Source organism: Arachis ipaensis, chromosome B4, assembly GCF_059453495.1.
Source record: "Arachis ipaensis isolate K30076 ecotype BB chromosome B4, ASM5945349v1, whole genome shotgun sequence".
Lineage (NCBI taxonomy): Eukaryota > Viridiplantae > Streptophyta > Magnoliopsida > Fabales > Fabaceae > Arachis > Arachis ipaensis.
Window position 1 is genome coordinate 140,098,469 of NC_142439.1, and position 72,089 is coordinate 140,170,557.

At 30.6% G+C, this 72,089-nt stretch overlaps 5 protein-coding genes across 7 annotated transcripts; 4 read left to right on the top strand and 1 right to left on the bottom strand.

Moving 5' to 3' along the window:
- Positions 1 to 6,177: 6,177 nt before the first annotated feature.
- On the bottom strand, positions 6,178 to 7,436 carry LOC148569459 (uncharacterized). Its single transcript, XM_088485058.1, has 2 exons — positions 7,365 to 7,436; positions 6,178 to 6,486 (listed from the first exon to the last, which is right to left on the bottom strand). The coding sequence occupies exons 1-2, from the start codon at positions 7,434 to 7,436 to the stop codon at positions 6,178 to 6,180; spliced, it is 381 nt and encodes a 126-aa protein (XP_088341184.1).
- A 5,684-nt stretch (positions 7,437 to 13,120) lies between these two features.
- On the top strand, positions 13,121 to 18,452 carry LOC107635251 (subtilisin-like protease Glyma18g48580). 2 transcript variants are annotated; one of them, XM_088485262.1, is made up of 11 exons: positions 13,121 to 13,247; positions 13,375 to 13,484; positions 14,218 to 14,315; positions 14,682 to 14,837; positions 15,075 to 15,216; positions 15,351 to 15,897; positions 16,066 to 16,160; positions 16,259 to 16,561; positions 16,702 to 16,831; positions 16,911 to 17,124; positions 17,648 to 18,452. In XM_088485262.1, the coding sequence occupies exons 1-11, from the start codon at positions 13,155 to 13,157 to the stop codon at positions 18,190 to 18,192; spliced, it is 2,433 nt and encodes an 810-aa protein (XP_088341388.1). In that variant the 5' UTR covers positions 13,121 to 13,154; the 3' UTR covers positions 18,193 to 18,452. The 2 variants fall into 2 exon arrangements, with proteins under 2 accessions (XP_088341388.1, XP_088341389.1); XM_088485263.1 differs by having other exon boundaries at positions 15,075 to 15,198.
- Positions 18,453 to 27,897: 9,445 nt separating this feature from the next.
- Positions 27,898 to 31,477, top strand: LOC107635250 (uncharacterized). The gene is made up of 2 exons (XM_016338658.3): positions 27,898 to 30,810; positions 30,901 to 31,477. Exons 1-2 carry the CDS (start codon positions 27,981 to 27,983, stop codon positions 31,284 to 31,286), a joined length of 3,216 nt encoding a protein of 1,071 aa, XP_016194144.2. The 5' UTR covers positions 27,898 to 27,980; the 3' UTR covers positions 31,287 to 31,477.
- Positions 31,478 to 52,839: 21,362 nt separating this feature from the next.
- LOC110262458 (subtilisin-like protease Glyma18g48580) lies at positions 52,840 to 61,911 on the top strand. Its single transcript, XM_021121955.2, has 11 exons — positions 52,840 to 53,005; positions 53,131 to 53,240; positions 53,972 to 54,069; positions 54,365 to 54,520; positions 54,598 to 54,721; positions 58,324 to 58,870; positions 59,035 to 59,129; positions 59,224 to 59,529; positions 59,670 to 59,799; positions 59,880 to 60,093; positions 61,199 to 61,911. The coding sequence occupies exons 1-11, from the start codon at positions 52,913 to 52,915 to the stop codon at positions 61,741 to 61,743; spliced, it is 2,418 nt and encodes an 805-aa protein (XP_020977614.1). The 5' UTR covers positions 52,840 to 52,912; the 3' UTR covers positions 61,744 to 61,911.
- A 3,569-nt stretch (positions 61,912 to 65,480) lies between these two features.
- On the top strand, positions 65,481 to 69,057 carry LOC107635252 (uncharacterized). Of its 2 annotated transcripts, XM_016338663.3 has the most exons (3): positions 65,481 to 65,770; positions 66,695 to 68,353; positions 68,444 to 69,057. In XM_016338663.3, exons 1-3 carry the CDS (start codon positions 65,524 to 65,526, stop codon positions 68,827 to 68,829), a joined length of 2,292 nt encoding a protein of 763 aa, XP_016194149.1. In that variant the 5' UTR covers positions 65,481 to 65,523; the 3' UTR covers positions 68,830 to 69,057. The 2 variants fall into 2 exon arrangements, with proteins under 2 accessions (XP_016194149.1, XP_020977618.1); XM_021121959.2 differs by having other exon boundaries at positions 65,481 to 68,353.
- The last annotated feature ends 3,032 nt before the right edge of the window (positions 69,058 to 72,089 follow it).

Consider the following 72,089-nt stretch of genomic DNA (forward strand, 5'->3'; position numbering starts at 1 on the left):
AGACTTAGCTAGCATATAGTAATTCCTTTCTCCCCTAAAAGTGGCCTCCATCCAAAAAGAATAAAAAATGGAATTTAATTTTGTTTTCCTAATTAAAAAATAATTGCATTGAATCATTGAAGCAGGAGCGATGTTTACCTGTTCAAGCCGGATGGGTGGAGAAGGAAAAAATATGATGACTAATGGGGACTCTCTCTACTGCTGAATCCCTTGATAACTTTGAGTTAAATATCAAACAATTGGAGAAATATTAGTTTGAAAATACACAATATTACTTTTGTATCTCAGAATCAAATATTTATGCTATTATTCTTATCGCGAAAGATATATATGTTAAATTAGTTTAGTCTTTGAAAATTGTTATCGTCGCTATTTGTCTTTCTAATTTTTCTTCCATGCATAAACTCGTTATCTTACTTGATATCATATAATCTTTTTAGAATTAAATTAATGTATAAAATATTTCAAAGACTAAACTAATGATATTAATTTGTACTTTTTTAAAAACTAATATGATATCACAGATTTTAGAGAATTCGTCAATTGATGTCACACATATCTTTAACATTGGGATTTTGGTCATTTTTGAAATAAATAAAATAGCTAAATGCAATGGTTGGTACAAATTTGAGTCAAGGGAGACTTTTTTTTTTTTTTTTACCAAAGATAGGAGACTCGAATCTGCAACTAGGGGTGGAAAAAGGTCAGGCGGCCTGCGAGGGGCCTGCAGCCTGTGTTTGGCCTGGCCTGTTATAAAATAGGCACAGGTTCATGCTGTTATAAAAGTCTTATTATGTTAATAGGCCAGGCTCAGACTCACTAATTAGCCTGGCCTGGCCTGTCAGACCTGTTTGGGCCTTTTAATATATAATTATATATATAAATAATTTTTTTATTATTAACAAAATAATGAGATATTTTAAATTTACTATATTTAATTGTAAATAATTTTATATATTTTAAATACTTTAAAATTTAAAAATTCTTATAAATATTAAATATGACATTTTATATATAAATATGTTTATTAAAAAATATTTTTTTAAATAATATTTTTATTTTTGTAAAAAAAAAATTAACTGACCTTTTAACAGGTTTTAAGTCAGGCCAGACTGAATAACAGGTCAGGCTTAATACTTTGAAAAAAGCCTATAGCAGGCTGCAGGCCAGGGTCAGGCCAATTAATTACATGACAGGGCCTGTTAAGAGCAAAGCCTGGCCTGGCCTGTTTCCACTGCTACCCGTAACCTCTTAATTGAGTATGGAGAGACTATGCCATTTGAGTACATGTAGGAAGAAATAATAATAATAATAATAATAAATTAATTTTTAATTAATTAATATTAGTTAATTTTTTGTAAAATTATTTTTAAATTTTTATTTTTTGAAGAATATAAAACTTAATATTAAGATTTAAAATTTAAAATAAAAAATAATTAATATTTACTAAAAAAATTAACTCCATGATTAAACTCATAATACTAATTGTTCTTCTTTCCTCTATCATGTTGACGTGAAGCGTTCCTCGTCATTCTATAAAGTTAAATCCTAGTAAGCTAGATGCTAGAAACAAAATCAACTCACTCAAAATTATTGGTAACATTATATGCGAGCCATAATTAACATTTAACATTATTCACCCACATGTAACAAACGGTAGTGCTAGCAGATGGCCCCATTTCAGATTTTCATTCTATCTTAATGAATAATTATTGGATATGTTAATGCTAAAGACAACAACTTTCAGAACAAGAGGAATATATAATTGCTCACTTTATTATGATAGTAAGGTTTGTTACAATATAATGGTTGGTAGTATAGCATATCATATTATTTTGTGCGCATGCCTCTTTTTTCTAGAGATTCTAAATGGATGACAGCATGGCCCCAACTATGCTAACAGGTGTTTTATCACTTATAATTTAATTAGAACAAGAGTTTTATGTTAAGTATTTAAGAAATTCTCTTTATATTGTTAAGCACAAATATGTATGTCTTGATTAGTCACACACACAGCCACATAAAACTCACGTAAAATTAGACTAGTCGTATATAGGATAAGAAAAATAAAATCGTATACCAAATTTTCTCTGAAAAGTTTAGAATAAAACTCACATAGTAGATATACTCAAAGTCGTTACAGAGTTAATTTAACGAAATCCAATACTGCTAATAAATGCTAATTAATTGTGTTTTAGTTTCTTTTCAATTCTCGCCTTTGTGTATATAGGAAGTGATCTAATATATATATATATATTCAGTTAATAGACTTGTTCTCTCTGCAATTCTGCATCACGTGAAACCCAATTCTACTCTTGACTTCTTGCTCGAAGATATGAAACATAAAATAGAATACATATATAAGCCATGCATGGTTCGTTGGATTACATGTCTCTCTATTTTCGTATTACGCTATTACTGTTTGTGCTGTTGTGCGTATGGTATGTCTTTATTATCTGGTTCTTGTTTTGTCGGTGCCTTTGATTGGTCTGATTTGGAGTTTTAACTTGGTGTATGTCTCACTCCTAGACTTTTAGTACGTGAGAGATTTATATAAGCTATGCTTCGTATTCCATCATTCTCTTTTTAATTGGACTAGTTTTCAGCTTTTTTATTAATTGTTAAAAAAATAAATTAAATTAGTTTAATTCATGAATTAGTATAAAATGATTTTGTAATATATTTAATTATAACAGGGCTTAGCTTATTGGTACTGTTCCTGTGTGAAAGTGGGCTCCGAGGTATAGCTCATTTTGCAGATACTTGAACTAGCTTTCCTTGGTGTAAAGAGGGTGGAACGATGTCTTTTTCGTGGAAAGGCGGTGTTGGATAACTACAAAGGGACTCCAACGCTCAAGTAAGCATGAGTGTATGAGAGTTCAGAGTAGAATTAGAATGAATTGCGTATCTTTTACTAGACTAGTCATCCGACTTTATATTACTAACCTATATAGACGATTATTTGAAATTCCGTTAGGTTTGACAAAGTCGTGCTTGCTATTATTTCGGTTATTGGGGTTTTGATGGTTTGGTTGGAGAAATCTGCGGGGAAGTTATTTTGTTTTATCTTATTTCGCTAATTCTGATTCCGGGGTTGTTGGTGTAATCCGACTTAAAGGGAACGGATCATATCCCCCAAGGTCGACCTGTTTTGAAGAGCCGAGCTATAAACAGAGTGAGCTTAAAACTGATTTATAGTTTGGAATCAGAATCAGTGGAAGCCCCCAAGGTCACCCTTGTTTATCGGTGGTTCTTTAGGGCTGGTGATCGGGTTTGTAATGGGAAAGCTGAGGTATGGATGGTTTAGATTTTGTTTAGATATACTTCGGAATTGTGATGGATTTTCTTAGTTCGGTCTTATTTTTGGAGGTTTTGATTTTCGCGGCAGATTTTGAATTTTGTTTCTAATATGTGTTGGGAAAGAAAGAGTGGGAAATTGATGGGACAATTGCAATTAATGTGTGGCAAGGAACGGGGCGGTTCTCTTTTCTCTGTCCAAGATCGTAATGTGTGTGTCTTAGATAAACGATTCAGATTGTTTTGAGGTTTTTGAAGGGTCGTGTCTATAGTGGGCTTTGAAAAGGGTTGGACTTTAGTTTTGCTTCCAGTTTTTCGAATTAATCGTGAAGATGAGCAGGAAAGGTTAGGTTTTCTTTCTTATCTCAATTTTGCATGTGTATACTGTAGGTTTATTTTTCCTGATGGATAAGGGGAAAAGTGTTGTGAGTAAGAACGTTGGGGTCGGGGAAAGAAGGGCGTTATTGAAGATAAAATTGTTGAGGAGGCTTGGGTATGGGATCCTCGGGACCCTTTTGCATGAGTGGCAGAGTCGGTTAAAGAGTATGCTTTCGTGTTTGATGATGATCGTAGTTTGGCTCAGTTGGGTGTGTCGTCTTCATGGGTTAGGGTGGGTAGTGTTATCAGTCTTGTGTTTTCGTCATGTTGTTCTTCTGATCGTGTGTATCATCGTGGGGAGGGGTTTGAATATTTTTTTATGTATAGTTGCGGTTTTGTTGATCTGGGTTTGAAATTTCCCTTCTCTAAGTTTGAGTGCGGGGTTTTGAATCAAATAAAGTGCGCACCTTCTCAATTACATCCAAATTCGTGGACTTTTGTTAGAGCTTTTCAGGTATTGATGTCTTATCTTGATCTGGTTCCGTCACTGGAGGTATTTTTCGCGTTGTTTCAATGTAAGGGTGTAAGGAAAGGGGGTTGGATAAATTTGGCTAGTGCTCCTGGTCGTTCTGTATTTAGTCTATATAAGTCGTCGTACAAGGGTTTTAAATCAATGTTTGTGAAAGTGTTTGTTGCTGCTGAAGAGTTTCCATGGTATGTGGATGATTGCTTGTCAGAAAGGTTTCCTTTGTTTTGGTGTTCGAGGCCTAGGCAGATTCTTGGGTTGGAGAGGATGGAATATGAAAATGAGATGTTGGTAGAGTTTTTGGTTAACAATATTTCGTCTTCAAGTTTGTTATCTGTTGTGGAAATTCTGGAGTTGGAATCTGATAATGATGCATTGTTGAGTTATATTGGTAAGTTGTGATTTTGTCTTGTTCTACATCGTGTTTGTTGATTATTGACTCAATGTGCATTCTGTTTCTTCTGTAGTTGAGAGGGCTCCGAAGGTGACTTCAAATAGTTTGAGAGCGTTTTTTCGAACAAAGAATGTGGAGAGGTAGGGTTCGAGTAGCCATACTGTGGCTAAGAAGGGGGCCGAGGTTGATCAGCTGTCGCCTGCTAAGAAGGTGAGTTATAAGAGAAAGAGGGAGGGTAAAAAAAAGGTTTGGGGGGCAGCCGAGGATAAATTTGGTGGGAAAGAGGTCAATTTGGAACAGGTAAAGAGATTTGTTGAGAACCAGAGGAATCTCCATGGGTATAGGGAAGAGCAAGACTTGACATCTCTTTGGTGTGAGCATTTCCCATTGAACGTGGTGGCTGATGAATATTGCCAAAACCCTGCTGACGTTAAGCTTGTTCAGGAAGTTGGTGATATGGGTATCTGTCAATATCTTCAGGTAAAGATATCTGTATTCTCCTTGTTTTGGTGGTGTTAGTTGTTATCTGTGTCATTCATTCTGTTGTTTTGTTTTAGGTGATAGGGGCTCGACTAGTGTCAATTGGCCATACACAGGAACTTAAACATGCGAGAGATTCGTTTGATAAGGCTTCGGTTGACCAGTTGATGCAAGATAATTTGGAGAAGGGGAATAAGCTTCACATTGCGCTGGACTTGGTGGATTCTTTGCAAGAGAAGTTGACCGCCACCGAGGATGCTGGAAAGAAAGTAGACGAGGAAAAAACTACTCTGGAGGCTAGGCTGATTGTCCTTGCTGCTGAGAAGAAGCAGCTCAAGAGTGAGAAAGAGGACCATGGGTTTGAAATGTTTTCTGCTGGTTTCGAGAGAGCGGTCGAGCAGGCAAAGCTTCTGGCGCCTGCCGTGGATCTATCAGCGTTGGACCCTTGCAAAGTAATTGTTGGGAATGAATTAGTTGATGATGATGATGATGATGTTAAGGGCGAGGATGAAAATCCTGGTGTTTAAGCTGTATTAGCTTTAGGTTTGAGTTTTTGAAGTTTTTTGGACTTATGGCCGTTTTGGCCTTGTTTGATAGGTTTGTTATGAATGCTGGCTTTTAGCCGAACAAGTTTTATAACATTGATATTTTGCTTCATGTTTCTGTTACATGTTTATTTTTTGTGAAGGATGTTTGTTTGAATACTTCGGTTTGTTAGTATTGTCAGGTTGAGTATAGTATGATATAGAATGTGGATAAAATTAATTGAATTTGGATATGATGAAGTATGTGCGGGGTGGTGTGCCTCATTAAAACCTCTCTAGCAAAACCCTCCTTAGGGATAAAATCTGGTAGTAGGAAAAAGAGTACATCACCATGCCCGACTTGTAGACTAACTGAAGTACAGTCTTAAGGAAGATATGTTCCAACTATTTGGTAGGATAGTTCCATCAAGTTTTTGTAGTTTGTAAGCTCCTTTGCCGATGACTTTAAGCACTCAGAATGGTCCCTCCCAGTTTACACTTAGCTTTCCATGTTGTCGTATGTCCTCTATTCTTCTGAGGACGAGGTCGCCTTCCGATAGTATTCTTGGTTTGAGTTTCTGATTGTATTTTCGAGATATAGCTCGTTTGGATGCTAGTTTTTGTAGTTCCGCTGTGTCTCAGTGTTCTTCGACGAGGTCAAGCTCAGTTTTTCTGTTTTTGATGTTATCTCTTTCGCTAAGTTTTGTAGTTCGAATATTTTGTAAGGATACTTCGATGGGTATCATGGCATCGCATCCATAGACCAGCCTGAAGGGTGTTTCCCTTGTTGATGATTGTTCAGTTGTGTTATAGCTCCACAGTACTTCAGGGATAAGCTCGGCCCATTCCCCTTTTGAGTCTTCTAGTTTCTTTTTAAGACCCTGCAAAACGATCTTATTTGTTGCTTTGGCTAAACCGTTAGTTTGTGGATGTTCGACAGAAGAGAACTGTTGAACTATTTTGAAATTTTGTAAGAAATTTGCAAATTTTTTATTTGTAAATTGTCTGCCGTTATCAGTAATAATGAATTGAGAAATACCGAATCGACATAATATATTTTTCCAAATAAAAGAAATCATTTTTTCAGAAGTAATTTTTGCCAAGGTATTGCCTCTATCCATTTTGTAAAGTAATCAATGGCGACAATTAAAAATTTAACCTGGTCTGGGACGGGTGGAAAAGGTCCGAGGATATCTAGCCCCCATTTGTTGAACGGTCAGCATATCTCGGATGCGTGTAACTGCTCGGCCCGGTTGTGGATGATTGGTGCATGGCGTTGGCAGTGATCGCAACGCTTGACTTTGTTCATGCAATATTGTTGTATTGTTGGCCAGTAGTAACTTGCTCAGAGGATTTTGGAAGCGAGACTTCGGCCGCCTATGTGTGTGCCACAGACACCTTCATGAACTTCATCTATTTCCAGCTTGGCTTCTGTCGCATTTAAACATCGTAGGAGAGGTCTTTTAAATCCTCTTTTGTATAAGTCGGTGCCGAGCAATGCATAGAAGCTTGCTCTTCTTTTGAATTTTCGTTGATTTTGGATGTTACTGGGGATGTTACCTGTTTGTAAGTAATTTATGAAAGGTAATCTCCAATCATCTTCCTGCGAAATACTCGAGACTGTTGTTAGCATAACACTAGGTTCTTCGAGTGTTAGTTGAGATAATATGGGTGTGGGAGTTTGATTTCTTGTTGTTGCTAATTTTGAGAGGATATCTGCTCTATCATTTTGTTCCCGAGGTATGTGGGATATATTGAATTTTTGAAAATTGTTGACGAGGTTATTGATGATAGTGTTGTATTTTTCTAATAATGGATTTTTTACCTGGAAGTTACCTGTTACCTGCTGAACCACAAGGAGAGAATCGCATTTGACGTTTAACTGTGTTATACCCATTGTGTTAGCCAGTCATAGTCCTGCTATTAGAGCTTCATACTCTGCTTGGTTGTTGCTTGCGTGGAAAGTAAATTGTAGGGATTGTTCTAATGTTGTTCCTTGTTCGTCTTTGAGTATAATTCCTGCTCCGGAACCCTTACTGTTTGAGGCTCCGTCGACGTATAGTGTCCATATGTTATCTCTGGGATCTTTTTCTTCTGAAGTAAGTTCCGCAATGAAGTCGGCCAGTGCTTGTGATTTGATGGCACCTTTGGACTGGTATTGGATGTCATATTCTGACAGCTCGATCGGCCATTTGATTAATCTCCCTGCTAGTTCAGGCTTCGTTAGTATTTGTCTTAGGGGTTGTTCGATTCTGACTACAATCGTGTAGCTTTGGAAATAGTGCCTCAAGCACCTGGCGGTTGTTACCAGAGCCAAAGCTAGTTTTATAGCTTCGGGTATCGAATCTCTGCATTTTGAAGGTGTTTGCTGATGAAGTATATCGGGTGTTGTTGCTTTCCTATTTCTGTTACTAAGATAGAGCTGACAGCATGATTAGTGATAGACAAATAAAGATAAAGTGGTTTACCAACTTCTGGAGTTCAGAGGATTGGGGGTGCTGATAGTATGACTTTGAGCTCGGTGAAAGCTGCTTCGCATTCTTCGGTCCAATTCAACTGTTCTTGTTTCCTTATACTTTTGAAAAAATGGTGTGATTGGTGTACTATGCGGGGCAGGAACCTAGCCAATGCTGCAAGTCGGCCAGTTAATTGTTGGGCTTCTTTAATTGTTTTTGGGCTTCTCATGTTTAGGATTGCCTGACATTTTTTGGGGTTGACTTCTATACCTCGGCAAGTTAGCATGAATCCGAGGAATTTTCCGCTTTGAACTCCGAAAGCGCATTTTTCTGGGTTGAGCGTCATGCTATATCTTCGGAGTTGCTGGAAGATTTCTTTCAAGTCATTGACGTGTTCTGCTGTATGCGTAGATTTTGCTACCATGTCGTCAACATAGACTTCAATGTTTCACCCGATTTGGTTTGTGAAAATTTTATCCATGAGTCTTTGGTAAGTGGCACCTGCATTTTTGAGTTCAAATGACATGACCTTATAGCAAAAATTACCATTGTCAGTGATAAAAGCAGTTTTATCTTGGTCAGCCTCATGCATTAGGATTTGGTTTTAGCCAGAATAGGCATCCATAAAACTTAAACATCAAAAACCAAAGGAATTATCAACAAGTTTATCAATACACGGGAGGGGGTATGCGTCATTTGGGCCGGCCTTATTAAGGTCTGTATAGTCCACTCACATCCTCCACTTACCGTTGTTCTTTTTTACCATTACCACGTTGGCTAACCAGATGGAATATCTGAGCTCTTTGATGAAGCCGCCGTTGAGCAGTTTTTCGGTTTCCTCGAGGGAGGATGCCCTTTTGTCTGTGCCGAGGTGTCTTTTCTTTTGTGCTATAGGTCGAACTGATGGGTTGATGGCTAGCTTGTGACAAATGATGTTGGGGTCTATCCCTGGAATGTCTGCTGGGGTCCATGCAAACAAGTTGGCGTTTTGTCTTAGTAGCTCGGTCAGTTGATCCTGTTCTTCGTCTCTCAGCACGCTGCCGAGGTATGTATACTTGGCTTCCTCGCCTGTTAACTAAACTTTAGTGAGGTCGTCGATTGGCATCGGCCGTTCTTGGTGGTTGGTCCTTGGGTCCGGTTCGGCCAGGGGGGTAGTTGTTCCGAATTGTATACGGCCTGGATATGTTGTTTTTCGGGTTGTTTTGGTTGTTTGTTCCTCAGGCTGGTGTTATAGCCTTGCCTGGCTTCGTTTTGGTCTCCATGGATAGTTATGACCTTGTTATCCTGCGAAAGGAACTTAACACACAAATGCACAGTAGAGACAATAGCATTGAATGCGTTCAATGAAGGTTTGCCCAGGATGATATTATAAGGGCTTTTGCAATCTATGACAAGGTATTGTATGTCTATTGTTTTACTGTTAGGGTATTCCCCAAAAGTGGTTTGTAACCAAATGTAACCTCGGATAGAGACCCGCTCACCTGAGAAACCTACCAATTCTCCGAACGAAGGTTGGAGGTTCTTGTCACTCAACTTCATCTTTTGGAATGTTGAAAAGAATAGTACGTCCACGCTGCTTCCTGGGTCTATCAGGATTTTCTTTACCAGTGGCTCTCCGACCTGTGCTGTGATGACAACAGGGTCGTCCAGGTTTTGATCATTTGCCTTATAGTCATTAGGGATGAATGAAATTTCTGGCTTGTCCTTGTTGATAGGTCGAGATGGAGTTGATTCTATCATCGTCATCATAGCTCGGTATGTCCTTTTCCTTGCCGAGTTTGTACATCCACCACTTGTAAAACCACCAGAAATGCAATTTATTATTCTGCGTAGTGGATTGATATCACTGTCTACCTTTTTCCCTTTGTCTCGGGAATTGTCAATCGTTTTGGATGGCGGGCCGAGGTCTTCTGTGATCCGCTTTCGACCACGGCTGTCGATGTACTTGTCTAATAGCCCTTGGCTGGCCAGCTTCTCAAGGACATCCTTTGCTATCACGCAGTCGTTCGTGATATGGCCGTACTTTTGGTGGAAAGCACAGTACTTAGATTTGTCTACATATCGTTGGTCTTGATATGTACCGGCTCTATTAAGAGGTTTAATAAGCTTTGAGTGCAGGATGTCTTTTATGATATCCTCTCTTTTTGTGTTGAGGGGGGTGTAATTGTTGAATTTTGGTGTTAGCCTGAACGGTCTCTGGTCCGTCCTGTTGCTTGGTTGTTTGTTTCGCCTTTCCTCCTCCCTATTTGGTTTTTCCGCTCTTCGTAGTGCTCAAAATTCTTCGACTTCAATCTGGGTCGTCGCTTTTTCTCGAAACTCGGCTAGGGTCTTTGGTTTTGCAATGACTATAGATTCTTTGAATTTCCTCGGCCGGAGACCGCTCTTCAAGGCGTGGTGGTAGACTTCGGGATTTAGGTTGGGTATCTTGTTGGTCGCTTCGGCAAACCTGGTCATGTAATCTTTCAGGATTTCGTTCGGCCCTTGTTTGATGGTGCTTAAGTAATCATAATTGTGGACGTATATGTTGGATGCGGCGAAGTGATTGACGAACTGGTCGGCTAGCTCATCAAAGTTTGAGATTGATCCTTCAGGAAGGTTAGAAAACCAGATTAAGGCGGCTCCGTCTAGAAAAGTTGGGAAAGTGTGGCATAGGATTGGATCAGATTCCTTATTTATAAACATCATGGCATGAAATTTAGTGACATGGACATTCGGGTCTCCTATTCCTTGGTAAGGTTTTAGGGTGGAAGGCAGGGTGAAATTTTTGGGCATGTTGAAGCTCATAACTTCTTTTGTGAAAGGGTTGGTTCTCTTGGTAGTTGTTTTCATGGCTTTGGGAATGGTGTGCTTAGTTTCTGAAGTATGTTCATCATCATTGCCTTTGTTTTCGGCATTCTTGTGTTCTCCTCCTTTGATACGGTCATGCTCCATTTGGCGTAGGAGTTCGGCCATCTTGTGGTTTTCGGCTCTGAGGGCCTCATTGATCGCCAGGATTTCAGCTTGATTGGTGCTTGATGGAGCGTGACTGTGCTCGTCCGCCATACGTCGTGACCTGCGAAAAAAAGTATGGAAAACGTACAAAGTAAAGGATTGTGGGGTTAGAAAAATCGTGGCCCTACGGTGGGCGACAAATGTTCCTATGTGAAAGTGGGCTCCGAGGTATAGCTCGTTTTACAGACACTTGAACTAGCTTTCCTTGGTGTAAAGAGGGTGGAACGATGTCTTCTTCATGGAAAGGCGGCGTTGGGTACCTGCAAAGGGACTCCAACGCTCAAGTAAGCATGAATGTATGAGAATTTCAAAGTAGAATTAGAATGAATTGTGTACCTTTTACTAGACTAGTCATCTGATTTTATATTACTAGCCTATAGACGATTATTTGAAATTCCGTTAGGTTTGACAAAGTCGTACTTGCTATTATTTCGGTTATTGGGGTTTTGATGATTTGGTTGAAGAGATATGTAGAAAAGTTATTTTGTTTTATCTTATTTCGCTGATTCTGATTCCGGAGTTGTTGGTGTAATCTGACTTAAAGAAACAGATCAGGTACAAATTAAATTAGTATACATAATTAAATACTTTCCACTAGTATAAAATTATTTTTTATAAGAATATAAAAATAGTAAATTTTCAAATGAGCTCTACTTTATCGTCACAGTCCGCACAATGATAGAACTATTCTTTTGAGGAGGAAAGATAGGTATGAAATTCCATTTATGGATTAATTTACTCAAATTATTCTACTTAATTTAAAGGATGCTTTTTTAATTATAGTAAAACCCGAGTCCGAGTGGAAAGGAAAAGTCAGCCACCACTTAATAAATTTTAAAAAAGATAGGAAAACAAAGTTTTTTTTTTTTTTTTTTTTTAAAGTTTGAGAGTAAGCCTTATTCACATTTCAAAAGCGAAGATTCTGTGAAGCATTTAATATATTTTTAATATATTTTTTATGCAAAATATTTTTCATTTTGGATAAAAAATTTTATAATTTTTTTTATCCAATAAAAATTAAATTTTAATTTTTAAATTATAAAAATTTTGATATTATATTATAAAATTATTTTTTTAAAAAAAAAAACTTAAGTTAATAAGAATAAAGAGACACATTAATTCTATCTCTGTCGCCTGTCGGTCACAAAGCATAGCTATTTGCCTAGTTCTAATTAAGTTTTCATATTTAATTACATTACATATAGATTCACTGTATGTAAAGTCAACTAAATCTGTTAGAAAAAATGAATATATTTTAAATAAAGCTAATAAAATATATTTTGAATAATAATATTATATAATTAATAAAATTTATAATATTTGGTCAACATTTGATTACAAAATTTTAATTTTAAATTTTAATATTATAAAAATAAAATATTAATTAAATATTAACTAATATTAATAAAAAATGTTAATCTCTTAATAATTTTTGTATATTTTTATTAGTGACTACGTACTGAAAAATATTATGCTTTAGATTTGTTTTTACACGTCAAAAATAGAGAAGAAAAGATTTCTACATGTCTTTTTTGCATTTTAATACGAGTTTTAAGAGATTGTAATTATTTCTTTTAATTTGTCGAGTTAAAATTATATATATACAAAATATATATTGTTTATTTTGAATAACAATTTAACTACGTTAAATATTGACATAAATTAAGCAAATACTTAAAAATTATATATTGAAATGTAAAGGGTAAAAATATTTTATAAGATTATTCTTAATTAATTGATTTTACTACTTATTCTTTTTTTCTAATTCTTCAATAATATTTTCTCAGTTACTTTTCTAAATTATATTATCATGATACTTGGATTGAGTTTTAAACTTTTCAGACATAGAATTTTGGTGATATTATGTCATGATATCATTCATCTCAAAAATTTAAGTTGATTGGAAGAGACAACAAATATGAATGATTATATTTCTAATACATAGAATCGATATAATTGAAAAATATTTAATATTTTCTTAAGAAAAAAATTAATATTACAGAATTTTTGTAATAAATAAATAATTATTTAAAAACAAATAAAGTTTAGAATAATAAACAATAATTTTAAAAGCTTGTAAATTCAAATTAAATATGTTCTAAGAAGACCCTTTATATACAAACGCTAGTTTTGGCCACCAATCCATTTCCAAAGACGACTCCAAAAATATGGGAAGTTCCAAGTTTCACTACCTTCGCATTATTGTTTTATCATTTCTTCTTTCCACCTTCTTGCCAGAAGCTGTCCACGGCAGCAAAAAGGTATGACAAATTTGTTTGTTTTGCTGAATTCCCCATCATACATGACTCTAATAATTTAAACATTTTTTGGGATTCTTATTCTGTTTTTGATAAAAGCTTTAGATTGTTATTAATCTCTGTTTTACAGTGCTACATTGTGTATTTGGGAGCACATTCTCATGGCCCAAGCCCTACCTCTCTTGACATGGAAGCCGCCACATCTTCTCACTATAATTTGCTAACTTCAGTTCTGGGAAGGCATGAAAATATGGGTTTAATTTTGATTAACTACTGTTAACATAATTTTTTACTTATTTATAATTTTGACAATTCGATCATCAAAATATAAACCACATAGACTACTACACTACTATTTTTAATAGATTTAATTATTTTATTAATCTTTATAATTGTACCAAATTTATAATTATATTTTTATATAATTTTTTAATTGAGTTTTTACACTATTTTTAATTTGTAATTAAATTTTTATCAGTATAAAAAATATTAGATTTAACAAAACAAAAATTTTGTAAATTGAAAGTATTCATAATTAAAAACATAATTAGATCTTTGATCACATATTTTTTTAGAATAAATATTCTATTAATTTTAACTTTTTTTTATAAAAGTAACTTAATTATAAAATTAAAAAATGATCTAATTAAAAAATATAGACTTAATTACAAATTTACTAAAATAATATGAATTAACAAAATAATTAAATCTTTCTAATAATTAGTATCTGCATGAAAAAAGTTTTTATGAATATTCGTTTAATATCATGTATGTAATGTACCACCACTGTCATCATATGGTACTATTAAAATTTAAAACTTCCAGGATTAGTAAAATAAATTCATTAAGAAACTAATAATTACTGTACATTAACAGTGTAAAATTAGAGTTTAAATTATTTATCAAGCTATGATAACCTAAATACTATTATTAATGGGTTAATTATGCATGCTTGAATATTATTGATTGACAGCCATGAGAAAGCGGAAGAAGCAATGATATACTCATACAATAAGCACATCAATGGCTTTGCCGCACTACTTGAAGAGGAAGAAGCAGCACATATTGCAAGTGAGAAAACACTTTTATTATTGTTAATACAAAAATTCATTTGTACACTAAAATTACTTATTATGCATTTATATATAAATATATATATATATAAAATTTGATTTATTTTTAATATATATTTTATATTAATAGTTAATTTTAATATACCCTTAATATGATTGATGATAATTTACCTGCCAATAACAGTGTTTTCACTTTTCAACAAACTTTGAAGTATGTAATAATATATAATTCCCCAGTCACCGTCACTCTTAATAATTAGTCCAAATAAAATTAAAAAACACTTATTTTAGACCAAATAATTAAAGAGAATTTATTCTATTTTCAAATAGTTGAAAATTGAGAGGTGTGTTTTGAGTGGGACAGAAAAGCCAAATGTAATCTCGGTGTTCTTGAGCAAGGAGCACAAACTTCAAACAACAAGGTCGTGGGACTTTCTTGGACTAAGAAGAGATGCTAAGAACACTGCATGGCAAAAGGGTAGATTTGGTGAAAATACAATCATCGGCAACATTGACACAGGTAGCATATTATAATTTAGTTTTACTTCTTTTAATCCGATCATTATTTCTCTTGTTATGTGAGATGTGGTAATTAGTTGCCGATTTAAAATATTTGCTTAATTCCTAATCAATACATATGAACATATATATTAAATTTAAAAGACGATGTGGAATGTGTTGAGGCTTTTTATTAAAAGCTGAAAGTAACATAACATAACAAAATTCTTGAATACCCTTGGGATTGCGCCATGTACAGGGGTCTGGCCGGAGTCTAAAAGCTTCCGGGACAGAGGATATGGTCCCATCCCTTCAAAATGGCGCGGCGGTAAAGTCTGTGAATTGGACAGAGTCCATGGTTCCTCCAAAAATCTCTGCAACAGGTTATTATTATTATTATGGTAGAGTATCTTTTTGTGTCAAATGTATGGAATAAGTTCTATTTGTATATTAACGTTTAAATCGTTTTATTTATGTCCTAAACGGACGTTTGTAAAAGTGATTTAGTGAGCTAAACAATATTTCCTGTGAGCAGGAAGCTTATTGGAGCAAGATTTTTCAGCGATGCGTTTGAGGCAGCAAATGGGAAGGTGAAGGCAAACGAGCGTACAGCGCGTGACTTACAGGGACACGGGACTCACACTCTATCAACCGCCGGGGGAGATTTCGTCCCGGGAGCACATGTATTTGCAGTTGGTAACGGCACCGCAAAGGGTGGGTCCCCCAAGGCCAGGGTTGTAGCGTACAAAGTGTGTTGGTCCAGAATAGACGAAAACAGTTGCGACGAGGCCGATATCATGAGCGCAATTGACCAAGCCATCAACGACGGCGTTGATATCATCAATCTCTCTGTCGGTGGCCGACGGGGTGTAACCGCTCAAGATATATTAACCGACGGGGTCACCTTAGGGGCTTTCCATGCCATGTCTAACAACATTCTGTGCGTCGCATCGGCTGGAAATGATGGACCTTATCCCGGCACTGTTGTCAATGGGGCTCCTTGGATATTCACTATTGGTGCTAGCACCATTGACAGGGACTTCACCAGTACCATTACTTTTAGTGACGGTCGCAAAATCATAGTATGCATCATCTACCTTAATACTCTGCTTTTACTTTATTACAAGTCCTACCAGATCTCTCTATTATAAGATTTCATATACTCATAATTACTTTATTGTTTATTATTATATATGTCATTTGATTATAGATTTTATATTAAATTTTAAAAGTACTTATTCAATTTTTAGGGTGGCAGTCTTTCAGTAACATTGCAACCTGACGAAGCCTTCGATTTTATCCTTGCTACTGATGGTAAACTTGCCAATGCAACAATCCAAGATGCGTAAGTACTCTTACTGCGATTTGTGTTTTTATGTATTTACTCATAAATTTGGCATAAAGTAAACGCCTGTTTTTGTTGTTGTATGTATACTTGTGCAGTCAATTTTGTAAGCCAGGAACACTTGACCCGGCAAAAGTTAAAGGCAAAGTTGTGAATTGCATCAGAAAAGATAATATAAAATCAGTTGTTGAGGGTTTGGAAGCCAAATCCTCGGGTGCATTGGCAATGTCGTTGCAAAATCAAAAGCAACAAGGGAAAACACTTACCGATGAGGCTCAAATGGTGCCTAGTGTGAGTTATCACGGGAAACCAGCTCAAAAGAAAAATCTTGTTAGTCACCCTCCAAAAGCTCCCCATCCTCCTAAAGTGCAAAATACTTATTATGACGTCATAACTGCCACGTAACTACAAATCCTTCTTTTACGTCGTTTACTTTACAAGAAACTAATAGTGTCAAAACAATGCAATGAACATTTCCAATATAGAACTCTCAGTAAAACAACCTATAAGTGCAATGCACTAAAGATAGTTGCCATTGCAGCGCTCCACCGACCCCGTCTCTTACAGTAAAGCTCTCCCCAGCGAAAACAGTGATTGGAACGAAGCCAGCTCCAGTGATGGCATCCTACTCATCAAGAGGACCCAATAAGATTCAGCCATCCATACTCAAGGTATGTATGTATGTATATACATAATACGATCTTTAGTTACATGTGACTGGTTTTGTTTTTTGTTTATTTTTTGTTTCAGCCTGATATAATTGCACCTGGAGTGAACATACTTGCTGCCTATTCACTAGGCACAAGCCCCACTACCCTCCTACAAGATCCTCGCCGCTTTGAATTCAATGTAATGCAAGGAACTTCTATGTCTTCTCCTCATGTTTCTGGTATTGCTGGACTTCTCAAAACTCTGCACCCTACTTGGAGCCCCGCAGCTATTAAATCAGCAATTATGACTACTGGTAATATATACGTATACAATTACTAATATTCTCATGTGGCTTTGCTACCGTTACACTGAATTTTTGTTAGATGGATATTAAAATTTATAATTAATACATCATTGATATATAAAACCGGTTTTTATCGATTTTTTAACCAATTTTTTATTATATTTTTGCATGAAACACATTGGCAAAATGACAATTTTTTTTATTAAATTACTCGATTCGGTCTTATTTTTAAAACAGTGATTTGGATACTATGTATTTTATTAATTAAATAACTATCCCTTCAAATTTTATAACACTCTTCAAAAGTTATATTGTTAAGTATTAGTGGGTTTATTTATTTATTTATTTTTATTTTTGAGTCTTATGTATATTTATTGTTTTAAGTGTTCCAATTATAAGGTTGAGCCTTTATTCAATTATACATTAAAATGTTGAGCCCTCAATTTAAAGTTATGCCTTACTTATGCATGAGAATTTTTTTTCCCATAAGATATGTTTAACCTATTCATTGTATGTGCTTGGTTGCTTGCAGCAACCACAAGGGACAACACAAACAGGCCAATCCAAGATGCATTTGATGACAAGTTGGCTGGTCCTTTTGATTATGGGTCAGGACATGTTCAACCAGATCTTGCAATAGAGCCAGGATTGGTTTATGATATAGGATTGAAAGATTACCTAAACTTCTTGTGTGCCTCCGGATACAATGAACAACTCATCTCAGCACTTAATTACAATAGCACTTTCGTTTGTAGGGGAAGTCATAGCATAAATGACTTGAATTACCCTTCTATTACATTGCCAAATCTTGGGTTGGATCCGGTAACAGTTAAGCGCACACTCACAAATGTAGGCCCTCCTGGCACATACAATGCAACTGCCAAAGTGGATGGATCCGAAGTTACTGTTGTGCCCAATTCCTTGACCTTCACGAAGATGTATGAAAAGAAAACATTTAAGGTTATTGTGCAGACATCAAGTGTGATACAGCGTTACAAATATCAATTTGGTGCATTGGTATGGTCAGATGGAAAGCACATAGTTAGGAGTCCTATTACCGTCCGGCGCCGCAACTAAAATGTTTGTGTTATGGTTAGCTGGCTGTGCTGGTTAGCATGCAGATGAATATATGTAACAATAATGGGGATTTATATGTTAATGTTACCACGGTGTTGTGTGCTTTGTAATAATTCATGCTTCTTGCGTGAGAGTGAGAGTGATAGGGCAACATATATGTTTGCAGTGAAGCCAGTTTAAATTTTTCAATCTCCAAATTGTGCTTAATTCTAATTAAAATTTCTATAAGGTAGTCAAAAAATGGTTTTCAGTATTGTTAAGATACGAGGATTTTACCTTTTTTCCTGGAGGTTAAATCACTTCACACTATTAATCTATTATCTAATGATTTTGGGTGGTTACCAACTTGAAAAAAAATGTTTATAAAATAGAGAAAATATGATGTGAAATTTCCTACTAATGACCCCTGCTGCTGCTATATAGTTTGGGTCTCAGGTCGGATAGTCCGACAGCACATGATTACGGTCATTAAGACAAATAATACTACACATTTATGTCTTTTTATAAATTAAGTTAAATAATAATGTTAATCATAAAACCAAATTGGGTTGGTCTACTGGTTAGCTTACTAATCTGCTTAAACAAGTGTCGGGATTCGAATCCCATCTTTTGCATGCAGCAACCCAAGAGCTCAATACCACGACGGATTTGTCTATAGCCTGTCGGACTAAGAGATATCGTGAGAAACAAAAAAAATAATATTAATCATAACTAATTTTTATTATATTAAACTAACTTGATTAAACTTATTTAACAAAAAGACTTACATGTATAACATTATTCTTTTAAAATTGAGTCAAGATCGAATTTCATCCCTTAGGTAGTGTTTGGTGGAGAGACAGATACGGAAAGACTGAGACTGAGAGACAGAGACTAAGAGACAGGGATTGAAATAAATCTCAGTATTCTGTTTGGTGCAAAATGAGAGACAGGAATTGAAACAAGAATGAAACTCTAATTTAATTTGCACAAAGGATAAAATTGGAATTAATTAATTGAAATGAAAGTATTTTAGGTATAAAATGTTATTAAAGTTCCAGTCTCCATCTCTAAAAATTTCAGTCTCCTGTGTCCCTACTTTTTGGAGGTACTGAAATACTGAAATTTTAGAGACAGAGACAGAAATTTTAGTACCAGTCTCTGAACTAACAAACACGATACTGAATTTCAGTCTCTCAGTCTCTGTCTCAGTACCTCAAAACAAACGCTACCTTAATGTTTCATACACAAAATTCAGGCCAACAGATTTGAACCATTATGTTAACAATTTTAAATTTACTTTTAAAATATTATTTCTAAATACAATTTTTTTCTTAATTTATTTATCTAAAATGACTTTTGTTAGCAAGTGCTTTTATAAATAGTTAATTGACATTTGTTTAATACAAAATGTAAGATTTTAAAAATCTGCAATTATATAAAATTCATACCCTTTTTTCGTAGAGTCCTTCAATTTTTAAGATGAATGCTATGATGCTTATCACTTTCTACCTAAATTTTATATAATTTATTTTTTATTTTAAACATTTTATTTTTTATTTTAAAAGAGAAATTAGGCAATTTAAATATCATAACAAAGACACCATAGAAATTACCATTTTTTAATTCTTAGCAAAACTCTACCTAAAATAAATTATTTTTCTACTTTTAACTTTTCGAAAAGCGGTTCCACACTTATTTAGAGTTTAGACCATCTTTTTAACAAACTTCTCTTTCAGACGTGAAATCCACTTCATATACCTGTGCTAACTAACTAATAAAGCAGTGTAGATGGAAACCAATAAAGCAGTGTAGATTTTTCCACAAAAGTAATGTGATGGTAAAACCATAAAACACACGGCTTTGATTCGGGAATACAGAAATTAATAATGACAAATTAAAGACAACCATGTAATCTACTTCATAATCAAATTTTATTAAAAATATAATCGAAATTGAGAAATACTGGATAAACAATATAATGATTAGATATAATAATGATTTTTACATTAGGATTTATAATTAAAGAGTAAAGGATTGTTTTTGTCCCAACGTAGGATAAGTTTTAAAGTTGTCTTTAACATTTTAATTATTCTATTTAAGTCCTTAACGTTTTAAAATTGACTAAATGTTGTCCTGCCGTTAGCAATCCGTTAATAGAATGAGTCACCAAAAAAAAATCCGTTAATAGAATTGACGGTGTGATAAAATTGAGACGATTTTGAAACGTTAAGAACTTAAATAGAACGATTGAAACGTTGAGGACAAAAACAATACATAGAAATTGAAGGATTACCATGTGTTTATAACACGCAGCGGAAGAAAAGAAGGTAATCCTAAAGATCTATTTTGTGCTTAAACTTTATTCCAATAATAAATATATAGTAGATCAGATCTAAATACCTGAGTACGCTTGTAAAAATCTTTTTCTCCTTCGATGGTACGAAGGCGCTATGCGTATCCACACCGAGACCAATCTTTGCTGTCAACTCCTTGACCAATGGATCTGATAAATTGAGAAACCTCTTACAACTCTTTGCACGCCATAAAATTCTTCTCCAAGAATCAGGCTCACATACGTTTATGTGTGTAGAGGTAAAGAAATAAAACCCTTGTGTTTTATTCTCATCTATCTTTTTGCTCTACTCTTGACATACATATATATATATAGTATGAAATTTGTTACTAATTTTAAATTTGATTCTCAATTCAAATTTAAATCATATCTTTAAATTTCAAATCTGAATCCTTTAAATTTTATGAATCATATCATAACAATTTAAAACATAATCGATTTGGATCTCATCCAAATTTATAATTCAAATTCAGAAATAGAATAACTAATTATTCTCAAATCTCATTTAATATTCTCAATTATCATACTATTATTATATTCTTAGTGCTAGCAAATAATATAATAATATTCCATTTGAATTAATATAATTATTTATTTGATCAAATCAAATTAATAATTAAATAATTCTACAGCAAAGATTAGAACACTCGTTAGTGTGTGACCCCATAGGTTCAATACTAAGCGGGTAGTAAATTAGTCATACTAAATTTACTAATCAAGGTTGGCGTCTAGCAACACTCCTCAACGACCCGATAGTATGAAGTAATATATTTTTACTAAGAACCTTAGAAGAACAAAGTATAATTCCTTCCATCTTTCCAGCTCTTGGTTAACCTTTAGAGTATGGTTTAATTGTCAAACTCTAACTTGTTACCATTGTTATAATGAACTGTGAATGACCTAAGAAACTCATTTCTTCATTCATTCAATCTCCTTGGCCAAGGTTTTATTCATCTCAATCATTATAATCATAGAGCTTAAACTCTTTACCGAGAGTTGACGGATTCCTTATTGACTAATCATTAATTCTACAAGTATTTAAATCATACCCAATATCCATTCAACTAGCACCCTAGGGTATTAGGTGTCCGGAATCAAAGTATAATAAATACATTGTTAATTACTATGACAGTCGCAGGTCAAAGGAAACTCTATTACTGTGTTCATCTTGAGAATATCCTATTGACAAATATACGGTAATTATAACCATTAGGAATTCTCAAAGTGAGTCAGTTCAATGGTCATATCTCTATATGCACCATCTATATATATAATTTAATAAATGAGATCTATTAATCTTCATCCAATGAAGACCATTATATATATATATTGATCTTTCCGGATTATTAATGTCCTTTTTAATAATCCTATGACCAAGAACAATTTAGATTAAATTATAAAAGATTTATCTCTCAATATTGTGATCACTATCACAATGATAAATCTCTAAATTTAATCAAGGACGTTATTATATTAACATTTTAATATAATAACAATAACAAATTATTTGACACGTGATTGATTGAATTGTGGTCATACTACTTATTCCCAACAGAAATAAATTTTAATTTTATCTTTTAATAATATCAATTTTTTATTGTATATAGTATTTAATTATTTTTTAATCACATCTAACTAAATTACACTTAATCACATTACTTTCATTATAAATAAATTTATTTTATTATAATTTTACATTTAAAGTAATGAAATTTTTTATAAATAAATAAATTTTACACTTTCATTCTAAATAAATAATGTAATATGATTAGAATGAAAGTGTAAAGTTATAAAAAAAAAATATAAGTAATGTGATTAAGTAATGAAAGTAAAATTACATTATTTAGAATAAAAGTATAAAATTCATTTATTTATAAAAAAATTACATTACTTTAAGTGTAAAATAATAAAAAGATTAATTTGTTTAGAATGAAAGTGTAAAATTATAAAAAAATAAATAAATAATGTGATTAAGTAATGAAAGTAAAATTACATTATTTAGAATGAAAGTGTAAAATTTATTTATTTATAAAAAAATTATATTACTTTAAGAGTAAAATTATAAAATAATTACTTTATTTAGAATGAAAATAACGTGATTAACTGTAATTTATTTAGATGTGATTAAAAAATAATTGAATACTATGTATAGTAAAAAAATTGATATTATTGAAGGATAAAATTAAAATTTATATGTATCGTTTTTGTCCCTAACGTTTTCGTCCTATTTAAATCCCGGACGTTTCAAAACCGTCTCAATTTTGTCCTGCCGTCAATTCTATTACGAATCCTTAACAGCAGAACAACATTGAGTCAATTTTGAAACGTTAGAGACTTAAATAGGACGATTGAAACGTTAAAGACAATTTTGGGACTTACCCTAAACATTGGGGATAAAAACGATACTTTAGTCATGATTAAATTAGATTATTCATAGTCAAAATTTATAACTAATTAAATTAGATTATTCATATTGATCAAATTAAATTAATATTTATAAATCAAAATATGAATATAAATAAAGAAAAGTTACAAAAACAAAAATACCGTAGTGGCTATTTTTTTTATATTACAAAATTTTATTTACTATGCTAAAAAAGTTTGATTATTTCGCTATTATATTAGCCACTAATGTAATTTTTAATTAAATTAACTATTTTTCTGAAAAAAATGGATTACTCTGTTAATGAAAATTTAATTATTTTAGTAGTTAATTATTCTACTAGAAAATCATATGGAATAAGCATAAATATAAACAAATTTATGGGGATTGATTTCTACTATTTATATAACATCTTTTGTAAGCAAATTTAATTAAGAAATACCCTAAGAATAATAGTTATAAAAATAGAGTTAAAAGTTAGTTTTGACTCTTCCAATACATAAAAAAACTTAACTATTTAATTAAATAAAAGGAATTTTGATTTTTTTAATCTTTTTTATATTTTTAAAAAATAATATATATTTAATTTTTTTACTCTTTTAAGTATTAGGAGAATGAATTATAATTTCCATTATTAGTCCTTCAAATAACATTCTTAGAATACTTATGGTGTGTTTGAAACAAAATATTTTTTAAATTAACTTGATTTGATTTAAAATGAACTGAATCAAAAATGAATTATTGTGTTTGAAATTAATTATGTAAAATAAGAATTGATTTTATTTAAAAAAAAATGATATAATGACTTGATTTTATATATATATTTTTTTATTAATCATATACTTTTTTTATCACTACCTATAACTGTGTTGCAATCGGCCAGCATGGGCGATGTAGCCGGCCGGGGAAGTCGAGCATTGGTCAGGGCGAACTAGGAACGTCAAAACTCTATAACCCCATTCTTAATACGAATCTTTTTTATATTAATATTTAAAAGGCAAAAATGGATTTTTACAATTTTAGCACACAAAATTATTTAAATTTCAATCAAATTCTATAAAAGAAATTAAAGAATTGGAGTTTATTTATAATATAAATTCATAAAATTTACAAATTAATTCTTATTTGTTATCTCTCCCGGTTCAATTCATTTTTTTTTTATCTATTCCAAATAAAAAATTTAATTTATAATTTAAATCGATTCTAAATTTTAAAAAAAAAAACCTTAAACTCTAAATTCATTGCATTCAAATATTAAGAAAAATTTTCAATTTGTGAATAGAATACAGTTAAGTTTTAAAAGAGAATTTAAATTTATAGATAAGATTAAAGTGAAATATTAGAGTTGAGTTTAAATCTTATTCTACTCTGCTCTTTACCAATCCTAAAAGCTCTGTATACATTGCATTCAAAAAAAATGGAGGCGACTTAGATAAAGACGCTTAAAATGTCTTTTTTTAAAGATGTTTCTATGTTGTGTTTTAATTGGTTTTTGTATAATTTATTCGGTGTTTCTCATCACATATTATTAAATTCCTCAAAAGATTTTCTTTCCAAAAACAATAAAAAATATTTAATTTGGACTAAAACAAAAAAAGTAATAGATTAACTATTAAATTTTTTTAAAAGATTATTTACTTAAAAAAATATATCACATTCATTATATACGGTAATTCTATAAATAATTATATACGGTAAACACCATGAAAATTATTTTAATCATATATAATTATTTTAAACCATGAAAACACCGTTTATTTTTAATTATATATAATTAAAAAATAATTAAATAAATATATTCGATAAAAAATTAATATTATTAAAAAATAAAATTTATTTTAAAATTAAAAATAAAGTTTATTTAAAAATAAAATTAAAAATCATGGTTTTTTTTCTTTTTTCCAAAATTTATCTACGAGTAATTCTATAAATATTTTACGATGAATAAAAATATTAAACTCGTACTAAAATTTATTCTAATAAAATTTATTTTTATTCTACTAAACGTTAAATAAACAATTGAAAAGAATTTTGTTTTCTCCATTAGAGAAGAATGATAAACTTCCATACTTCTATTATGTTATGGCAATAATTTGGCCTGTTCTTTTTTAATGTACATAATAATAATAATAATAATAATAATAATAATAAGAATAAAGTCAATAAACAAGTATGTATATCACAGTAGAAAAGGAAGCACGTCACCAAATAATTTATCATCCGAATTATATATGAAAATCAAATTGATAATATGAGGGCTAACACTACAAAAATCGATAACAAGGTTAGGGATTTACAAAACCTTTCTTAAGATTATAGAAAAAACGTTTATATTTGTGTGATATATAAAACAATTATCATATTATTATTATTATTACATTATATATATATATATATATATATATATGAGCAAAAAAAGTCTAACTGTTTTAAAGTAAAATTTTCTTTTAATATTTGATTAAATGTTCTTGTATTTAGTACTTTTTTTTGGCACTTTCTCTTAGTTAAAAATATAATCATTATAATTTTTTAGTTATTATTGCTAGGGGTGTTTACAGATGGGATATGGCTGAAATTTCGATCCAATCCGCACTAAACTCATTAGATCAAATTCGATATTTGCACTTTTTATGTTTGGATCAGATATCAAATATATCCATAAAATAAAAAATATTAAAAATTTTTATTTTTATAAAAAAAGTCAATAATTTTTTTGCTTACTTTTTAAAACATATTTACTTCTATCTGATTAGAGTGTGGATCTGATTCGATCCAATTTGATCATCTTATAATACTTATTGGTTTTTGAAATTATGTTCGTATCTCAATCTATAGTTGTAAAAATCGAACTGGATTGGCCGGTTCAACCGAAAAATTAGTGAACCATACTAGAATCGGAACTGGACTAAGTTTACTCTTTGGACCGTTTAAGGAATAAAATCGGTGTGAACCGATAAAAACCGGTGCAAACCGGTCTAACCAAACTGGTTTGCTTGAAAAAAATTTTAAAATGTCTCCACAAGGTCTCGAACCAAAAACCCTGGAACAAAAGCAACCTCTACTTGCCACTTAGCCATTGTACTTTTAAGTATTATATTTGACAAATACTAATTATATAGTATACATAAATATCTAATTTAATTTAATTTTTATTTTTTCTATTTTTAAAATTAATTATATTTTAATTATATACCATTATTAATATAAATATAAATTTTACTAAAAATTTATTAATTTACTTGATCTATTTTATTGCTAGTATTGTGATTAAAGTTATTTGTTTTGGTGTTAGTGTTAAAATCTACTGATATTATAGTTAGATGATAGGCTTTGTGAATTAATTATTTTTTTATTGTGTCAAAATAAGATACTATTGTAGTATTAAAATTTTATGATTTTTTTATATTAGTTATTTTTAGAAGTTGAGACTTGATTTTTCATAAAATGTTAGTGAAGATATGTATTTCAAATTTTAATTTTAAGTTTTTAACTATTTTATATTTTATATTTACTTGAGATCGGTTTTATCGGTTCAACTAGTGATTTATTGGTTGAACCAATAAACCAGTGAACTAGTAGCTTGACCAGTTCGATGGTTCGGTTCTAACAACTATGTTTCAATCTAATTTCAAAAATTTCGATTTACTCAATTTAGTCTCCCAATTTAATAGTTATGACTCACATTGGTTCCTAATCTTATTTTTGTCACTGTCTCACAAAATCGTTAACGACATGCTGAGATGGACTAACGACTGCTACATTATATATTCTAGCGACTATTTGATGTGACAATTGAAATTTTTTTTACCTTATTTTTTTTTTTCAACTAAACACTTAAAACCCTAATATGAGTCACGGATACCTAAGTTAAAAAATCAAACTAAGTAAATTGAAACTTTAAAAATCATATTAAAGCTCAAATATAATTTCAAAACAGAACTTTAACTTATGTAGTGATTAATTTAAATGAGAATCAAATAAATCAAAATTCAACATAATTTTTATCAATGTTTTCAAATTCAAAATTTCTATACCAAAATTAACTAGAATTTTTCTTTAAATTAAAAATTTAATGAAATAGTGACTTTAATTATCTTAACCAATGTCCTAATTAATTATTTTTATGTCTTAAAAAAACTGTATATGAGAAAAAATAATTAATTTGTCTATTTTAATAAATAGTTATTTTACTAAAATGAAAGAAACTATTTTTTAAGAACTAATTAATATTATATATATTTTGTTACACTACATTTAGTTATAAAAATTTTATTCATTTCTAATGCTTATATTAAAAATAAAAAAAAATTTAAATTAGTGAATCTTAATCTATAATATAATAATAATATAATAATTATTTTATATATTGTACGAATATAAATTAATTATTGTTTTATTTATAAAAATTTTAAAAGGCTTGAGCTTGTTATATATATATATATATATATATATATATATATATATATATATATATATTTTGATGAATGTGATATATTTTTTTTATGTAAATAATCTTTTAAAAAAAATCTAATAGTTAATCTATTACCTTTTTTGTTTTAGTTCAAATTAAATATTTTTTTATTATTTTTGAAAAGAAAATCTTTTGAGGAATTTAATAATATGTGATGAGGAACACCGAATAAATTATACAGAAACCAATTAAAACACAACATGAAAACATCTTTAAAAAAAGACGTTTTAGACGTCTTTATCTGAGTGGCCTCTAAAAAGAATATTAAATATATACACAAAACTTTTTGTTATGATATATTTGTTAGGAAGACCGAAGACCGAAGACCTAAGACCTAATAAATTGTGACTTTGGAAGAAAGTATCCTTAGGAAGAGAAAGGTAAGTGCATACATGGAACATATGGTTATTGGTTTTGTGCAAGACTTTGAAATTCTACTCATGTCAACCATGATCGCCACGCGGCTGTATGTGTCCTGTCCTATATATGTGCACTCATGTAGATGCGACTTCTTTCATCACCACAAACACCATAATTATATATACATCCGTTTACTAATAAAATTATAAAACATCGTCTTGCATATCCATACTTGAACCATGCCACCTATGTCCCAACAACCTGTCTTCATATTCCTTTGTGTCCTTATTGTAAAACTCTCTTGGGTTGCAAGTGAAAAGAGTGAAGCAAATGCACTCTTAAAGTGGAAGGCCAGCCTGGAGAACCAAAGCCAAGTTGCCTTATCATCTTGGAAGAACGGGACAACCCCATGCAGATGGACAGGAATTCAATGTGATAGATCCAATTCCATAACCGCCATCAATCTTGAAAATTATCTTCTCAAAGGTACACTCCACGCTCTAGACTTTTCCTCACTCCCCAACCTCCTCACCTTTAACATCTACAACAACTTCTTTCATGGAACCATTCCCCCACAAATTGGTAACATGTCCAAAATCAATCGTTTGAACTTTTCTTTGAATCCTTTTGATGGTTCCATCCCTCAAGAGATGTGGACACTGAGAAGCATACGCTGGCTTGATCTTTCCTTCTGTAATTATCTAACAGGACCCATCCCTTCTTCCATTGCAAATTTGACAAACTTATCGTATCTAGATTTGGGAGGCAACAATCTCTCCTGCCCCATTCCTCCTACAATTGGCAAACTGAACAACCTTGCCTTTTTTTCTATTGAGTCTAGTAACATTCGAGGTTCCATTCCCCATGAAATCGGAATGTTGTCAAATCTAGAGTATCTTGATTTCATAGGAAACAATCTCACTGGCAATATCCCTTCTACAATTGCTAATATGAGCAAGTTAAATCAACTTTTACTATCTAACAACACCCTCTCTGGTCCAATCCCACCCTTCCTATGGAACATGTCTAACCTCACCTTGTTGTGGCTTAATTCCAATAACTTTTCTGGAACTATCCCTACCTCAGTAGGAAACTTGGCCAATTTGGCGTCCTTTAATGTGGAGATGAATCAACTTTCTGGATTCATTCCTTCCACAATTGGAAACATGACAAATCTTGTTGAGATTACTCTCGACTTCAACAATTTTGAAGGACACATTCCTGCCTCTGTTGGTAATTTGATCAACTTGGAAACCTTAAGTCTCCAAGAAAACCTTCTCTCAGGAACTATTCCTGACACAATTGGAAACTTGAAACGGCTCTCCATGTTACAATTGTCATCCAACATGCTCAGGGGCAACATTCCGCAAGCCGTTAATAACCTTACCAACATGAATGGCTTTTTTGTAGACGATAATTATCTCATTGGCCACTTGCCGCCTCAAATCTGCTTAGGTGGTTCACTAGCATCCTTCATTGCTCAAAACAACCGTTTCACTGGTCCAGTACCAAGCAGCTTGAAGAACTGCTCTAGTATTGTCTACATAACTTTACAGGATAACCATTTGGAAGGAGACATATCACAAGACTTTGGTGTTTATCCAAATTTGAATTACATTGATCTAAGTAACAACAAATTTCATGGCCAAATTTCATCAAACTGGGGCAAGTGCAATAGTCTTGAAGTCTTGATCATTGCCAAAAATAATATTTCCGGTGGTATATCGCCACAAATTACTGAGGCTACCAAGCTGGGCAGGCTTCATCTTTTTTCAAACCAATTGACCGGAAATATTCCAAAAGAACTGGGGAATATGACAAACTTGTTTGAACTCAGGATCGACAACAATCATCTTTCTGGAAATATTCCACCCGAAATAGGATTGTTGCAAGGTCTCAGTCACTTGAACCTAGCAGGAAATGAGTTGAGTGGCAACATACCGAGACAAGTTGTTCAGTTATCTAACTTGTTGGAATTGAACTTGAGCAACAACAAATTAGAAGGAAGTATCCCCTCTGACTTCAAGTCATTGGAAACTCTCAATTCTCTTGATCTTAGTGGGAATTTGTTGAATGGTACAATACCAAGAGTGCTTGGAGAATTGAAGAACTTGCAGTGGTTGAGTCTCTCTCGCAACAATCTTTCTGGCACAATTCCATCTAGTTTTAATGGCATGTCAAGCTTAACTTTTGTCAACATATCATACAACCAGTTAGATGGGCCTCTTCCAAATAACAGAGCCTTTCTTCATGCTTCAATTGAATCATTGAAAAATAACAAAGGCTTGTGTGGAAATGTCACTGGCTTGGTGCCATGCCCAGGCAGTCCTAGCGGTAAAAGTCACAAGGTCATGTCATTGGTTCTGCTTCTTATCTTTGGAGTATTAGCACTAGCACTTTGTGTGATTGGTGTTTCAGTATATATTCTTTGTAGAAAAGCAAGAAAGAAAGAAGCCCCGGCCAAAGAAATGCAACCAGAAGAACAATTTTCCATATGGAGTCATGATGGAAAAATGTCATTTGAAACCATCATTAAAGCTACCAATAATTTTGATGACAAATATCTCATTGGAATCGGAGGGCAAGGATCCGTTTACAAGGCTGAGTTGCCAAGTATGGTTGTTGCTGTGAAAAAACTTCACATGGAATCAGATGCGGAGGATAAGTTGAATTGGAAGGCATTTGAAAATGAGATCCAAGCATTGACAGAAATCAGGCACCGAAACATCATAAAGCTGTATGGTTTTTGCCAGCATTCACGATTCTTCTTTTTGGTATACAAGTACCTGGAGGGTGGCAGTTTGAATCATGTACTAGGTGATGAAAAGCTAGCAACTGCATTTGACTGGGAAAGGCGGGTGAATGTGGTTAAAGGAGTTGCTAATGCTCTGTCATATATGCATCATGGTTGCAATCCCCCTATAGTTCATCGTGACATATCAAGCAAGAATATTCTTTTGGATTCAGACTATGAAGCTCATGTCTCTGATTTTGGGACAGCTAAGTTTCTACAGCCTGGTTCAAATTGGACAACACATGCAATAGTCACCTATGGCTATGGTGCTCCAGGTAAGTCCTTTTTCCCTTGCTTTTATACTTAATCAAGAATCATATATATGTTGCTTTATGAATAACTTCAAAATTATAATTTGTATGCAGAGCTTGTTCAAACTATGGAAGTGACCGAAAAATGTGATGTATATAGCTTTGGAGTGCTTTGTTTCGAAATCCTTATGGGAAAGCATCCGGCAGATATGATAAATTCATTGTTGTCGCCATCAACAGCATCAATAACATACAATTTGCTATTGGTTGATGTAATTGATCAAAGGCCTCCTCATCCTGAGAAGTCAGTTGTTGGGGAAATCATGTTGATCACAAAGTGGGCGCTTGAGTGTTTGAGCCAAAGTCCACAATTTCGGCCAAGCATGCATCAAGTGTCTAAAGAACTCATGATGGGAAAATCACCTTTCTCTGATGACCACTTTCCCATGATCAGACTTGGACAACTCAATGAAGAGTTATTGGAATCTCCACTCGTGTGATTAATGATTAATCGCATCCCCTTTCTTATGAATTATTGTGATCTAATAATGGGGGTTCATGTAACGCAAGTGTATCATAGGCTTTTTTTTGCTTCTTATGATTGTGTATAACATGTATGTATGAGTTACTTCAAAATGGAAATGGACAAGAACATGTGTGATATGGGCAACTGTATCATAGGCTTGTTTAATTATTTTGCGTACTGGTTACTTGGATATGCTAATCCAATTCCCTCTTTTTTTTTTTTTTTGAACTCAATTCTTAATTTGGGTGCAAAGGAAGGATGAGACGATAAACTAGAAAAAAAGAATGTCACATATGTACATGTCAAAAAGAGATGGACAACACAACACAGACCCTAAGTTGGAACCCATTATTAATTTCTGATAGACTTGTAAACACTTCAATAATGAGATAGTTAACCTAAAGTTTTAAAATATTACTTTACCAAACCACTAAGATTCAATTAAATTGGTTAAGTTTTGATTATTGAGGGACTCTTCTTCAATCGCTTAGTATAATAATAAATTATTATATTTCTTTTTTAGTTACTATTACTCTCTTGCCATTTAATCTAAAGGATTTTATTACTTATTACCGTTATATGTTGTCAAACTCTTTTTCTTTTAATAAACAGGTTTTTTTTTTTGTGAATTTTATCCAAATCTCTCTATATTTTTTTCTCAAACCACATATTTATTAATCATTTCTAATAAAAAAAATTCAAAAGATAAAAAATTAAATATAAAAATTTAAGAGACATTAAAAATTTCTAAAACACTATATCTTGATAATTTTTTCTTGCTTCCTTTATATTTTTTAAAAAAATTTTTCATATATAATATATTTGCTAAAAAAATCTTCCATTACAATAAAATTTGTTTTCAATTATAGTTCGATTAGAGCTGTGTATGTTGAATGAATTTATTGAATAAATAAATTGAGATATATATAAGCACGTTAAAAAATTTTTGAGATAATAACACATTTTATAAAATAAATCTCCTTAATTTCATTCAATTGAATTTAAATTTCAAATTGCCTGTAGATTGCATAGTTCTTTATCTCCCAATTTTTTCTCTTATTGTCAACAACTCCGAATTTAACCCTTTTATTTTCAAATTATCTTTATCTCTATACAAAGATGTTCTTGTATGAAAAATAATTTTTTAAATACAAAGAAAGTAAGATAGAATTATCAACCGATAGCGTTATGAGAATAATTTTTTTATGTATTTTGAATTTTTTTTATCTATTCATTTTACTTTTTGAATTTATTTGGATGAAAATAATTAATAAATATGTAGTTTGAGAAAAAAATATAAAATAAAATTTTTTTAATGATTTTTATAACAACAATGCTAGGAAACCAAGAGGGTACTAGTCAAAAACCAACCAAATGTCTTTAGGTGAATTCAAAATCTCTATGTGGATGGTGGCATGGTGCTTATACGTACTAGGCATTAGGATGTTTCTTTTACTAAGTACTAGAATATTCCTTTTTCATACTAAATGGATGTTTTTTATATATTTTATAAATTTTTTTATATACGAAAAATCGGGATTGTTGAAAGTAGAGTTCCGTGATTCCCGCTCCTAATTCTGCAACGTATCATTCAGAATTTTAATTTAGGTTGAGAAGCAATTAATATCAAATATTATAAATTAAAAATAAATAAAATTAATTAAATATAATTATAAATTAGTTAAGTTGTTTACTTTTTGGCTGATCACTTTTTGGTTTCATATATTTTTCTTTTTTATAAATTATATAAAGAATTATACTATAATTGATTGGTTAAGTTATCAAAATTTAAATTAGATAAATAATTAAATTTAATTATAATAAATTAACATATTTTAATCAATAATACTGTAATATATAACAAAAAAGTAACTTACCTTTTAAAATAAAAAGGATTAAATAGAATTCACCTATGAAATCAGTTTTAGTTTGATGTTCTATTGATAAAAGTGTGTTTTGAATGCAATATGACTTCTCTGCTACCAATCATGGATATGCTAATATGCTTATTTGAATTATAACAAAAATAAAAATAATAATCTATTATAAAAAAATTACAAATAAATTACATGATTATTGTGCAAGAAAAATATTTGTGAAATTAAAGTTGTTATTGGAGAGGGTAGTTGGATATGGAAGATATTTATCATCTTTTAAACAAGTGAGGATTATTTCAATTCGTTTTAAGTATGAAATATTTTTTGTAACCACAATGACATATATATTTTTTATAAATTTTATAAGTTTTTTTTTTTAACTACAGGATAATATTAAGAGGACTTTATCATATAAAAATATAAAAAAAATACTATTCATACACCAAATAATTTTAATATTCATAAAAAATTAAGGTTGTTACTAATTTTTTTATTGTGTATTTAAATTATTTTTTAATTCACAAAACAAAAAAATGTGTATTTAGTTGTTAAAAAATTATTGGTATCGAAATAATATTTATTATAAAAAGTGTAAATATAGCGAAATTGTAAAGATATAAATATAAATCATATTATATTGAGGGTTTTTACTGGCACAGCAAAATACTATTTATTTCTAGTTTTGCTGATGATATACCGCTCAGAGATTATATTATTTTAGAAACATAAGAAATATATTGTTATAAACCTAATATCAATAAAAAAAGGTGAAAGTTCACGTACATTATTTATTTTTTGTATAAAATTAATAATTAAAAATTATTAGATAATAATTTAGTTATATATATTAAATTATTTAATAATTTTTAATTATCAACTTTACATAACAATTATATATCAATCTTTATTATAAATTAAAATTTAACCCTATTGATATTATTGCATATAACTGAATCGTTTCATATAAAATATGGCATCACACGAATTTCTCACTAATGTATGATGAAAGAAAGAGTCTAGTTTTATTGATGGTATTGTAAAATATTTTAGATAATCAAAAATACATTCAAATTTTCAAATAATTATTTATATAGTTAAAATAAAAAATAATTATTTATATTAATAAAATATAAATGCATTATTCATAGTTTATCCTGACATTAAAATTAAATTCCTAAAAAAAAAAAAAACAAAATACTTTACAATTATTATAGGAAAGCTTTAACCATTTATAGGAATATTCAAAAGTCGAATTGGTTTAAATTTGGGACGAAATGAGAATCAAACCAATTGAATTGTAATTAGTTTAGATTGGTTCGATTTTACATTTTTTTGTATATGTATTCGAACTAAATTAAATCGATTAAAAATGAATTGGTTCGATTTAAATAATTAAGTACCAATAAAACAAAAATTCAAAAAAACAATTAAAAAAACAAAAATTTTATTTTAAAAATAGTAAACACATAACATATAGGGTTAATTTTCCTATTTTTGAAGTTGCAAAACACATACCAAAATCATCAACCACTCAGAATTTTTAATTTTTTATATATTTTACAAAAGCTCAGAAATTGTGACAAACATGATTTTCAACAAGAACTAAAAATTTAAAATTTCAACAAAAAATAAAATAAATAGTAAAAATTGAACAAAAAAATTAAATCCTTACCTGACTGGAGAAGACGATCGCCATAGACAGAGGAGACAATGTTGTTGACGAGTAGACGATGTTGCTGGCAAAGACGACGCTATTGGAGAAAAGACAACACCGACAGACGACGGTGTTGCTGGTGCTCTGCAGATTGCCGTCAACCTTCTGCCGCCACCGTGAAGAAGCCCTCGCCGATTTGCTAGGATGAGTAACGGTAAAAAAGCTCTGCTAGGATTTCTTTGAGGAGAAAAAAATGTTAGGTTTAGATAGGGAGGCTGCAATAATTTTTGGATTAGGTTAATGATCTCACTAAAAGTTATATATATATATATATATATATATATATATATATATATATATATATATATATATATATATATCTTTTAATTTAATTAATAAAAAATTTGGATTTACGGATTGGTTCGAGTTCCACACTCCTATTCATTATTCGAACCAATTAATGGAGAGTGTTGTCGGTTCGGTTGCGATTCTATTCAATTATTCATTAGTTTCAAAACCAATTTAATTAGTTCGATTTGAATTCAGTCCCGCTAATTGTCTTTTGTGAAAAATCCATTAGAACATACATAAACCACTACTATATTTTAAACATTTAGTAATATTTATCTCTTAACATTTACTAAAGTGTTAGTAATTATTATAAAATTATATATAAAGTAACATTTATAATGAAATGTTAGTAAATACATGTAATTTTAAAAAAAAAAACTTAAAAAGTGTTACCTATTCCTATTGATATGAAAATAAATGAACATCCCCTTCTTTGAAAATTAAAATTGGAGACCTAACCTAATGGCTGAGATAGAAAAAAGATCGGGAAACCTGCTAGCACAGAGAATCAATGCGCCAAAGCTATCAGCGTGATCTCACTCCAAATCTTGCTCTCCTTTGCACTCTCGCTCTTAATTTCACTAGCATTATTGATCTCGATCTCGATCATGCCTTCAATCTTGCTCCCACTCCGCCCTTTGAATCTCTCTCTTGTTTCAACAAACTCTATTTTTCTCTCTCGATCATATCTAGGGTTTGTTACTCTCTGTTTTGAGGTGAGTCTGACGGATAAGGAGAAGAAAAATCTCCTTTCGTGTTCTTTCTTCTCTAATTTTCACTGCTTCATTATTATTCTTGCATTCTTCTTAAGCATTTTGTATATATTTGTTAAGATCTGTTGGTCATGAATTGATTGAATTCTTAATGTTAAGATCTGCTCAATTCAAACCCCGAAGTCTGGAACAAGACACTGATGATTCTAGAATTGCATCTCTAGATGCTAAGGTACTCCTTTTTCTTTTCTCGCTTCATTTACCAAATTCATTTAGTTATTGTAGCAATTTTTTGCACTAGAAAGTAAAGTGTTAGTAGTTAGTAACTAGAACAAAGAAGTATCATTTGGATATAATGTGACATGTTACGACTATTGCGTGTACCGGGAGCTACAGGCTGAAATTTTTGTCAATTTTGTGTATAATTGGATTTGGTTCAGTTATAGCAGCAGATTTGTCTTGTTCTACAAATATAGAGTAGGTTGATTAGCAAAATTTGGTAACAATATTATTACTGTTTTAATAGAATTATTTGATTCATCAATTATTCATTATTTTTAATACCTTAATGCAAAGATCCTTAAAGAGATTTTTAGTCTTGTTGCTTCTGTACTTATGCAAAAATTCAATCAATTGTACATTTTTACCAAATTAACTTATTAGAAAAAGAATGATTTGCAGTTATGATTTACGCCTGATTGAGTTATTCTGTTATTGCTAGTAGAAAAGAGCTTCTAATTTTATGATAAAAACACTAAGAAGTCATTGTTCATTGTATTGCACATTGTTTAACATTACTTTGATTTTACTGCTAAGAAGCCTTGAATTGTTAATCAAACAATGATAGAGAAAATCTTGATCTGTAAATTGTATTGTTACTTGTTAGTATAGAAGAGGTTGAGAATTGGTGTTAGTAACCCTTTCCTTATCCTCATGCAAATATAATATAAGTTTATTTGTTTTTGCTATTTGTTGCATTTAAAAGTTAGAACCATTACTAAATGCCTTTATTACATACTTGTTAGGGAAAATTTACACTAGTTAGTGAGCTATCGAACAGTAATCTCTACATTGTTTGTCGATAAATATAATAACCATTTCTTTATCTCATCGCAAGATTTTTATTTTATTGTGTGTGTTATGTAAATAGAAAATTTTATAGTATAAATTTAAGTTGAACCTACTAACTAAACTAAGCCTCGGTACCTTTGATCCTCTTACTTGAAAGTTGAGAACTAAAGGGTAATGTGAACCAGTTCAAGCTCAACTAATAATAGTTATCAATTTTAGAAAGCCAATTTATGAAAATGATCCATTCGTGTTTGCAACTCAAGTGAGATGAATTTATTACACAGAAGATCCAAGCGATACTTGACATGTTGTTACCAACACCATTCCAAGAGATTTCTTTGATATATAGATGACTTAGATAATGATGACATGAAAAAGTTCAAAAATGGTCCTCAAATAACAAGTTCTATGCTTTATCAATCTACAAGTATTGAAGATGATGTTAATTGGATTTGGGATGATATACCTGGAACAACAATTGTACATGCATCTTAGATAATCAACCAATGGGAGAAGAGTCTCAAGATAATCTTGATTTTAGTCATAGAGATATGTCAACTCTATGATTTTCTTCCTTCTAGGTGATTTCATGCAGTCAATCCCTTTTATTAATAATTATTTTGTTGAATTATGAGAATTCTATAACAATTTTTTAACACAACTTATTATATTCTTTTTGTAATGGAGTGCTTTATTATCAGATGAACTGATATTTTTAAGTTAAAAATATTTTGATTTAAAAATAGTCAATTGCCCAATTTATACCTGTGGTTGTCAAAACAAAATAGAACCTGGAAGCTGTGTAGAGTAAGTTCTTACTTACCTTTATTGGTTTGAAAGAAATGAAAATCTTTAGACTTTCTTCTTCTGATGTATCCTTTACGATTTGTTTTCGCAGTCCAAAGTATCTGCATTTAGCTTCATCGTTTCACCACCAAGCAGAACTTTGAATCCACCTCTAGTTCAGTGTACAAGCCATATGTGTCTGATTCGAGTTCACTCGCACATCAAGCTCCAATACAAAGAGTACTGGAGGATCAAGATCACAGTCACAAATTTCAATTACAGAATGAACTATTCATAATGGAACCTTATTGTTCAACATCTTAATTTTGATAACTGTGACACATGTTTTCAACTTTAACTACAAGCCATTAACACCTTATGAAGGCTTAAGTAAGTTTTTCTCTCTCACATGATCATAGTCCTAATCCCCTAGATGGTTTCTCGAACTTGTATCAGTTCTTTCTTGGTACTTGTCGATTTTAACACTAAAAATTATTATCAGCTGTACAAAATGGTGGTGAAGTTCGAAGATGGCAGAGAACTGTACTCCTTCACTTTCAAATAAGAGGATCAAAAGTACACAGGCTGGATTCAAAAATTCCAAACTTTCTTAATTTACCTTTTGGTGGCTTAGTTTATAATATAAGTTTTTGTATTTTTCAAATGGTTAAAGAAGGGGTATGCTGCAGCCAAGAGGTGCGAGCTGTGGAAAGGCGAGTACTTTTGGAAACTTTAGTTGGTCAGCTCCCTTAGGATGTGATTCAGTTTTCTTCAAAGCTAGCAATGATCGAATCAAATCCAAATGGAAAAACTTTGTTGGAACTTGCATATGGGTCTAAGCTTTTTGCAAAGGTTAGTAGTGCATATTCTGGTTTAATTAGCTCAGCTCAATTCGTCTTAGCTATCCATATATATTGATCCAAGAATGCAACAAAAAGTAGCAATAACAACAAAATGAGCAATTAGTTATGTGATTGAAATATGATGGTGAATTATGATTCTCTCTGACAAATTAATCTCATGAATAATTAGATTTTGATAAGTTGTGATGGAATTCGATCACCAATAGCAAAAATGGATGGGATTTCTTAAGACAAATTACATTGATCATTGTGCTTTCCATGGACTTGTTTCTTATTCAAAAGGACAACCTTATAGACCAAGAGTAGATTATAGCTATGATAGAGGGGTGCATGCAGGATATGTTTCTATTTCTCCAACAAAAATTTACTGGTTTATCTGCTTCAACAGTTCATCCCCAGGTCCTAAATGATAGCTCCATACATAATTAGATTATCCATATAGACATATTATACATAATTTTGTATTTAATCATGTAAGTATATTGAAGAAATAGGAAAATTGACTTATTGGACCAATTTTAATGTTTAAATATCCTGAATTTAATTTGTAAAGTGGTGTAGAATATGTAATTGAAGAAAAATATTTTAATTTAATATTTTTTTGCATTTTAAATATTACTAAAGATCTATTGTAATATTTTTTATTGTTAGCAAAGAAAATCTTTTGTCCATGACGTACTTCCGCTGATAAATGTGAATTCCAGAGTTAGAGCGTGCTACTTCTATTTCCAAGAATCACCAAGATCCTTTATTTTGAATTTGTCATCCAAAATTTGCTTGATGGTATTGATTTTGCCAGTGTCATTCCCAATTAAAACCAAGTCATCAACATATACTAGAATGACAGTGAAGCTTTTGGATTGTTTCTTGATGAAGAGTGAATGATAAAAAAAAATTGCTTATAACCATCATCCACAAGAGTCTGAGTGAGCTTAATGTTCCATCGCTTGCTTGCTTGCTTAAACCCATATAGAGACTTTTGCAATTTACAAACCAAATCTGATTGTGATACAGCCAGATCGGGTGATATTTTCATATAAACTTCCTTGTCCAAATCTCCATGAAAGAAGGCAGTATTAATGTCCAGCTGTTTTAAATGTCATTTCTTTGCCACTGCTAATGCTAACATTACTTGTAGGATAGTCATTTTGACAACTGGACTAAAAGAATCACCATAATCTACTCCTTACATTTGAGTGAATCCTTTTGCAACTAGCCTCGCTTTGTGCCTCTCTATGGTGCCATCGGGATTGAATTTTACCCAAAAAACCCATTTGCAACCCATAGCCTTCTTGCCTTTTGGGAGTTCAGTGAAACACCAAGTTCTGTTCTGATCTAGAGCTGTCAGTTTATCTTTTATTGCATTTCTCCAATATTCATGTGCAGCCGCTTCTTCATAAGTGCTAGGTTCTGGATTTGAGGTGATGGTTAGAAAAAGTGACTTATATTTTGGGGTTAGTTTATCATATGACAAGTGTTGTGAGATAGGATATAAAGAGTTAGAGTTGGAAAAGTTGCTAGAGTGAGTTGCATGGGTTATCATACAATGATAGTCCTTCAAATAAGCAGACAGTTTCTTGACTCTTTCAGATTTTCTAGTGATGCAGTCATATGTGATGTCGTAGTTTTGTGATGCAGGTGCATTGTTCGTGTGTGGTGTGGTAATGGGTGAAATGATGTGTGAGAAAATTGGTGAGTGTATGGAACTTGATAAATGTTCATTTGAATCTGTGAGTGTGGTAGGTGTGGATGATTGCAAATGATGTGTGGATGGTGTATCATATTGAAAAAGATCAACGCATTATGGAGTACGAGTGGGTACCGCATGAATGTCAGTGCTAATGAAATGTGAAAATGAAAAATGAGTTTCATAGAAAGTTACATTTCTAGATATAAAAATTTTCTTTGATTTTAAATCAATAAGTCAAAAACCCTTTGTTCCTAATTTAAAACTGAGAAAAGCTATTTTTCTGGCTGTTGAGTCTAATTTTGTTCTTGAATTTGTTAATGTGGAGGCATATGCAAGAGAACCAAGCACTCTTAAATGTGAAAGTCAGGTAAATTACCATACAAAAGTTTATAAGGACTAGTATTATCCAGTTTAGTGTTGAGCGGCCTATTAATTAGATGAATAGTGTGAGCAACTGCGTATTGCCAAAAACAATGTGGAATTCCTTATTGAAATAACAGTGCTCTAGCAACACCTAAAATGTACTGATGTTTTCACTCGACAATCCCATTTTACTTTGGTGTTTCTACACAAGAGGTTTGGTGTAAAATGCCAGTTGATGCAAAAAAAAGATTTTAAAGTGAATTCTAGCCCATTGTCAGTCCTTATACACTTAACTTGTTTTTCAAATTGTACTCTAACAAAATTCACAAAATTAATAATCAATTGTGATGCCTCAGATTTGGTTTTCATAAAAAAAATCCAAGTGAATCTGCCTTTGCCATCCACCACAGTAAAAAAAAATACCTATGTCCTTCATTGGAAGGGACAGAAATAGGATTCCAGATATCCATATGAACTAAGTCAAAACAGTCTTTTATTTCAGTGGTACTAAGATCAAAAGATAATTTCTTTTGTTTTGCAAAATGACATGAGTCACAAGAAAATTTTGAAGCAATACAATCTATAAAAGGATAATACTTCTTCAGTAAAATCAATTTATACAGGGGTATGTGTCCTAATCTAAGATGCCAAATGTTGTTGTGCTCACTGTGTGAAGGTGTTGTGGGATGAGTAGTAGTTGCAGTTGCCGTCAATGAAGCTTGCTTTGTTGAAAGAGGGGAAAGTTGAGAGAATTCTGATCCTCTACTCATTGTATATAACCCTTTTATACACTCAGCAATGCCAATCATCTTTGATGTGGATCGATCTTGTATCTCACAACACTTATCATTGATTAACAGTTGAAATATAAGTTTGAGATTAATTTTGACACAGAGAACAATTTAAAATCAAAATAAGGAATGTATAAAACATTTTTGAGAAAAATTTGTTTAGAGAATGTGATTGTGTCAATGATGGTGCTAACAGTTTTGGTCCCATTTGGCAATATCACATTGATTGGAGCAATATTTAGAAAGCTTGCAAAATTTTTTAAGTCAAAAGTCACATGATCTGTTGCACCGGAGTCAATGACCTATAGTGCAGATTTTAGAGTGATAATACAAATAATTCTCGCATTAAAATGTAATGCAATGGTTTTACCTGGAGTGAAGGTCTAAATGGAATTAGTCAAAATTTGATTTGCATTATGAGGTTGTTGCTGCACACTTTTGTCTTTGATAAACTCTAACAAGGAAAATCTGTTGCTCTGGAGTGAACCCAAATCTTGATATTCCAGTGTTCTATTAAAGACAATTGAGCTGGGACTCACTGAGTATATCATCATGCCTCTCAGTGATCATGTGATTGATGGTGGTGTTATGTTGCTGCCGTTTATAGAAATGGGAGGAATACCCATATTTCTTATAGCACACATCTTCTGTGTGACCTTTCTTGTCACAATGAGAGCATGCCAATGTAACTCCAAGACCTCTACTACCTAGATTTTCTCTAGGGGAAGAAAATATGGGTTTGATTGATATTGAATCAGACTTGTGGTGTTCTTCAAAATTTGAGATTGAAGATTTGTGAGTAGATGGAGGAGATTGGCATTGCTCTGGTTGTCAAAATCACCACTCGAGGATCTGTTTACCATATTCGCCATTTTGAGAAATCAATGAATCACAGGGTAATAAGGAATCAGATCTTCTTCCTTCCAACTCGTTGATCAGAACAGTTTTATTTACCGAGAAAGAATCTTGCGAAATAGCCTCTCATCAAACTCTATTGAATGAGTTTGAAGGAAGAAGTAAGAAAGGGGGAAAAGGAAATGCCGAAAGAAAAATTAGGGAAAGAAAGAAAATGGCAAAATTGGCAACAATTGGATCTCAATTTACAATTTTTTTCAATTTGATTCACAACTTTGTTGTTCTCCACGCTCACCACACCATAAATAAAATCTCATACTCTAAACTGTTTAAACTGTGATCTTGATGGTTTGATGAACAAGTTATTTTCATTGTTGAAAAGAATGAAAAATCCCCTTAAAAATATCTGTTGAGTTATTACTCTTTATATACTATGTACTACTTATATACCCCTACTAAAAAAATTTATAAAAAATAAACCTATATCAACTATTGATAAAAAAAATAATCTAAATAATAATATTTTTTGTAATATTTTTATTAAATGTTATTAAATTTTTAGAAGAATAATAACAAAATTTTTTAGTAACATAGAATATATTTAATATTTATTAAAATATTACTAATATGCATAAATAATATTTTAATATAATTTGATAATATTTTTTAAATAACAGTAAAAATCAAATATGCAGTAGTGAAATATCTATATATACACATCTACCACAATATACATGTATACTTTTTATCTTGTCTGTTCTCTTCTTTTTTTTGCTATTTTGAAATGCATTGAGCCATTCTTTCTCTTTATTTCTTTAATTTTTCTTATTCTTCTCAAGACTTTTCATTTATTAATTCCTTTCTCCCCTAAAAGTGCCCTCCATCCAAAAAGAATAAAAAATGGAATTTAATTTTTTTTCCTAATTAAAAAATAATTGCATTGAATCATTGAAGCAGGAGCGATGTTTACCTGTTCAAGCCTGATGGGTGGAGAAGGAAAAAATATGATGACTAATGGGGACTCTCTCTACTGCTGAATCTCTTGATAACGTTTGGGTTAAATATCAAAGAATTGGAGAAATATTAGTTTGAAATTATAGACAATATTACTTTTGTATCTCGGAATCAAATATTTATGCTATTATTCTTATCTCGAAAGATATTTATGTTAAATTAGTTTAGTCTTTGAAAATTGTTATCGTCGCTATTTGTCTTTCTAATTTATCTTCCATGCATAAACTCGTCATCTTATTTGAAATCATATAATCTTTTTAGAATTAAATTAATGTATAAAATATTTCAAAGACTAAACTAATGATATTAATTTGTATTTTTTCAAAAACTAATATGATATCACAGATTTTAGAGAATTCACCAATTGATGTCACACATATCTTTAAAATTGGAATTTTGGTCATTTTTCAAATAAATAAAATAGCTAGATGCAATGGTTGGTTGGTACAAATTTGAGTCAAGGGAGACTTTAAACAGTACATGTAGAAAGAAATAATAATAATAATAATAATAATAATAATAATAATAATAATAATAATAATAATAATAATAATAATAAAAATAAAAATAATAAAAATAAATATAAAGAATTAATTTTTAATTAATTAATATTAGTTAATTTTTGTAAAATTATTTTTAAATTTTTATTTTTTGAAGAATATAGAACTTAATATTAAGATTTAAAATTTAGAATAAAAAATAATTAATATTTACTAAAAAAATTAACTCCATAATTAAACTCATAATACTAATTGTTCTTCTTTCCTCTAACTGTATAAAGTTAAATCCTAGTAAGCTAGATGCTAGAAACAAAATCAACTCACTCCAAATTATTGGTAACATTATATGCGAGCCATAATTAACATTTAACATTATTCACCCACATGTAACAAACGGTAGTGCTAGCAGATGACCCCATTTCAGATTTTCATTCTATCTTAATGAATAATTATTGGATATGTTAATGCTAAAGACAACAACTTTCAGAACAAAAGGAATATATAATGGGAAAGTATGAAGAGCCAATGGAATATTTGTACAATATGTATAATGGAGGTTTAAGGAGTATTAAAGATATAATTATTAGTATTATCTTTATCCATCAGCTGAAACTTTTGGGATGAGTAGTATCATGACATGTTATCTACTCTAGATCCAAAAGGTCAAGAGTTTGATTTTTAGTGAATCTCAAAATTAATTTAAACTTTTGGGAAGATATTTATTATCCTTAGTACTCGGATGGTTATTTTAGATAGTAAAAAAGATGTTTATTTTGTAATTCAATAATCTATTATACACATTGTACAAATAGTCTATTGTCTCCCTAGCGTGATCCATATATAATTGCTCACTTTATTATGATAGTAAGGTTTAATTTGTTACAATATAATGGTTGGTAGTATAGCATATCATATTATTTTGCGCATGCCTCTTTTTTCTAGAGATTCTAAATGGATGACAACATGGCCCCAACTATGCTAACAGGTGTTTTATCACTTATAATTTAATTAGAACAAGAGTTTTATGTTAAGTATTTAAAAAAGAGTAATGCTAGGGTTAACAATTTTTGTGATTAGTAGTCATCAAATAGTTATCAATAATGATTTAATGGTGTGAGATTGGTGTGAGATTTCATCCAATAACTCACCTTTTTCTGCTAGTTACATGTTGGCCAAAATTCAATAAAATTACTACCCCTAAACTTTTCTTTTAAGAAATTCCCTTTATATTGTTAAGCACAAATATGTATGTCTTGATTAGTCACCCACACAGACACATAAAACTCACGTAAAGTTACATTAGTCATATATAGGATAAGAAAAATAAAATCATATATATACCAAATTTTCTCTCAAAAGTTTAGAATAAAACTCACATAATAGATATAGGCCAGTTTGGGTAACCAACTTAATTAAACCCCTTTTGATAAAATAACTTAAACAATAAATAACTCTGTTAAAAGTAACTTATAAATAAGTTATTTTGTGTTTGGATTTTTAACTCTAAAAGTGCTTATTTTATAAAAATGTGATGAAAAGTAGAAGTATTATGAGAAAAGTCAATTTTTTTAACTTTTCTTTATAAACTCCTAAATAGCTTCTTAAAAAGTTGCAATTTGGTTTTGAAAATTGCACCCGACATTAATACTACTACTTTTTATAAGTCAAAAGTTAAAAAAAGTTACTTCTAAAATTTCCTAAACGGGCCCTATAGTGGAAACTCAAATGCAGTCGACTTTACGTAAAGTTGATATTTGAGAGTCGTTAGATAATTTAACTAATATGACTAAATTTTTATCTAACGACTCTCAAGTATTAACTTCACGTAAAGTCGACTTCACTTGAGTTTTCTCTAGTAGATATACTCAAAGTCGTTACAGAGTTAATTTAACGAAATCCAATACTGCTAATTATGTTTTAGTTTCTTTTCAATATATATATATATTCAGTGAATAGACTTGTTCTCTCTGCAATTCTGCATCACGTGAAACCCAATTCTATCTCTTGACTTCTTGCTCGAAGATATCAAACATAAAATAGAATACATATATAAGGCATGCATGGTTCGTTGGATTACATGTCTCTCTATTTTCGTATTACGCTATTACTGTTTGTGCGTATGGTATGTCTTTATTCTCTGGTGCCTTTGATTGGTCTGATTTGGAGTTTTAACTTGGTGTCTCAGTCTTAGACTTATAGTACGTGAGAGATTTATATAAATAGAAATGTTAGGGAGACAAAATACAGTGAGAATTTGTCTTATTTATTATTTATTAATTGTCGCAATAATTAATAAATGTTAAATAAGGTAACTTATGACTGTTTTTGGCTAATTTTTTTGGAGGCTACTCAGATAAAGACGCCTAAAACGTCTTTTTTTAAAGATGTTTTCATGTTATATTTTAATTGATTTCTGTATAATTTATTCGATGTTCCTCATCACATATTATTAAATTCCTCAAAAGATTTTCTTTCCAAAAATAATAAAAAACATTTAATTTGGACTAAAACAAAAAAGGTAATAAATTAACTATTAGATTTTTTTTAAAAGATTATTTGTATAAAAAAATATATCACATTTCATCAATATATATATATATATATATATATATATACAAGCTCAAACCTCTTAAAATTTGTATAAATAAAAAAATAATTAATTTATATTCGTACAATATATAAAATAATTATTATATTATTATATTATAGATTAAGATCCACTAATTTAAATTTTTTTTTATTTTTAATATAAGCATTAGAAATAAATAAAATTTTTATAACTAAATGTAGTGTAACAAAATATATATAATATTAATTAGTTCTTAAAAAATTCTAAAAAAATAGTTTCTTTCATTTTAGTAAAATAACTATTTATTAAAGTAGACAAATTAATTATTTTCTTCTCATATACAATTTTTTTAAGATATAAAAGTAATTAATTAGGACATTAGTTAAGATAATTAAAGTCACTATTTCATTAAATTTTTAATTTAAAGAAAAATCCTAGTTAATTTTGGTATAGAAATTTCGAATTTGAAAACATTGATAAAAATTATGTTGAAATTTGATTTATTTGATTCTCATTTAAATTAATCACTACATAAGTTAAAGTTATGTTTTAAAGTTATATTCGAGCTTTAATTTGATTTATAAAGTTTCAATTTACTTAGTTTGATTTTTAATTTAGGTATCCATGACTCATATTAGGGTTTTAAGTGTTTAGTTAAAAAAAAAATAAGGTAAAAAAATTTCAATTGTTAAAATATAAAATTACTACTTCACTGGTTTATTGGTTCAACCGATAAATTACTGGTTAAACCGATAAAACCGGTCTCACGTAAATATAAAATATAAAATAGTTAAAAAATTAAAATTAAAATTTGAAATACATATTTTTACTAACATTTTATGAAGAATCAAGTCTCAACTTCTAAAAATAATTAATATAAAAAAACCATAAAATTTTAATACTACAATAGTATCTTATTTTGACACAATAAAAAAATAATTAATTCACAAAGCCTATCATCTAACTATAATATCAGTAGATTTTAACACTAACATCAAAACAAATAACCTTAATCACAATACTAGCAATAAAATATATCAAGTAAAGTAATAATTTTTTAGTAAAATGTATATTTATATTAATAATGGTATATAATTAAAATATAATTAATTTTAAAAATAGAAAAAATTAAAATTAAATTAAATTAGATATTTATGTATACTATATAATTAATATTTGTCAAATATAATACTTAGAAGTGTAATGGCTAAGTGGCAAGTAAAAGTTTTTTTTGCTCCAAGATTCTTGGTTTGAGACCTTGTGGAGACATTTTAAAAAAATTTTCAAGCGGTTTTTACAACTATGGATTGAAATATGAACATAATTTCAGAGACCAATAAGTATTATCTCTTTGTTGACAATTAAGTTGTTTTAATGGTAATTAAGATCTAATAATGGTTTATAATAAAAGAAGCATTCTTTTGCAACAATGAACCTATAGTAGTAGTTAGGGGTGTTCATAGATTAGATCACATCCATATAAATCCACAGTATTTATCCGTACCTGATCTGTAATTTGAGGATATGATCTGATATCGGATCTACACTCTAATCAGATAGAAGTAAATATGTTTAAAAAAGGAAACAAAAAAAATTATTGACTTTTTTTATAAAAATAAAATTTTTTAATATTTTTTATTTTATGAATATATTTGATATCTGATCCAAACATAAAAAGTGCGAATATCGAATTTGATCTAATGAGTTTAGTGCGGATTGGATCGAAATTTCTGCCATATCCCATCTGTAAACACCCCTAGCAATAATAACTAAAAAATTATAATGATTATATTTTTAACTAAGAGGAAGTGTAAAAAAAAAGTACTAAATACAAGAACATTTAATCAAATATTAAAAGAAATTTTTACTTTAAAATAATTGGACTTTTTTTGCTCATATATATATATATATAAAAAATGTAATAATAATAATAATAATATGATAATTGTTTTATATATCACACAAATATAAACATTCTTTTTTCTATGATCTTAAGAAAGGTTTTGTAAGTCCCTAACCTTGTTATCGATTTTTGTAGTGTTAGCCTTCATATTATCAATTTGATTCATATATAATTCGGATGATAAATTATTTGGTGACGTGCTTCCTTTTTTACTGTAATATACTTGTTTATTATTATTATTATTATTATTATTATTATTATTATTATTATTATTATTATTATTATTATGTACATTAAAAAATAACAGGCCAAATTATTGTCATAACATAATAGAAGTATAGAAGTTTATCATTCTTCTCTAATGGAAGAAACAAAATTCTTTTCAATAGTTTATTTAACGTTTAGTAGAGTAAAAATAAATTTTATTAGAATAAATTTTAGTACGAGTTTAATATTTTTATTCATCATAAAATATTTATAGAATTACTCGTAGATAAATTTTGAAAAAAAGAAAAAAAAACCATGATTTTTAATTTTATTTTTAAATAAACTTTATTTTTAATTTTAAAATAAATTTTATTTTTATTTTTTAATAATATTAATTTTTTACCGTATATAATTATTCAATTATTTTTTAATCATATATAAATAAATTACTCTTAATAAGGCTTTTTTGTGTTGTTCAATTATCTTTTTTAAAAAATAATTAATTATTAAAATAATTAAATTTTTCACAATAAAAATAATAAAAAAATTATGAACGAAAAAAATTAACCATCCTAATAATTTTTTGTATTTTTATTCATATTTTAATTATAAACATAAATATAATTTAATTATATTATTTATGAAATGTCACTATAGATATAGATAAAATTTAGTTATATTACTTATGTATAGTTTCATTATATTGTATTGCTTATAAAGTTAGATTATAATTATGACAATAGAATTGTTCTTGTATTTTTATATGTGTGACTAATTGGTGGTGTTAAAACATTATACTCTTAATTATAAATAAGGTTTATAATTTAAAAAATCAAAGACTCAATTAAAAAGATACGAAAAAAATGATGTTAAAATATTCTAACTCTTTAAAATAAAAATATTTGAAATTCAATTAAAAATTATTTAAAATTTAAACTCAATAAAAATTTATATTCAATGTATTTTGTATTAAATATATTTAATAACCTATTATATCGTATTGGTTGAAATTAGTTTTTATAATGTTAATTTTTTAATAACACTTTATTAAAAAAAACCATCTTTTCAGAATTTTTTAAAAACTAATTAATATTATATATATATATATATATATATATATATATATATATATATATTTTGTTACATTACATCTTGTTATAAAAAATTTATTTATTTCTAATGCTTATATTAAAAATAAAAACAAAATTTAAATTAATAAATTTTAATCTATAATATAATAATATAGTAATTATTTTATATATTATACGAATAAAAATTAACTATTTTTTTATTTATAAAAATTTTAAGAGCTTGTTTTATATATATATATATATTTTGATGAATCTGATATATTTTTTATGTAAATAATCTTTTAAAAAAATCTAATAGTAAATCTATTACCTTTTTTGTTTTAATCCAAATTAAATATTTTTTATTGTTTTTGAAAAGAAAATCTTTTGAGAAATTTAATAATATATGATGAGAAACACCGAATAAATTATACAGAAACTAATTAAAATACAACATAAAAACATCTTTAAAAAAAGACGTTTTAGGTATCTTTATCTGAGTGATCTCTAATTTTTTGGGTGTATGCTTCGTATTGCATCATTCTCTTTTTAATTGGACTAGTTTTCAGCTTTATTTAATTGTTAAAAAAATAAATTAAACTAGTTTAATTAATGAATTAGTATAAAATGATTTTGTAATATATTTAATTATAACAGGGTTTATTGATACAAATTAAATTAGTAATACATAATTAAATACTCTCCACTAGTATAAAATTATTTTTTATAAAAATATATAAATAGTAAATTTTAAAATGATTTTTTTTACAATCTCTACTTTAATTTATTGTCACAGTCCGCACAATGATAGAACTATTCTTTTGAGGAGGAAAGATAGGTATGAAATTCCATTTATGGATTAATTTACTCAAATTATTCTACTTAATTTAAAGGATGCTGTTTTAATTATAATAAAACCCGAGTCCGAGTGGAAAAGAAAAGTCAGCCACCACTTAATAAATTTTAGAAAAAGATAGGAAAACAAAGTTTTTTTTTTAAAGTTTGAGAATAAGCCTTATTCACATTTCAAAAGCGAAGATTCTGTGAAGCATTTTCCCGAGACCAATCGGAATGAGACAATAAACAAAGTAGGTGGGATTCGTGAATATTATGCAATTGTTTTTTTAGTTTAAATTAATAGAAAGTATATAAACAGTTATATTTTAATATATTTTTTATGCAAAATATTTTTTATTTTGTGTAAAAAAGTTTATAATTTTTTTTGTCTTGTATTAATTTTTTTTATTCAATAAAAATTAAATTTTAATTTTAAATTATAAAAATTCTGATATTATATTATAAAATTATCTTTTTTTTAAAAAAAACTTAAGTTAATAAGAATAAAGAGACACATTAATTCTCTCTCTGTCGCCTGTCGGTCACAAAGCATAGCTATTTGCCTAGTTCTAATTAAGTTTTCATATTTAATTACATTACATATAAATTCACTGTATGTAAAGTCAACTAAATCTAGCTGTTAGAAAAAATGAATATATATTTTAAATAAAGCTAATAAAATATATTTTGAATAATAATATTATATAATCAATAAAATTTATAATATTTGGTCAACATTTGATTACAAAATTCTAAATTTTAAATTTTAATATTATAAAAATAAAATATTAATAAAAAATATTAACCTCTTAATAATTTTTGTATATTTTTATTAGTGACTACTGATCAATATTATGCTTTAGACTTGTTTTTACACGTCAAAAATAAAGAAAAAATTTTCTACATGTCTTTTTTGCATTTTAATACGAGATTTAAGAGATTGTAATTATTTATTTTAAGTTGTCGAGTTTAAATTATATATATATATATATATATATATATATATATATATATATATATAGTTTAATTTGAATAACAATTTAACTACCTTAAATGTTGACATAAATTTCGCAAATACTTAAAAAAATTATTGAGGAAATGTAAAAGGTAAAAATATTTTATAAGATTATTCTTAATTAATTGATTTTACTACTTATTCTTTTTTTCTAATTGTTCAATAATATTTTTTCGATCAGTTACTTTTCTAAATTATATTATCATGATACTGGGATTGAATTCTAAAGAGTGCTTTTGCATGGAAAGGTTGTTATAATGATGGAAGGCTCTATTCTGGTGTAACATAATTACATGTATTTGGATAAAGAATGATCTTATTTGAAACTTAATATTTATGTTGCATTTTTATATTGATTAAATACATGTGTAATATAAGATATTGGAAGTTTAAGTGTTTTTTTGTATGCGACGGTATTTTTTTTAGTTGATATTAATTTGTTACAATATAAAATTAATAAATGTATATTTTAATTTGTGATTCCATATGACCCTACTCTTTTATATATTAAGATGATTGAATTCTTTGATTACTAGTAGAGTAAAGAATAGATTCAAATATTAATTGTACAAGCAAAATATATTAGAGATCTTAATTTGTGATTTCATATGACCCTAGTCTTTTATATATTAAGATGATTGGATTCTTTGATTACTAGTAGAGTAAAGAATGGATTCATTCAAATATTGATTGTACAAGCAAAATATATTAGAGATCTTGTAGAAGGAGAAACAAGATACGAAAAAAACTAATAATATATGGTTATTAAAATTGATGGTAATGTCACTTTTTAATTTTAATGTAAAATAGACAAAAAAAAATATATTGGTAATTTAATAATTAAATCGACAGCTATTTTGTCAATTTTAATAAAACAAATATCGATATAAACATCATCGATTTTAGATAATATTATCGACAATTAAGATGTCGCTTTTGTTAAACATGCAAAAATCTTAAACCTATATTATCAACACGGTAACCGTCGATTTTATTAAAAGTTTAGTGACAGTCTGACCGTCAATTTTATTAATTTTTTGAAAAATCGACACGTTTTAAAGCGACGGCTAATATCGCCGATTTTACCGTTAATTTTTAATATTATCGACGATAAAACCGTCGATTTTAACGATGTTTCTTGTAGTATCATGATATCGCTCATATTAAAAATTTGAGTTAATAGGAATAAATAACACGAATGATTATATCTCTCATACATATTATTGATATAACTGAAAAATATTTAATATTTTTTAAAGAAAAATAAAAATTAATATTAGAGAATATTTGTAATAAATAAATAATTATTTTATATTTTTTTAAGAAAAAAAATAATATTACAAACAAATAAAGTTTAAAATAATATTTTTTAAAAGCTTGTAAATTCAAATTAAATATGTTCTAAGAAGACCCTTTATATACAAACGCTAGCTTTGGCCACCAATCCATTTCCAAAGACGACTCCAAAAATATGGGAAGTTCCAAGTTTCACTACCTTCGCATTATTGTTTTATCATTTCTTCTTTTCACCTTCTTGCCAGAAGCTGTCTACGGCAGCAAAAAGGTATGACAATTTTGTTTGTTTTGCTGAATTCCCCATCATACGTGGCTCTAATTTAAACATTTTTTTGGGATTCTTATTCTGTTTTTGATAAAAGCTTTAGATTGTTATTAATCTCTGTTTTACAGTGCTACATTGTGTATTTGGGAGCACATTCTCATGGCCCAAGCCCTACCTCTCTTGACATGGAAGCCGCCACATCTTCTCACTATAATTTGCTAACTTCAGTTCTGGGAAGGCATGAAAATATGGGTTTAATTTTGATTAACTACTGTTAACATAATTTTTTACTTATTTATTATTTTGACAATTCGATCATCAAAATATAAACCACATAGACTACTACACTACTATTTTTAATAGATTTAATTATTTTATTAATCCTTATAATTATACCAAATTTATAATTATATTTTTATATAATTTTTTTAATTAAATTTTTACATTATTTTTAATTTGTAATTAAATTTTTGTTAATGTAAAAAATATTAGATTTAACAAAACAAAAATGTTGCAAATTAAAAATACTCATAATTAAGAACATAATTAAATTTTTTTATTACATAATTTTTAGAATAAATATTCTATTAATTTTAACGTTTTTTTATATAAAAATAACTTAATTATAAAATTAAAACTGATCTAATTAAAAAAATATAAACTTAATTACAAATTTACTAAAATAATATAAATTAACAGAATAATTAAATCTTTCTAATAATTAGTATCTGCATGAAAAAAGTTTTTATAAAGATTCGTTTAATATCATGTATGTAATGTACCACCACTGTCATCATATGGTACTATTAAAATTTAAAACTTCCAGGATTAGTATAATAAATTCATTAAGAAACTAATAATTACTGTACATTAACAGTGTAAAATTAGAGTTTAAATTATTTATCAAGCTATGATAACCTAAATACTATTAGTAATGGATTAATTATGCATGCTTGAATATTATAACAGCCATGAGAAAGCGGAAGAAGCAATGATATACTCATACAATAAGCATATCAATGGCTTTGCCGCACTACTTGAAGAGGAAGAAGCAGCACATATTGCAAGTGAGAAAGCACTTCCATTATTGTTAATACAAAAATTTATTTGCACACTAAAATCAATCATTATGTGTTTATATTAGACTAATTTTAGTATACACTTAATACAATGGTTGTTAGTTTGCCTGCCAATAATGGTGTTATCACTTTTCAACTCACTTTGAAGTATGTAATAATATATAATTGCCCAGTCACCGTCACTCTCAATAATTAGTCCGAACAAAATTAAAAAATAATTGAAGAGAATGTATTCTATATTTCATATAGTTGAAAATTGAAAGGTGTGTTTTGAGTGGGACAGAAAAGCCAAATGTAGTGTCTGTGTTCTTGAGCAAGGAGCACAAACTTCAAACAACAAGGTCGTGGGACTTTCTTGGACTAAGAAGAGATGCTAAGAACACTGCATGGCAAAAGGGTAGATTTGGTGAAAATACAATCATCGCCAACATTGACACAGGTAGTATATTATATTTGCTTAATTCTAAATTAATATATATGAACATATATATTAAAAGACGATTGCGCCATGTGCAGGGGTTTGGCCGGAGTCCAAAAGCTTCCGGGACAGAGGATATGGCCCCATCCCTTCAAAATGGCGCGGCGGTAAAGCCTGTCAATTGGACAGAGTCCATGGTTCCCCCAAAAATCTCTGCAACAGGTTATTATTATTATTTATTTATTTTTTCTTCTTGTATGGTTCTCCCTACCAAAGCTACCATTTTCAATATAATTTATTTGGCGTGGTCGCGGGATACTCCAATAAAAATGATTAGAATTATCTTCATATAAATTATCATGTTGAAATGTTAAACTTAAAACACATATCGTTTCAAATGGTTAACATAAGTGTTAGGTCAGTAAATTTTATAATTTGTAGTCATCAATTAGTTATTAATGATATTTTAAATAATGTGAAATTATATCTAATAATATAAAATTATTTAATTTATTTTTTATGGTTAAGTACTGGCCAAAATTTAATAAAGTGCTAATTTTTTAAACTTTTTCTTTTTTTTTATTTAAATTAATACTAACCAAGACTACACACTTTGTCACTTTTATGTTTTAAAAGAAAAAAAATTAAAAATCAATAATTTTTTTATTTTAACTTATATTTTTAAGGATTATGTCGTGTGTACACCAACATCAACTATCAAACTTAACAACTAATATAAAATACATACTAAAATATAAATACACATTGAAAATAAATTAAATTACACATATATTTATATACAAATATATTAGTGGCTAATTTTAATGTACGAATAATTTGTTAATATTTTTAATTAATAGTTCAACACCTTTAGTTCAACAAACCAATAATATATTTTTAGTCAATATTTTTAAATGAGAAAGTCTCGTAGGACAACACTACTATTTTTAAATTAGAGAAAGTTTATGGCTAGCACTTTTTTTTTTTGAAAGAGAAAATAAGCTCAATACACTCGGTGGAGCGTACAAGGACAGAAATATAGCCAAGCAACTCCCATGTCATCTCCGGCATAGCCATCAACAACATGAGTCAGTTTTCACACCACTCCCTATAGAAACAAAACGACCTAGCAACACATTTCACTACATCCGTTGTCTTCTTGTTCCGAAAAATGAAATCATTTCTATGTAACCAGATATTCCATATAACTGAGAAGAAGCCCACTAGCCATTTTTTCCACATGTCTTTTCTCAAAGGCATCGTCCTCCAACTCTCAAAGTGCTCTTTTATAGAGCTTGGGATGCTCCAAATCCGATCCACATGATTAAGCCATGCGCACCATACCTGTCAAGTAACTCACAAATAACAAATAGATGTTGAACTAATTCAACTTCCTTGTTACATATAACACAAATATTGTCACTTTGGTCAATGATGCACAATTTACTTAACCGATCCTTTGTATTAACTCGACCTACTAGCACAAACCAAGTAAACAGCTCAACTCGAGGAGTCACTAGTCATTTCCATATTCCATTTGTAAACTTGTAGTTAAGGATATTTTCTGTTAAAGTCTCTACCTGCAAAGCCTGCACAAATAAGTTAGTAGTATAAATGTCTTTCTTGTTAAATTTTCAGACCATTCTATCTTGTACGCTTGCTATCAATCTCACAGCTTGCAAAATATCAAGCAGTTGATTCAAGCTCTCAGTCTCCCATTGGTGGACTTCCCTCATCCATTGGAAATTCTATACCCACTCTATCCCATCGCAAAACCCGCAATCCCCAATAACATATCATTTATTATGTGAAATCAAGAAGAGTCTCAAAAAGGAGTCTTTCAGCTTTTCCGACCGTAGCCATGTATTCTCCCAAAATCTGGTTGATCTACCATCTCCTACTTCCATAGCAAGTCTGTCAATCATCTTTTGTCTGACATGTTATTCTTTTATTTGCAAGTGACATATATCTCTCCATAAACCCCCTTTGTTAGTAATGTTTGAGTGGACAATAACTGTTCAGGATTTAAATTATTGCACGAGCACACAACCTTCTTCTACAGTGACATATATCTCTTCTTTTTCTTAAAATTTGGCCAACACTTACTCATTAAAAATAAGAGTTAATATTCAAAATCGTCCCTGAAAGATATCTCAATCTCCATATGGGTCCCTGAAAGATAAGGTTAATCAAAATCATCCCCGAAAGATGACGGACATGACCACATTAGTCCTTCCGTCATCTCGTCTGCTGAGCTGGCTAACGTTGGGTGACGTGTTCCGTTGACTGCCTAGGTGGATGACGCCTACGTGTACGCTGGAGTTGCTGACAAGGTAAGTATGTTAAAAAAAATCAAATCAGTCCCTTAGATGATGAATCCTAATCCTAAATTCAATGATAAATAAATCGCGGTCTACAATCAAACAGCTCCAAGAAGAGAGCTTGTCTTTCACAAATGATTGGCACCATAACACTCAAAATCCAATGTCAAAGGTCATCCTCGCTTGAATCAAACCCCGTAACCGCCCCAAAGTCACCACCTTTACGCCGACCTGCTTCAGTCCCACTCGTTATTGACGCCGTTCGAATACTGGCAATCCACGCCCATTGGCGGGACTCCCTCGAGTCTCGCTTTGCAGAATCTGGGTTCTAGTTTCGGACGTTGCCCATTTCGTTCTAGACTGAATACACGACCCCGAGCTGGGTTTGAAGTTCTTCGACTGGGCTAACTCGAGACCCTTTTCTTGTTCCTTCGATGGCTTTGCTTATTCCTCTCTTCTTAAGCTCTTGGCAAGATTCAGAGTGTTCTTCGAGATTGAGCTGGTTCTGAACAGCATGAAAGTTGGGAACTTGAAGCCTACCCATGAGCCTTTGAACTCTCTGATTCGAGTCTACGGAGATTCTGGGATAGTTGATGCTGCCCTACGGTTATTCTATACAGTGCGGGAAGTGCATGGTTGTTTCTCTAGTGTTGTCGCTTCTAATTCGTTGCTGAATTGTTTGGTCAAAAGGGGGAAGGTTGAGGTTGCAAGGAAGCTGTATGATGAAATGCTTGTGACAGATGGTGGTGAGTGCTAAACAATGACTGTCCCCACAAGCAATTTGCTTTACCTATTGAGACCATGTAATGCTGTAATTGGATGAGGAATCAGCAAATCGCTGTGATCGCCATGACCCAACCTTCCAAAGTCACTCCTGCACATAAACCGGGGCTCAATTTGTGAGAAAAAAGACACAGGGAAAGAATTGGTTAGAGTTAAAGATGAGGAATAAATGCTTGTGACAGATGGTGGCACTGGTAAAGTTGTGGATAACTATAGCACCGGGATAGTGGTTATTGGTTATTGGTTAAGGATCTACGCGACTTTGGGAAGGTTGAGGAAGATAGAAGGTTGATTGTATCAAGACCTGGACACTAAACGACGTCGTATCAAGATCTGGAGGCTATTGAATCAAAACGGCGTCGTTTTGTTACTGAGCCACGTGGGTACTTAATGGAATACGTCACCTAACGTTAGCTAGCTCAACGGACGAGATGACGGAAGGACTAACGTGGTCATGTCCGTCATCTTTCAAGGACGATTTTGATTAACTTTATCTTTCGGGGACTCATATGGAGATTGAGGTATCTTTCAGGGACGATTTTGACTATTAACTCTTAAAAATAAAATAAGTAATAGTTAATTAATGACTACAAATCACAAAACTTGTTGAACCCTAACACTCCTCTTTAGATTATACTTAACCTATAGCATTACCTTGTATGAATCTTTGAAAATTTTCCTCTAACATGAGATTAAGGTGAGCTGATAATGGATTTTCAGGAAGCTTATTGGAGCAAGATTTTTCAGCGATGTGTTTGAGGCAGCAAATGGGAAGGTGAATCCAAATGAGCGTACAGCGCGTGACTTACAGGGGCATGGGACCCACACTCTATCAACCGCCGGGGGAGATTTCGTCCCAGGAGCACATGTGTTTGCAGTTGGTAACGGCACCGCAAAGGGTGGGTCTCCAAAGGCCAGGGTTGTAGCGTACAAAGTGTGTTGGTCCAGAACAGACGAAAACAGTTGCAACGAGGGCGATATCATGAGCGCAATCGACCAAGCCATCAACGACGGCGTTGATATCATCAATCTCTCTGTCGGTGGCCGACGGGGTGTAACCGCTGAAGATATATTAACCGACGGGGTCAGCTTAGGGGCTTTCCATGCCATGTCTAACAACATTCTGTGCGTCGCATCGGCTGGAAATGATGGACCTTATCCCGGCACTGTTGTCAATGGGGCTCCTTGGATATTCACTATTGGTGCTAGCACCATTGACAGGGACTTCACCAGTACCATTACTTTTAGTGACGGTCGCAAAATCCTAGTATGCATCATCATCATCATCATCATCTACCTTAATACTCTGCTTTTACTCTCTATTATAAGATTTCATATACTCATAATTCCTTACTTTATTGTTTATTATTATATATGTCATTTGATTATAGATTTTATATCAAATTTTAAAAGTACTTATTCAATTTTAAGGGAGGCAGTCTTTCAGTAACATTGCGACCTGACGAAGCCTTCGATTTTATCCTTGCTACTGATGGTAAACTTGCCAATGCAACAATCAAAGATGCGTAAGTACTCTTACTGTTACTCATAAATTTGGCATAAAGTAAACGCCTGTTTTTTAACCATTTTTTCCTTTATTGCTGCTGCTGTTTTTGTCAGTCAATTTTGTAAGCCAGGAACACTTGACCCGGCAAAAGTTAAAGGCAAAGTTGTGAATTGCATCAGAAAAGATAATATAAAATCAGTTGTTGAGGGTTTGGAAGCCAAATCCGCGGGTGCATTGGCAATGTCGTTGCAAAATCAAAAGCAACAAGGGAAAACACTTACCGATGAGGCTCACATGGTTCCTAGTGTGAGTTATCACGGGCAACCAGCTCAAAAAAAAAATCTTGGCAGTCAACCTCCAAAATCTCTCCATCCTCCTCCTAAAGTGCAAAATACTTATTATGACGTCATAACTGCCACGTAACTACAAATCCTTCTCTTACGTCGTTTACTTTACAAGAAACTAATAGTGTCAAAACAATGCAATGAACATTTTCAATATGGAACTCTCAGTAAAACAACCTATAAGTGCAATGCACTAAAGATAGTTGCCATTGCAGCGCTCCACCGAGCCCGTCTCTTACAGTAAAGCTCTCCCCAGCAAAAACAGTGATTGGAAGGAAGCCAGCTCCAGTGATGGCTTCCTACTCATCAAGAGGACCCAATAAGATTCAGCCATCCATACTCAAGGTATGTATGTATGTACGTATATACAAAATATGATCTTTAATTACATGTGACTGGTTTTGTTTTTTGTTTTTTTGTTTCAGCCTGATATAATTGCACCTGGAGTGAACATACTTGCTGCCTATTCACTAGGCACAAGCCCCACTACCCTCCTACAAGATCCTCGCCGCTTTGAATTCAATGTGCTTCAAGGAACTTCTATGTCTTCTCCTCATGTTTCTGGTATTGCTGGACTTCTCAAAACTCTGCATCCTACTTGGAGCCCCGCAGCTATTAAATCAGCAATTATGACTACTGGTAATATATACGTATACAATTACTAATATTCTCATGTGGGTTTGCTACCGTTACACTGATTTTTTGTTACATGGATATTAAAATTTATAATTAATAGATCATTGATATATAAAAACGGTTTTTATCGATTTTTTTACCAATTTTTTATTATATTTTTGCATGAAACACATTGGCAAAATGACAATTTTTTTTTATTAGAGGGAGTCACTTAAATAAAGACATTTAAAATATTTTTTTAAAAATATTTTTAAATAATTAAAATTTAATATATATAATTTATTAAATTATGTTATTTTTATTAAAATTAGATCAAATAAATTGATTTGGTCAAAAAATTGATAAATTATATCTTGAATTGATCTAAATTAATACTTTTTTTATAAAAAATAATTACAATATCTTTATTATAAAAAATGACTAAAATATTCTTATTTTATATAAATATATATTGAGAATCCTAAATTTTAACCCTTTTCTTTTTCCTGTGCCGTTAGGGTTAGAATTTAAGGTTTTTAAAATTAAAAAATATATAATAAAAATATTTTAGTCATTTTTTATAAAAAGGTTATTGTAGTCATTTTTTATAAAAAAAATATTAATTTAGATCGATTTAAGGTTTGGTTTACCGATTTTTCGGCCAAATTAATTTGTCTCATCTAATTTTGACAAAAATAATATAATTTAATCGATTATATGTATTAAATTTTAATTAATAAAAAAATATCTTTAAAAAAAGACGTTTTAAATATCTTTATTGGAGTGGTCTCCTTTATTAAATTAGTCGATTCGGTCTGATTTTTAAAACAATGATTTGGATACTATATATTTTATTAATTAAATAACTATCCCTTCAAATTTGATAATACTCTTCAAAAGTTATATTGTTAAGTATTAGTGGGTTTATTTATTTATTTATTTTTATTTTTGAGTCTTTATGTATATTTATTGTTTTAAGTGTTCCAATTATAAGGTTGAGCCTTCATTCAATTATACATTAAAATGTTGAGCCCTCAATTTAAAGTTATGCCTTACTTATGCATGGGAATTTTTTTCCCCATAAGATATGTTTATAACCTATTCATTGTATGTGCTTGGTTGCTTGCAGCAACCACAAGGGACAACACAAACAGGCCAATCCAAGATGCATTTGATGACAAGTTGGCTGGTCCTTTTGATTATGGGTCAGGACATGTTCAACCAGATCTTGCAATAGAGCCAGGATTGGTTTATGATATAGGATTGAAAGACTACCTCACCTTCTTGTGTGCCTCCGGATACAATCAACAACTCATCTCAGCACTTAATTACAATAGCACTTTCGTTTGTAGGGGAAGTCATAGCGTAAATGACTTGAACTACCCTTCTATTACATTGCCAAATCTTGGGTTGGATCCGGTAACAGTTAAGCGCACACTCACAAATGTAGGCCCTCCTGGCACATACAATGCAACAGCCAAAGTGGATGGATCCGAAGTTACTGTTGTGCCCAATTCCTTGACCTTCACGAAGATGTATGAAAAGAAAACATTTAAGGTTATTGTGCAGACATCAAGTGTGATACAGCGTTACAAATATCAATTTGGTGCATTGGTATGGTCGGATGGAAAGCACATAGTTAGGAGTCCTATTACCGTCCGGCGCCGCAACTAAAATGTTTGTGTTATGGCTAGCTGGTTGTACTGGTTAGCATGCAGATGAATATATGTAACAATAATGGGGCTTTATATGTCAATGTTACCACGGTGTTGTGTGCTTTGTAATAATTCATGCTTCTTGCGTGAGAGTGAGTGATAGTAAAAAAATTTCAATCTCCAAATTGTGCTTAATTCTAATTAAAATTTCTTTAAGGTATTCAAAAAATGGTTTTCAGTATTGGACACTGATGTATTCTCATCCTTCTAAGGGTAGTGAACATTACATTTTAAGATACGAAGATTTTACCTTTTTTCCTGGAGGTTAAATCACTTCACACCTATTAATCTATTATCTAATGATTTTTGGTGGTTACCAACTTGAAAAAAATGTCTATAAAATAGAGAAAATGTGATGTGAAATTTCTTACTAATGACCCCTTGCTGCTGCTATATAGTTTGGGTCTCAGGTCGGATAGTCCGACAGCACATAGATTACTGTTATCAAGACAAATAATACTACGCATTTATGTTTTTTTATAAATTAAGTCTAATTAAATTAAATAATAATACTAATCATAACTAATTTTTATTATATTAAACTAACTTGATTAAATTTATTTAACAAAAAGATTTATATGTATAATATTATTCTTTTAAAATTGAGTCAAAGTCAAATTAGATTCCTTATTATTTCAGATACAAAATTTAGACCAACAGATTTGAATCATTATGTTAACAATTTTAAATTTACTTTTAAAATATTATTTCTAAATACAATTTTTTTTCTTAATTTATTTATCTAAAATGACTTTTGTTAGCAAGTGCTCTTATAAATAGTTAATTGACATTTGTTTAATACAAAATATAAGATATTAAAAATCTGCAGATATAAAATTCATACCCTTTTTTCGGTATAGTCCTTCAATTTTTTAATTCTTAGCAAAACTCTACCTAAAATAAATTATTTTTCTACTTTTAACTTTTTGAAAAGCGATTCCACACTTATTTAGAGTTTAGACTATCTTTTTTTTTCGGACCAGTCACTTAACAAACTTCTCTTTCAGACGTGAAATTCACTTCATATACCTGTGCTAACTAACTAATAAAGCAGTATAGATTTGACCAAAAAAAAAAAAAGTAGTGTAGATGGAAACCAAAAAAGCAGTGTAGATTTTTCCACAAAAGTAATGTGATGGTAAAACCATAAAACACACGGCTTTGATTCGGAATACAGAAATTAATAATGACAAATTAAAGACAACCATGTAATCTACTTCATAAATAACTTTTATTAAAAATATAATCGAAATCGAGAAATACTAGGTAAACAATATAATGATTAGATATAATAATGATCTTTACATTCGCATTTATAATTAAATTAGATTATTCATATTGATAGTCAAAATTTATAACTAATATAATCATCAAATTAAATTTATATTTATAAATCAAAATATGAATATAAATAAAGAAAAGTTACAAAAACAAAAATACCGTAGTGGCGATTTTTTTTATATTACAAAATTTTATTTACTATGCTAAAAAAGTTTGATTATTTCGCTATTATATTAGCCACTAATGTAATTTTTAATTAAATTAACTATTTTTCTGAAAAAAAAATGGATTACTCTGTTAATAAGGAAAATTTAATTATTTTAGTAGTTAGTTATTCTACTAGAAAATCATATGGAATAAGCATAAATATAAACAAATTTATGGTGATTGATTTCTACTATTTATAGAACATCTTTTGTAAGCAAATTTAATTAAGAAATACCCTAAGAATAATAGTTATAAAAATAGAGTAAAAAGTTAGTTTTGACTCTTCCAATACATAAAAAAACTTAACTATTTAATTAAATAAAAGGAATTTTGATTTTTTTAATCTTTTTTATATTTAAAAAAATAATATATATTTAATTTTTTTACTCTTTTAAGTATTAGGAGAATGAATTATAATTTCCATTATTAGTCCTTCAGATAACATTCTTAGAATACGTGTGTTTGAAACAAAATATTTTTTAAATTAACTTGATTTAATTTAAAATGAACTAAATCAAAAATGAATTATTGTATTTGAAATTAATTATGTAAAATAAGAATTGATTTGATTTAAAAAAATGATATAATGACTTGATTTTATGTTTTTTTTCTTTTATTGATCATATACTTTTTTATCACTACTTATAACTGTGCTGCAATCGGCCAGCATGGGCGATGCAGTTGGCCAGAAAAGTCGAACATTGGTCAGGGCGAACTGGGAACGTCAAAACTTTATAACTCCATTCTTACTCCGAATCTTTTTTATATTAATATTTAAAAGGCAAAAATGGATTTTTATATTTTTAGCACACAAAATTATTTAAATTTCAATCAAATTCTATAAAAGAATTAAAAGAATTTGAGTTTATTTATAAAATAAATTCATAAAATTTACAAATTAATTCTTATTTTTTATGTTTTCGGGTTCAATTCATATTTTTTATCTATTTCAAATAAAAAATTTAATTTATAATTTAAATTGATTCTAATTTCAAAAGAAAAAACACCTTAAACTCTAAATTCATTGCATTCAAATATTAAGAAAAATTTTCAATTTGTGAATAGAATACACTTAAGTTTTAAAAGAGATTAAGAGAATTTTAAATTTGTAGAGTGAAATATTAGAGTGGAGTTTAAATCTTATTCTACTATGCTCTTTATCAATTCTAAAAGCTCTATATTTATTGCATTCAAATATTAAGTATATAGTCACCAAAAAAAAAAATATTAAGTATATACATAAAAACTTTTTTTATGATATATTTGTTAGGAAGACTGAAGACCTAATAAAGTGTGACTTTCGAAGAAAGTATCCTTAGGAAGAGAAAGGTTAGTGCATACATATGGTTATTGTTATTGGTTTTGTGCAAGACTTTGAAATTCTACTCATGTCAACCATGATCGCCACGCGGCTGTATGTGTCCTAGGGGTGCACAGACCCGGCCCGGCTCGAAGGCCTGGTCCGATCCCGAACACTTTAGGGGCTAATTTGGTGTGATTTCATCGGGTTTAGGGCCGGGTAAGGGTCTCAAAAATAGACCCGGTCATTATTTCGGGTCGGGTCCGGGCCATAGCTCGGGTCACCCGAAATCGGCCCGGTGGCCCGGTCATCATATACAATTAATATTTTATGTTATTAGTGATAGATCATGACTATTCTTATGTGGAATTTAATTATTGTAAACCTTAATATTTTGTGTTATTAATCATTATAAAACTATAAGTTAATGTTTTATGTTTAGAATGCATAAGACTTTAGACTAATGCATAATATTGTGTTATTTGTATTGATTTAAATATTTGGTATTATTAGACAATATTAGTATTGATTGTGATTTTGCTTTAGTATTGATTGTGGTTATGCTTTAATTTTAAAGAAGGGTTGGTTCTTGTTATATTTTTCTAAGTGAATTTTACCATGTTAAATAATGGTTGGGGTCTTGAAAATTTGGATATTTTTATATGCTAGCTTACAAGAAGGTATCAACGTAATGTAAGGTTAACGGCCCGGTTTTCACCCGGTATAACTGTGGCCCGAAAGTATATTAGTTTCATCGGGTCTAGGGTCGGGTTCGGGTCTAATAAATAGATCCGGTGTATATTTCGGGTCGGGTCTGGGTCACATCAAACCCGGCTTCACCCGACCCATGTGCACCCCTAATGTGTCCTGTCCTATATATGTGCAATCATGTAGATGCGACTTCTTTCATCACCACAAACATCCATCGTCTTGCATATCCATACTTGAACCATGCCACCCATGTCCCAACAACTTGTCTTCATATTCCTTTGTGTCCTTATTGTAAAACTCTCTTGGGTTGCAAGTGAAAAGAGTGAAGCAAATGCACTCTTAAAGTGGAAGGCTAGCCTGGAGAACCAAAGCCAAGTTCCCTTATCATCTTGGAAGAATGGGACAAGCCCATGCAGATGGAGAGGAATTCAATGTGATAGATCCAATTCCGTAACCGCCATCAATCTTGAAAATTATCTTCTCAAAGGTACACTCCACGCTCTAGACTTTTCCTCACTCCCCAACCTCCTCACCTTTAACATCTACAACAACTTATTTCATGGAACCATTCCCCCACAAATCGGTAACATGTCCAAAATCAATCGTTTGAACTTCTCTTTGAATCCTTTTGATGGTTCCATCCCTCAAGAGATGTGGACACTGAGAAGCATACGCTGGCTTGATCTTTCCTTCTGTAATTATCTAACAGGACCCATCCCTTCTTCCATTGCAAATTTGATAAACTTATCATATCTAGATTTAGGAGGCAACAATCTCTCCTGCTCCATTCCTCCTACAATTGGCAAACTGAACAACCTTGCCTTTTTTTCTATTGAGTCTAGTAAGATTCGAGGTTCCATTCCCCATGAAATCGGAATGTTGTCAAATCTAGAGTATCTTGATTTCATAGGAAACGATCTCACTGGCAATATCCCTTCTACAATTGCTAATATGAGCAAGTTAAATCAACTTTTACTATCTAACAACACCCTCTCTGGCCCAATCCCACCCTTCCTATGGAACATGTCTAACCTCACCTACCTGTTCCTTGAATCCAATAACTTTTCTGGAAACATCCCTACCACAATAGGAAACTTGGTCAATTTGGAGTCCTTTAATGTGGAGATGAATCAACTTTCTGGATCCATTCCTTCCATAATTGGAAACATGACAAATCTTGTTCAGATTACTCTCGACTTCAACAATTTTGAAGGACACATTCCTGCCTCTGTTGGTAATTTGATCAACTTGGAAACCTTAAGTCTCCAAGGAAACCTTCTCTCAGGAACTATTCCTGACACAATTGGAAACTTGAAACGGCTCTCCATGTTACAATTGTCATCCAACATGCTCAGGGGCAACATTCCGCAAGCCGTTAATAATCTTACCAACATGAATGACTTTTTTGTAGGCAATAATTATCTCATTGGCCACTTGCCGCCTCAAATCTGCTTAGGTGGTTCACTAGCATCCTTCAGTGCTCAAAACAACCGTTTCACTGGTCCAGTACCAAGCAGCTTGAAGAACTGCTCTAGTATTGTCTACATAACTTTACAGGATAACCATTTGGAAGGTGACATATCACAAGACTTTGGTGTTTATCCAAATTTGAATTACATTGATCTAAGTAACAACAAATTTCATGGCCAAATTTCATCAAGCTGGGGCAAGTGCAATAGTCTTCAAGTCTTGATCATTGCCAAAAATAATATTTCCGGTGGTATATCGCCACAAATTGCTGAGGCTACCAAGCTGGGCAGGCTTCATCTTTTTTCAAACCAATTGAGCGGAAATATTCCAAAAGAACTGGGGAATATGACAAACTTGTTTGAACTCAGGATCGACAACAATCATCTTTCTGGAAATATTCCACCCGAAATAGGATTGTTGCAAGGTCTCAGTCACTTGAACCTAGCAGGAAATGAGTTGAGTGGCAACATACCGAGACAAGTTGTTCAGTTATCTAACTTGTTGGAATTGAACTTGAGCAACAACAAATTAGAAGGAAGTATCCCCTCTGACTTCAAGTCATTGGAAACTCTCAATTCTCTTGATCTTAGTGGGAATTTGTTGAATGGTACAATACCAAGAGTGCTTGGAGAATTGAAGAACTTGCAGTGGTTGAATCTCTCTCGCAACAATCTTTCTGGCACAATTCCATCTAGTTTTAATGGCATGTCAAGCTTAGCTTTTGTCAACATATCATACAACCAGTTAGATGGGCCTCTTCCAAATAACAGAGCCTTTCTTCATGCTTCAATTGAATCATTGATAAATAACAAAGGCTTGTGTGGTAATGTCACTGGCTTGGTGCCATGCCCAAGCAGTCCTAGCGGTAAAAGTCACAAGGTCAAGTTATTGGTTCTGCTTCTTATCTTTGGAGTATTAGCACTAGCACTTTGTGTGATTGGTGTTTCAGTATATATTCTTTGTAGAAAAGCAAGAAAGAAAGAAGCCCCGGCCAAAGAAATGCAACCAGAAGAACAATTTTCCATATGGAGTCATGATGGAAAAATGGCATTTGAAACCATCATTAAAGCTACCAATAATTTTGATGACAAATATCTCATTGGAATTGGAGGGCAAGGATCCGTTTACAAGGCTGAGTTGCCTTCTATGGTTGTTGCTGTGAAAAAACTTCACATGGAATCAGATGCGGAGGATAAGTTGAATTGGAAGGCATTTGAAAATGAGATCCAAGCATTGACAGAAATCAGGCACCGAAACATCATAAAGCTGTATGGTTTTTGCCAGCATTCACGATTCTTCTTTTTGGTATACAAGTACCTGGAGGGTGGCAGTTTGAATCATGTACTAGGTGATGAAAAGCTAGCAACTGCATTTGACTGGGAAAGGCGGGTGAATGTGGTTAAAGGAGTTGCTAATGCTCTGTCATATATGCATCATGGTTGCAATCCCCCTATAGTTCATCGTGACATATCAAGCAAGAATATTCTTTTGGATTCAGACTATGAAGCTCATGTCTCTGATTTTGGGACAGCTAAGTTTCTACAGCCTGGTTCAAATTGGACAACACTTGCAGTAGTCACCTATGGCTATGGTGCTCCAGGTAACTCCTTTTTCCCTTGCTTTTATACTTAATCAATAATCGTATATATGTTGCTTTATGAATAACTTCAAAATTATAATTTGTATGCAGAGCTTGTTCAAACTATGGAAGTGACCGAAAAATGTGATGTATATAGCTTTGGAGTGCTTTGTTTCGAAATCTTTATGGGAAAGCATCCGGCAGATATGATCAATTCACTGTTGTCGCCATCAACAGCATCAATAACATACAATTTGCTATTGGTTGATGTAATTGATCAAAGGCCTCCTCATCCTGAGAAGTCAGTTGTTGGGGAAATCATGCTGATCACAAAGTGGGCGCTTGAGTGTTTGAGCCAAAGTCCACAATTTCGGCCAACCATGCATCAAGTGTCTAAAGAACTCATGATGGGAAAATCACCTTTCTCTGGTGACCACTTTCCCATGATCAGACTTGGACAACTCAACGAAGAATTATTGGAAACCCCACTTTTGTGATTAATGATTAATCGCATCCCCTTTCTTATGAATAGTGTGTCATAGGCTTGTTTAATTTGTAACACGTATGTATGAGTTAGTTTAATTTGTAGCAAAAGGAGCGGTGTTTGATCTGGGCAGCATCTACCTCAACTTGTAGGTGACTCGTAGATCAGTGTGTTTTGTTATAGATAAGTTTGTGGTACTTGAATCGATGAATAAAAGTAGTGATTGTTATGCTGTCTGAAAGTTTGGTATTTAGTGTGTGTTTGGATTTCAGTTTGTAAACGGGAGTTTGCATAAAATTGATTTTGATGAAAAGTAAGTTTGTGTTAAAGTGATTTATGTTTGGTAATCTTTATATCAAAATAGATTATAGTAAAATAAATATTGTTTGGATTACACTACTCAAAATTACTTTTAGATAAAAAATTATTAAAATAGAAATCAAGTTAAATAAATTTTTTATATTATTCTATCATTTTAATTTAGATATTTAAATAAATATTATTAATTAATTTTATAATAAAATTAATATTTACTTACTAAAATAAAAATAATATATAAAAATTGATAAAATATATTTTTATATCAAAAGCAAAAATAATATATGAAAAAATATCAAAATATACTTTATTAAATTATATTACTTATAATTTTTTTAATATTTTCAGTACTCTTTTATTTAATACTATTTTAAATTATAAATTTTAATTATTCATGACTTTATTCTTAGTTATAATTAGTTTTTTATTTATTCTGTTTTTTTTAATGGGATCAATAATTTATATTATAACAAAATTATAATAATAAATTAATATACAAGAATTACACTTACAAATTTTAACAAAGCCAAATAAAAATATTTTTTTATATAAAATTAAAAGTAAAAATTTAATAAAAAAATATAATTATATATTTAAAATATTTGAATACTAAAAGGATTATAAGCAAGGAAGTAAAGGGTAGAATTGATAAAACAAAATAAATCCAATTCTAACGTGATTATCTAAACGCAGAAGCTACAATTTCTAGCTTCTTATAAACGCACGTTAAGAACCTAAAATCACGTTGGCGTTTAAAGAAAAAAAAGCATCCAAACAAAAAGAGAAAGCGTTCAATGCACTCAAACGTGCTTCTCTTCCTTCTAACGCAAAACCAAACACACCCTTAATTGTCAAAAAAATTAATTATTCTGTTTCACTCTCTTTTTGGTCGACTTCGACAGATGGTGTCAAAACGAATTTGTATCAAGATCTCAAGTATCGAAGAGCAGATACAACTCTTCTGAAAAGAGTGAGCTTGACCTGAGAATTACTTTGTTTAGTTAAGAAATTAACTAAATTAATTAGTGATGACAAACATTATTTTTGGATAAAATAAATAATTAGTGTTGATTAATTATAAATTGCATATTACTAATTATTTATAGTTGCAGGCCAAAATTAAATTTTATAGCCCAAATGAAATGAAAAGCAAATGGAAAGGATAGTGGGCTGAAAGCAAAAATTAGAAGTCCAAAGAAAAGCATAGAAAGAAGTTAGTTGGGCCAAACGGGTTGCTAAATGGAAACCCGATCCAAGCCCGTGTCCATCCCACAAAGCTTCTCATACAAGATTGAAGTTTTCATTCCCTTTCACTTGCTTTTACCAAAGCAACGTTCTTCTCTCCTCTGTATTAGTCAAATCACAAATTCAGAAAAGTGAGAAAGAGAAAGAGAAAGCTTCCTCCCCAAGGTGATCTTCAAAGAAGCAAGAAAGAGAAAGTCCAAGCTTGTAACACAGAAGTCTAATCAGAAAATCCAAACCAAATCAAGCTTAGGTTAAAGGTAACCCATTTCCTTTTACATGCAACACACTTTCTTCTCTTCATCTTCAACTCTCTGTATCTCCGTTTTGAGCTATATGGAAAAGAGGATTTCTGTTCCTCTCTGGTGCAAATCCACGGTCTCAAACAAGTCTTGGGGACCAAGTTAGTTTTCAAGGGCTCAAATCAGGTTGACCATTGGAAAACTATTATGGTTGCTGCTTTATGGCTTTCGGTCAAGATGAAGAAGTCAGAAGCAAAGTTTCTAATCTAAGGTTTAAGGAGAAAAAGTGAATTTGTGGGTTGGTGAAGCTCAAGGCTCAAGATGTTGACCTTGAAAGAAGAACCCAGCGACATGCAAGGAGATAAAAGAAGTCTTCTACTCGTTCAGAAGTAAGGAGAGAAAACCAGAGTTTGAGAATAGTGTTCCGCAAAGAAGTTCCTCTACTTGGATAATGCTTTCTTTCAAAGAAGCGTTCGGCCAATACTGAAGAACTGTATCTGAGGTTTGAGAATCTGGTTTTGCACATAGCAAAGAGGCTGCTGATGAAGTCAATCTCCTTCATGTTTTACAGATTGTGATGTACTTTTCTATGTTTATCTTTTTGTAATTTCTTGTGAGAAAAGGCATTGTGAGAAAGCTCAAGTAAAAGCCATGAGTGGAAAAAGGCTGAATGATACACTTGAGAGAAAAGCCTAGAGTTATTTTCTGATTTCTTTAGGTATGTCTATGTCTTGTATCTTGTACCTGTGAGATATCCCTTTCTTAGTTGGGTTAGCACTAAGAGTGAATAGTTAGGTATTAGCATAGCCAATGTAAAGTTAGGTTAGAACTTGAGTGTGAAAGGATTTGGTCAATCCTGTGAAATTGGTGTATGTAATACAGTTAACTATAGTGAAAATTCTTCCATTGTTGTGGAAGAGACTGGACGTAGGTTGCATAGCACAAGGCAACCGAACCAGGATACATGTTAGTGTTAGCTTTTCTCTTCTTTGCTGTGTTCTGTTTTCTAAAATTCATGAGACAAAAATAAATCGTCTCATAAATTTCCGCTGCTAAGTACAAATAGAATCAGAATTAAAAGTTTGTTTAAAAAGAATCATAACAGCAACTGAAAAGGAAGGCATAGATTCAACCCCCCTTTTCTAAGCCTACCACAACCTTCATACTTAATTACAGTGTTAAAACAGTTTTGTATCAGAATTACTAGTGGTAGAATAACAAAGCTAAATAATTCATTAAAGAAGATAATAAAATGTAAAATATTGATTAAAGCAGAATAATAGCAAAATGTAAAGCAAACAAACAACAATAAATCAAAGAGAAAGTCTAGGGGGTTAACACTTTTATTGAAATTTGACCAACAATAAATCAAATGAGTAATCCTACACTATTAGATATTATCCCACACCATTAAAAATATTGATGATGGCTAATTGATGACTAAATATCATAAATTCTGTTGGTCCCTAGC

Excerpts from the sequence above, each read along its gene's own strand:
- LOC148569459 (XM_088485058.1), bottom strand. The coding sequence starts at position 7,436 with ATGGGTATAACACAGTTAAACGTCAAATGCGATTCTCTCCTTGTGGTT. Across the intron at positions 6,487-7,364 it reads AGGTAACAGGTAACTTCCAG|TTCTCTTCTGTCGAACATCC; the intron begins GTAAAAAATCCA and ends ATAGTTCAACAG.
- LOC107635251 (XM_088485262.1), top strand. The coding sequence starts at position 13,155 with ATGGGAAGTTCCAAGTTTCACTACCTTCGCATTATTGTTTTATCATTT. Across the intron at positions 14,316-14,681 it reads AGAAGCAGCACATATTGCAA|AAAAGCCAAATGTAATCTCG; the intron begins GTGAGAAAACAC and ends TGAGTGGGACAG. Across the intron at positions 14,838-15,074 it reads CATCGGCAACATTGACACAG|GGGTCTGGCCGGAGTCTAAA; the intron begins GTAGCATATTAT and ends CGCCATGTACAG.
- LOC107635250 (XM_016338658.3), top strand. The coding sequence starts at position 27,981 with ATGCCACCTATGTCCCAACAACCTGTCTTCATATTCCTTTGTGTCCTT. Across the intron at positions 30,811-30,900 it reads CTATGGCTATGGTGCTCCAG|AGCTTGTTCAAACTATGGAA; the intron begins GTAAGTCCTTTT and ends ATTTGTATGCAG.
- LOC110262458 (XM_021121955.2), top strand. The coding sequence starts at position 52,913 with ATGGGAAGTTCCAAGTTTCACTACCTTCGCATTATTGTTTTATCATTT. Across the intron at positions 54,070-54,364 it reads AGAAGCAGCACATATTGCAA|AAAAGCCAAATGTAGTGTCT; the intron begins GTGAGAAAGCAC and ends TGAGTGGGACAG. Across the intron at positions 54,722-58,323 it reads CCCAAAAATCTCTGCAACAG|GAAGCTTATTGGAGCAAGAT; the intron begins GTTATTATTATT and ends ATGGATTTTCAG.
- LOC107635252 (XM_021121959.2), top strand. The coding sequence starts at position 65,524 with ATGCCACCCATGTCCCAACAACTTGTCTTCATATTCCTTTGTGTCCTT. Across the intron at positions 68,354-68,443 it reads CTATGGCTATGGTGCTCCAG|AGCTTGTTCAAACTATGGAA; the intron begins GTAACTCCTTTT and ends ATTTGTATGCAG.